Source organism: Oratosquilla oratoria, chromosome 12, assembly GCF_046742065.1.
Source record: "Oratosquilla oratoria isolate Oo_2021 chromosome 12, ASM4674206v1, whole genome shotgun sequence".
Classification (NCBI taxonomy): Eukaryota; Metazoa; Arthropoda; class Malacostraca; order Stomatopoda; family Squillidae; genus Oratosquilla; species Oratosquilla oratoria.
In genome coordinates, this window is record NC_134788.1 from 1,785,816 (window position 1) to 1,857,904 (window position 72,089).

The window sequence follows — 72,089 nt, forward strand, 5'->3', positions numbered from 1 at the left end:
GTTCTTACAAAGTGGAGTTCCTCAGGGTTCCGTTCTTGGGCCACTTCTCTTCATAGTATATATAAGTGATATAGACCACGGACTGAAATCTTTTGTCTCTAAATTTGCTGATAATACAAAACTGCATGGAATGGCAAACGATCACTTAAACAAATGGTCTGTAAATTGGCTAACAAAATTGAACACAAGTAAATGCAAGGTTATGCACATAGGTAGAAATAACAGAAAGTACAATTACAAGTTATTTAGAAATTCGTTAACAAAAGTGGATAGTGAAAAGGATCTCGGGTTAATTATCAGGAATGATTGCAAATCATCTAAACAATGTATTTCAGCCTCTGAGAAAGCAAATAAGTTTCTAGGACTGATTGCGTGGTCTAAAGACTTCAACCACAGTTGGAATATGCCGTTCCTTTATGGTCACCAACAGATTGGAAAAAGTACAACAGCGAGCCACAAAACTGGTTCCAAATATCAAAAATGAAAAATACGAAAATCAATTAAAACATATGAATCTATCCCCCCCCCCCCAAAAAAAAAGGAAAAAAAGAAAGAAAACGTAGACTCAGGTGACTTGATACATGTCTAAGTTTTTAAAGGGAATCGACAACATTAGAATGACAACATTTTCACCCTTATTATTTTGCAATTTGTTTATTATTATCTGTCCATTTATTATTATTATTTACTATTTACCTGATTGTTTACCAGTTAACTTTACCTATCTATCTATTTATTGCTATTTATCATTATAATTTTTTGTATTAATTTATCTATCATTATAGTTTTTTTGCATCCGACCAAGTTATGGACCAAAAGGTCTCCTGTCGGCATGCTTCTCCTTTGAAATCTTTTGCATTTGAAATGGAGAGAGCGAGTGGTTTGATGTATGGGTGGGACTTGGCCAGGGATGTGTTGTGTCGCCGTGGCTGTTCAATGTGTAAATGGATGGGGTGGTGCGAGAGGAAAGTGAAAGGGTAATGGGCCAGGGATTAGAGAAGGTTAAAGAAAATGAAGAAATTTGGAGGATTAGAGGAGGAGTTAAGGAGGTTAGTGTCTGAGTTTGAGAGGGTGTGGTAAAGAAGGCACCGACGTGATGTTTTCCGAACCAACGGTTATCCGAGTCAGACCGTATGGAAATGAACGAGGAGGACGCAACGTACCGAGACACCATCCCCTGACACAGGACACAGGGTCACAATTCTGTACATTAAAGGTGCATCAGAGGTGACGGCCAGGATACTCCGGGACAAGAACATACAGGTAGCACATAAACCACGCAACACTGCATCACAACATCTCCAGGGTCAAGGACATGGAAGCACCCACTCAGTAGTCGGGTGTAGTGTACCGCATTGGCTGTTTGGATTGTGATGCAGATTACATAGGAGAAAGGCAGAAGAAACTCGTCACCAGAATTAAAGAGTATAAACAGGCAATTAAACGGAAAGATGCAGCCTCAGCACTTTATATATAAACACATGGACGAGCTACAGCACAACATTGACTGGGAAGGAGCCAGAGTGGTACACAGAGACAGCTCAAAGAAAAGGAGAATATTTGTAGAAGCGTGGACGACAAAAGAAGTTAGCGTAAATAGGTGCATAGACTTAAATCCAATATACCTGGGCACTAGGAACACAATGACAGACTCAACATAAAGTGAGAGAGTACAGGATGAACAAAGGTCACAGTGTGTATGAACATGATTTCATTTATTTCCTTTTTCGTGCAAGTGTGTAGTCCACTTTTTTCACTTGCTGTATAAATTGTATTTTATTCTATTGTATTTATTCTTTGTAAATGGGTATGTAAGGTTGTGACCAGTTATCTGGTTCCCGTAACGACTGGAGGAGGAGGAGGAGGAGGAGACCCGGACAGCTTCGGTATCACGGAATACCTCTCCCAGTTCCAACCACGGCCAATATATTAAGTTTTTTGTCCACGGTATCTCATTGCGCCCCTGAAGACGGTCCTAGGACCGAAGCGTGGGCATTAAACATCCCACTTTGTTAACATAGGTAAAAGCTTGGCGGGATGCTTTGTCTTCGTTTTTGTTTGCTGGTAGCCCAAAAAGTCATCTGCAAGACACTCCCTACGTGACGTACGCAAGATTTTGACAGCAAAGCAAGTAGTGTGCCTCTACGTTAAAGGTTGCTTTGATTAGCCTAGTTCTTCATTGGTTCTGATCGCCGCTGCCAAATTTGTAGATAGAAAGAAGGCGACGTATTAAACGTGTTTAGTGTTTACATTCTCTAATGCCAGACATACAATTACTATAGGTACAAACAACTTAGTGAACACCGTAATTGAATCTGGAGAAAATTGTGTTGTCATTCTGGTTTATGAGTAAAATAAACAATGGACGTAAATTTTTCACAAATTTAATTGCAACTCATTTGTAGTGACCTTTGCAACGGTAAATCCGTTACTCGATAAGATAATCTCAAAAGTTTGTTGTAGTACTGGTTGATTGAGGGGCAGGGTTGAATCTAACCTAACCCCCCCCCCCGCCTATGTAGGAATAGGAGATAAGTATGGAATTTCAACCCACAACTAGGCGAAAGGCTCTACCATCCCCTTTATAGGAGGAAAGGGTCTGTTGGTTTGTAATATCGTCAGCAGTTGTAACTGCTACACGGATTGGACAGTGGCAACTGTGTGTTTGTTTACACTGAGCAAACAATGACCAATATTAACAGTGGTGGTGGTGGTGGTGGTGGTTGTTGGCGAGCTGTGTGCCCGGGTAGGTGAGCACCTATTCGAGGGCTAGGACAATGTAATTGGTATGATGTCATGTGAACACATCCCATTTTCATGAGTGATTTTAATAATCGATTTTACTGTGTGCTTTTCAGTAAAATATTCTTATAATAGGGGATGGCATGTATGAAATGGTTTGTGTATAAAACACTCACAATCCTACTATTACAAATCTCAAAAAGTTAATGTCAATCTTATGATTACATTTTTTCCAGAAAGGTAACCATCAACATTTCTGTGGGAAAGTTATCCATAGATTCCATGTATTTGTCATGCAACAAAGAAAACCCGATGTGGCATCTATACCTCAGCTATCTCATGGGGAGAAACATTTCTAGTGCGACCTTATATGCAGTTTTCTCACCAAAATATGACCACATATATCACATGATGACATAGTAGAGAAGCCTTTCCAATGTGACTTGTGTGATTCTGCTTTCTCGCAAAAGGGTGGTCTCAAACATCACATGATGACCCACACAGGAGAGAAGCCTTTCCAGTGTGACTTGTGTGATTCTGCTTTCTCGCAAAAGGGTCATCTCAAAGATCACATGATGACCCACACAGGAGAGAAGCCTTTCCAGTGTGACTTGTGTGATTCTGCTTTCTCACATAAGGGTGGTCTCAAATATCACATGATGACCCACACAGGAGAGAAGCCTTTCCAGTGTGACTTGTGTGATTCTGCTTTCTCACATAAGGGTCATCTCAAAGATCACATGATGACCCACACAGGAGAGAAGCCTTTCCAGTGTGACTTGTGTGATTCTGCTTTCTCGCAAAAGGGTCATCTCAAACATCACATGATGACCCACACAGGAGAGAAGCCTTTCCAGTGTGACTTGTGTGATTCTTCTTTCTCGCAAAAGGGTCATCTCAAAGATCACATGATGACCCACACAGGAGAGAAGCCTTTCCAGTGTGACTTGTGTGATTCTGCTTTCTCGCAAAAGGGTCATCTCAAACATCACATGATGACCCACACAGGAGAGAAGCCTTTCCAGTGTGACTTGTGTGATTCTTCTTTCTCGCAAAAGGGTCATCTCAAAGATCACATGATGACCCACACAGGAGAGAAGCCTTTCCAGTGTGACTTGTGTGATTCTGCTTTCTCACGCAAGAGTACTCTGAAACTTCACATCATGACCCACACAGGAGAGAAGCCTTTCCAGTGTGACTTGTGTAATTCAGCTTTCTCACGAAAGGATAATCTCAAAGATCACATGATGACCCACACAGGAGAGAAGCTTTTCCAGTGTGACTTGTGTGATTCTGCTTTCTCACACAAGAGTAATCTCAAACGTCACAAAAGGACCCACACAGGAGAGAAGCCATTCCAGTGTAATTTGTGTGATTCTGCTTTCTCGCTAAAGGGTCGTCTTAATCATCACATGATGACCCACAAAGAAAAGAAACCTATCCAGTGTGACTTGTGTGATTCTGCTTTCTTACAAAAGAGTGAGCTTAAACATCACATGATGTCTCACACAGGAGAGAAGCCATTCCAGTGTAACTTGTGTGATTTAGCCCTCTCACACAAGGGTGATCTGAAACGTCACATGATGACCCACACAGGAGAGAAGCCTTTCCAGTGTGACTTGTGTAATTCTGCTTTCTCACACAAGGGTGATCTGAAACGTCACAAAAGGGCCACACAGGAGAGAAGCCATTCCAGTGTAACTTGTGTGATTTAGCTTTCTCACACAAGGGTGATCTGAAACGTCACATGATGACCCACACAGGAGAGAAGCCTTTCCAGTGTGACTTGTGTGATTCTGCTTTCTCACATAAGGGTGGTCTCAAATATCACATGATGACCCATACAGGAGAGAAGCCTTTCCAGTGTGACTTGTGTGATTCTGCTTTCTCGCAAAAGGGTCATCTCAAAGATCACATGATGACCCACACAGGAGAGAAGCCATTCCAGTGTGACTTGTGTGATTCTGCTTTCTCGCAAAAGGGTCATCTCAAAGATCACATGATGACCCACACAGGAGAGAAGCCTTTCCAGTGTGACTTGTGTGATTCTGCTTTCTCGCAAAAGGGTCATCTCAAACATCACATGATGACCCACACAGGAGAGAAGCCTTTCCAGTGTGACTTGTGTGATTCTTCTTACTCGCAAAAGGGTCATCTCAAAGATCACATGATGACCCACACAGGAGAGAAGCCTTTCCAGTGTGACTTGTGTGATTCTGCTTTCTCACACAAGAGTAATCTGAAACTTCACATCATGACCCACACAGGAGAGAAGCCATTCCAGTGTAACTTGTGTGATTCAGCTTTCTCACGAAAGGGTAATCTGAAACTTCACATCATGACCCACACAGGAGAGAAGCCTTTCCAGTGTGACTTGTGTGATTCTGCTTTCTCGCAAAAGGGTCATCTCAAAGATCACATGATGACCCACACAGGAGAGAAGCCTTTCCAGTGTGACTTGTGTGATTCTTCTTTCTCGCAAAAGGGTCATCTCAAAGATCACATGATGACCCACACAGGAGAGAAGCCATTCCTGTGTGACTTGTGTGATTCTGCTTTCTCACGAAAGGGTCACCTCAAAAGTCACATGATGACCCACACAGGAGAGAAGCCATTCCAGTGTGACACGTGTGATTCCGCTTTCTCGCATAAGGATCACCTCAAAAGTCACATGATGACCCACACAGGAGAGAAGCCATTCCGGTGTGACTTGTGTGATTCCGCTTTCTCACGAAAGCGTGATCTCAAACGTCACATGATGACCCACACAGGAGAGAAGCCATTCCAGTGTGACTTGTGTGATTCCGCTTTCTCACAAAAGGGTGTTCTGAAACGTCACATGATGACCCACACAGGAGAGAAGCCATTCCAGTGTGACATGTGTGATTCTGCTTTCTCACGAAAGAGTGTTCTCAAACGTCACATGATGACCCACACAGGAGAGAAGCCATTCCAGTGTGACATGTGTGATTCTGCTTTCTCACGAAAGGGTGTTCTCAAAAGTCACATGATGACCCACACATGAGAGAAGCCATTCCAGTGTGACATGTGTGATTCCGCTTTCTCACAAAAGGGTGTTTTCAAACATCGCATGACTACCCACGCTGAAGAGAAGCCATTCCAGTGTGACGGGATGTGCAGTAAAGCTTTTTTCACGTGAGGGCCTTTTCAAACGTCACGTCACATGATTACCCATACAGGAGAGAACCCATTGCAGTGTGACCAGTGCAATAAATATTTTTCACGATTTTTTTTTCTCAAATGTCACATGCTGATCCATACATGAATGAACCTTTTACAGTGTGACCTGTGGGATTAAGCTTTCCGAAGTAGGGATAATTTGAAGTAGCACGTGATGACCCACTCCGTAAAAAAGGCCTTTCAAACAGGTTTTAGCGGGTTTTATACTGGGGACTGACCAAAAAGTTCAGCATTTTTTAAGGGAAAACTGGGAGAGTTTGAATAATCCCATAACACCGGAAATATAATTAGGAATATCCGTCTGGGGTATTGGCTGCTACGTTATTGTGATTAAGCAACATGCAGTTGATACTCTAGGGTCTGTGTGGGGCGCCCCTATGGACCAGAGCCACACACCATTTTGTCTGTTATAGAGGAGGACTCGTTTTTCCCAAAGAAATGATGACACTTTTATTATACTGCGACTGTCCCTCCGTTATGCTGTCCCCCAACCCCTTGTTACTGTCCTGTTCCACTTCTCTGAATGTTCATTTCCATTTTGTCGCCTACCCTATGGTGAGGGACAGAATGCTGCGACCAAGTATTCCCACTTGAATCGGAAGAGGCGAGGAACACGGGACGGGGATTGGGACAATGGGACCTTTCGCAGTCAGGCACGTAGATTCTTATTAGCGCTAGAATTTTCAATTGTCTCGGATTTCACGAGGCAAAGGGGTGACTTAGCTAATTTGGAAACATATTAAAAACGACATAAATTCCTGCATAAGTGTATTCAAAATTAAAAACATGGCTCTTAATGTTATAATTTTTACTCACTGGTGTGTGATAAGGCCTTGTTAATTAAATTATAAGATAAAACTAGAAAATAGGTAATTATTTTTATTGAAGTCATTATGAACAGTAAAAATAAGAGGATGTTGATTTCGGTTTGTGCATTTTATCTGAGTGTTGAAAAATAACGGATGTCACTGTCACGTCCTGTATATGAAGATAATCAGTGAGATAAAAGATAACAGTGGTGGCGGACGTACGAGGTGAGCGACGTTTGTGTAAACAATAGCCTCTTGGATCTGCTGGGATCTATTTTCAGACAAATATGACTAATTTTACGTGTGCCGTGGCAGACTGCACGTCAGATTCAAGAAAAAGTAAGAGAAAGACAAACCGTAATCATACTGGAAAAATTAAGTCTTCGATGCAAAATAATATTTTCTATACATTACATGGATTTGCCTATTGCTTGGTGCATTCAAATGAAAGTATCAGTGTACGTCCATTGAAGTCGGTAGAAAATGACAAATTGCTTGGCTTGATACAATTATAGGCTGTTTTACGAATATCTGTAATTATAGATAGAGGCTCAGTGTTACATGCCGTTTGCAATCATGAAATTAATTGACTTCAATTTCAGACGCAATAATGTACAACGATACACCTCTGTAAGCTTATAAAACTTGCCCAAAAAAGTATTTATTTTCCGGCAAGAATTACATAATCTGGCGGTGTCTGGCATTAAATCGCTCACTGCGAAAGGCCCCATTAGGATGTGTGACAACATACAAGGGACGGACGAAGCCGTCGTCAAGGTTGAGTAATGGGATGGCGATCAGTTATAGCGTGGAGGAAGCGGTATACAGCTGGAGTAGTATGCATGAAAATATAGATGTAGGTGCTACCACTGTCGCCGCCCTTGTAATCCTCACTTTGTGGATATGGCGACTCACTTCTGTTAGATATAATCTACTGTCCAGAAGAATGAAAAATGTAGGAATCCCCCGGGAGGACATATACAAGGCCAAGCTCGAGTTGTGCCCCCCTTCCCCTCTCCCACTTGGGAGCGAGCGCCGCGGAGGGTAGGGCGAGGTGTGACTGACGTGAGCGCTATTTGCAATAGCTTCACTGACTTGTACATCGGTTATCATGTTTTCGCGGCTAGTGATCAATAGATCGAGTAAGTTTCCATGTCTTGTGGGCTCTTTTACATGTCGAACTAAGTATTTGTCACCGAGGAAATCCATCAAGCAACTACCTATATGGCCGTGTAGGGTCATCCAATCAATGCTAATACAATTGATATCACCCATTATGAATAAAGTCACGGTTGCAGAAACTAGACAGTTCTTGAAACAACAGTTTGTCGCCTGCTGATGACAATGCCTTTGGCCTATATCACCTACACTCATTTTTTTCCATTTGTTTGAATTAATTCTACCCACAAGCTATCATGTGCACCATCTTTCACTTTCTCTAAAACGCAAGCATGGACATTGCGTTTAACGTACAACAAGACCCCCACCTTTCTTGTGGTTTCTAACTTGATGAAAGTGTTTAAATCCCGCAATATTAATTAAATTCAGCTTCAAACTCTCCACCGTTTAAACATGTCTCGGTTATTCCTATCATATCAAGATTTTCGCTTTTGACATATACGCCTGTATTTCATGTATGTACTACATAAAATGATTTGATATAATAATAAAATGTGATGGTTTGTATGTACGAGGCAAATACACGATTGAAAATATACACAATCTCTAATTGTGTATTTGTTCCGTTTGGTATATGTATGTACTATATAAAACAGTTTGATGTGATAGTTTGCATGATATAAAAAGAGACATATTAAAATATTTAAAAAATGTGAACTGTTGTGGCATTTTTCCATTAACCTCTTTGGTACGAGTCAAATTATCGCAGAAAGCATCAGCATCAGCTGCCTGATGCACGATGATGCTGCTGTATCACCGTAATACAGCAGTATTACTCGTTCTCTTCCACTATAACAGTTATAACAACCACAGAAAATATGGTCAGCCTGGTTCGCAGAATTTTGGAGTCGCTCGGCCACAACTACAAAATAAATATAACCATGATGCAGATGCTGGCATCCTCATGTAGGTATAAGGACAGTTTCCCACATTTGCCGCCATTGTCACTTTATCACATACAAGAGGACAGCTTCCAACATTCTGTTAATTTCATAATAATTATCAATGTGCGCTAAGGATAATGTGACATATGGATATCACAATTCAAAATCAGAAATCAATATATTAAAAGAAAATTATGAATGAAATTGAAATGCCCATCATTATTGAGTCCTATATCACTATATAAAAACATAAATATTTCAGTGATTTATGATTATATACAAAAATGGGGTTGCAGTCTGATAGCAGTTACTCAGTAGTGAAGGCGACTGTCATATCTTTTCACGGAGCTCCCGACCCCACCCGCGAAGAATATTAGAGTTAGACGAAAGCCTTTATTGGCTTCACTGTTGGAACTAACATGGAACTTTGCAAATCACATGGTAGAGCGGTCAGTCCCCGTTCCCTCGCTTGCATCCTATATAATCGTCAGATTCACAAGACTCGGGTTGGGGTACAAGTACTGAGGGAAAGTAGTGAGACGGACGGCAGGAAAGAGACTGCGAACACTACGGTATGACCAACCTCTTCCTCCTTCACTACCTCCTAGAGTGTAATAACACTATCGCCCTGAGAGGAGGAAAACCAATCGACGACACGGCACCCCGAAGACCGGAGGAGACTGCAAGAGGCCATTACTATGAGTACTGCCCTGCTGTCTAAATGATAATCTTGACCCGTTTGAATATATATTAGATCACGTCACTCTCTTCGTTTTTCCAGTGCAAGTCAAGGTGCATACACATCTCTACGCAACAGATTGATCCAGTTCTTCAATCAGCAGTGTTAAGTATATTGATATAGGCTAGGAACAATATCTAACAAATCCTACATTAACAATCAAACCCCACATATCTTCACATCATAACCGATGTTCTTAGACAGCTTTAGTATGCCTGTGAGCAAGACTTCTATTTCACACATGCCCTTGATGGAAAAAAAACAGTTTTGCTAATATCTCACCACTACTTCCTACATTGAGCAGGACTTTTAAGTAAACTACAGCTTGTGAACAGTCAGATCGTAAGGAGGCGGATTTCTGAATTATGAAACCAAAGCAGATTAGTTACCCCTTGATAGAGCTTATGATTACAAATATTTTTGTTAAGTACGGGTAAACCATGTCAAAACATTTCTAAAAGTGCCTCTGTACATTTGCAAGGATATTTGAAATAGTTTAGACATTTGTGGCATGAAAATTGTAAGCAAAGAAGGAAACCACACAGGTAAGGAAAAGATGATTGTAGGCGTTTGCCAGACAGAGCCTACATGATTAGTTTGATGCCTGGAAGTTGCAGGCCATTATGGCTGTAGCTGTCTAGGTGTTGGATACTTTAGAATGCTGTAGGTTAGTAATGAGATCAAATTAGGTATTGTTCTGTTGAAAGAAAGTCAGCGTTTCAAAAATTGTAGAAGGGGCTGTCAAATAACAATAGCCCCTTAAGAACTAGGAAGTAGATAACATTATATGCTGATGTTGTAGAACAATTCCAAGTACTGAATAAGAATTTTGACCTAGGTGTATGTTAAGATGCATGCTAGTCTTTTCTAATCACCGCTGATGTTACTGTTGATTTGTGGTACTCATATCTGGGGTGGAAAATACTCAAAATGATAAAGCTAGTTGTGATACAGGTAAGAATTGCAGCCTTGGGATTTAACATAATGTAACCTAACCTAATTGTTGGTGAGAGAGAGAGATGCTCGTCTTAGTGTTTTGAAAATCGTTGCTGACGTTACTATGAATTTATTGTATCTAAACATGGGCCGGCACATGATATAGGAAAGGGTTGCAGACTGGCAAACATATTTGTGAATACTTAGAATTATGTAGAATCATAACTACATTATTGTAAAAGATATATATGTATGGAAGAGAATGAAAATGATCTTGTATTAACTTATCTCGTATTGAATACAAGAAACAAAATGAGCAAATACCATTGAAAAATCTTTTTGCCATGAGGGAGAGAGGAACTGGGTAGTTTAGATATGGTCAGAATAGGAGAATACTGTGCTTGATTTATCGTTTATTTGAACAATGTTTGTCATTTCTTTCATTAATCACTGGCTTTGCATGCTTCTCTAAATTGCAATACTTATTTCCCAATGCATTCCCCAGATGGGGGTGGGTGGGGGTTTAGTACAAACAAGTGATTTCCAATTGAAATGGAAGACCCAATTTGGTCAAATCAACAGGAAAACTGTTGGGAAAAAATGTATGGATCATGTCAAGAACAGTGACCCCAATAATCCTCATCTAAAGAATGGCTATCCCAACATAACCTAACACAACCTACAGTATTCCCTAATTCAGATAATGTCAAGATTAGCGAACCCAACATATCTATATAAAAAACAGCAAACCTGATTATCGTAACGTAAAGAATAACATACATACATACATATACCAAGGCTTTTTCCCCCTTCCAAGGGAGGTAGCCAAAAAGGGAAAGGCATAAAAACACTCCCACCCATTTCATCCTCAAATACACTCCACACCCCTCCCACCCTTCCTCTCATCTGAGCACCCAATAATCTTTTAAAGAATGGTGAACCCTGCTGTGATTGTGTTCTCTAATCTTAGGAATGGTCAAAATTGTTTTATTGTTTATTTGAACAATGTTGTCCTTGTTTCTCTCATTAATCACTGTCTTTGCACTCCTTTTTAATTCAAAATACTTATTTCCCAATGCAGTCCCCAGACATGACTGGTATGGGGGTTAGGGTTGGTACAAACAAGTGTTTTCTGATTGAAACAGAACACCCAATTTAATGAAATCAACAGGAAAACTGTTGTAAAAACAAAATCAAGTCTAATAGCCTGTTGGGTGTTTTGTGGATATTGGGATTTACATCCTTAAGTGTAGTGTGACTTTGGATAATGGAATACATTATTTTTTCACCTAATTTACCTCAAGCTCATTACCTGAAGCTCTTGTAAACCAGTAAGATTTTCTAAAGTCAGGTATTATGTACAAAATGCCACAAGACAAAGGTAATCCCTGTATAAAAACACAATTGCAGATTTTGTACTTCTATTTTATTTCCTAACACAGAAATAGAAAACTGTACATATAATGTTAAAATAAATTAAGCTGATGACATGAAATTGTTGATGTTCCAAGTTGATTGGATGTTGAAACTGGTACCTGCAAAGAATTTCTCATTTGATCTTGGGAGGCTTTTTTGAAAGTTCTTTTACTCCCATCTCCGACGTTTCTATGTAGGTTGGCAGGTTGTATCCTGTGCAGTTATTGGCCACATTATTGTCTTCCCTTTTTATGGAATTAATTAAGGTGTCCATACAGAGGAGGTATTATTTTCCAACCAAAATAATAATAATAACAATGATAAGATAATGAAATGAAAAATAGAATAATAGTTGTTCCACTTTTCATAGTGTGCATGATGGCTTTATTACTTTAGTCATACTCTGATTTAAGACTTCATTTCTAATCAGACAATTCTAATGGTTTAAAAAAATATATTTATTCTTAACATACTATATTCACTTAATTTTTGTATGGTTTTAATGTATATATGAAATAGAAGTGCAAAAATGTACTTTGTGTGCAATTTTGATCAACGAAATAGAAGTGCAAAATATATTGGTGATTTTATCATCCTTGATGCATAATATGAATTATTTATTCTACATTTATAAAAAAAAAAATTATGATAAGCAAGAAAATGTAGGGCTATGGACATTGTCATGTGGCATTTTGTTGCATATCCTTTCCAACTTGTCAGTTTCTGTATTAATGACCATTTTTTTCATGATTCTATAGATGGTCAGTAGGTCACCTATTTTTCTTCCTTGTTCCAGAGTTGGCATTTCCAACTTTAACAATCCCTTCATATGGCAGTTTTGAAAGTGTTGGGGCCATATTTGTAATTGCTGTTTAGATTCTCTCAATTTTCTTTATATTCTTTTAAGTACTGGCTGTCCGTAATGTTGCTGCATACTGTACTCCAGTTTTGGCTTTATCAAAGGCCCCCTTTGTTGGTCATAGCAGTTTTTTCTATCTGTTTATCAGGTGCCATGTCCTTTGTGATAATCACTCAAAGGTCTTTTTCAGAACTCACTACTTTACTTCCTTTGTACCGATTTTATATTGTCATGATATTCTGTGAGTAACCTGGTTTACAAATATCCTTTTTGTAGTGACAATTCTGTATTACAGATATTTTCTTAGCTAGTGGAACTTCACAAAATTATTTCAATGCTTCATGGAGCACAAAAAAATAAATAAAATGAAAATACATACACATACATGCATATATCAAGGCTTTTTCCCCCTTTCAAGGGAGGTAGCCAAAAAGAAAAGGGCATAAAATCACTCCCACCCATTCCATCCCTAAATACACTCCACTCCCCTCCACCCTCCCTCTTATCTTAGCACCTGGATGACGGGTCATCCCTGCACCCTGTCCACTGCCCTGGGTCAGAGGCAGCGTCGCAAGTCACAGCACATCCACAGCAAGGCCGCATCATTAAAATAAAAATAAAATAAAAGCATGGCACAAGTAGAGAATATTGTTAGGGATCTTACAATTTTTAAGGTTATCATTAAAGATTACTCTCTGTTAAGTTATCTAGAGAAAGGATGTAATCTAGTGGATCTATTACAGGTGTGTTAAGTTAAAAAATTGCATTATTTACTTGCATTGGGAAGGGCACCAGTTTGTACAGGTTGAATCTAAATTCAGAAGCAAAAGGAACCTCTGTTATTATTGAAGAAACACTTAAGTATGCAGTTTACAAGGGATAATAGAATGATAGCTTTACTTCACCAAAGAAAGGTTGGAAATTACAATCTTTCTTAGGTGAGTTAATTATTCATACAAGTTGGGGCATTGGGAGAAGGGAGGACACACAGGATTCCAATCTATTACTTTGAGGATAATTGACTTGAATATTAATTTTGTTTACCTTAAATAACTTACATAATTCTTCCAAGATTTTGTTGTTAAATTCAGCAGCATTGTCTGAAACTGAGATCTTAGGAGTTGTGAAATTACAGATTACTTGTTCATATATTACTGAAGCAATTGTTTTGGCTCTCTTATTTGGAATGGGTGTGTTGTTGTCAAATACAAAATCTTGACAGATAATCAATGGCAAGAAACACATATATCCCTTTTCAGACAACTCAAGTGTATCTAAGTGAAATTTTCCCGAGGTTTATGTGGTATAGGATATGATAGCACAGGAGCAGACTTGGGTGTATTTCCTTTTACCTCCGTACATCTCAAGCAATTGTCAATATGTAAGTAAATATCTCTCTTCATGCCTAGCCTAAAGTATTTAACTGTGATTTCACTAAGATCCCTTGCTCAGCCTGACATATTGTCATGCCCTCCTTTTTTCAATGTTGCAAATCCTATCACTAAATCTGGGAAGACAGATTCTTCTACAACTATCACCAGAATGAACAAGTGCTCGTTTTTTTTTTTTTTTTATACAAAATAACATAAAAGTCAGTTTTTTTCTAATATTTTAACTGACTCTCTATTAGTCCTTGCAACGAGTAATGGATTGGTTCCAAGATTTTCATTCCTAGTTTCAACCTTTTAAGCATTTTACTGGTTGTAACCTGGTTATAACCACCCTCTCCCCTTAGTACATGTGCTAAGGGGAGAGGATGGGGGAATATCAGATCATTTTTTGGTGGAAGGTAAGTTGAGAGTGGAGGATAGATGGAGAAAGAGGAGAGGGACAAAAGGTAGGGAGGTGCTTAGAGTGAACTCTTTAAATGAAAAGGAGAAGGAGTACAAGAAGAAGCTGAAGGAGGAGTGGGAGGGAGTGAAGAATAGAGTAGAGTTAGGTGTGGAGGAGGAATGGGGATGGTTCAAGGAGGGAGTCACAAAGTGTGCAAGGATGGTGTGTGGACCAAGAAGGACAGGAGGAAATAGAAGGAAGGGTAGTGAATGGTGGGATGAGGAAACAAAGAAGGTTGTAGAAGAGAAGAAGCGAGCTCTCAGAGATTGGTTACAAAATAGGACAAGGGAGTCATATGAGAGGTACAAAGAAAAGAGAAGTAAAGCAAATGGTAAAGGAGGTAAAGAGGAGAGCAGATGTGAAGTGGGGTATGAGTATGACAGAAAATTTTGAAAGTAATAAAAAGATGTTTTGGAAAGAAATCAAGAGAGGAAGAGGAGGCGAATCAAGTAGAGAAGAAAAGGTAAAATCTGCAGATGGAGAGATGATAATGGAAGAGAAGGCAGTGAGAGGAAGGTGGGCAAGGTATTTTAGGGAGTTCCTAAATGTGATGCAGCTTTCCGACAAAAGAGTGCTCTAAAACACCACACAATGACCCACAGTGGGGAGAAACCTTTCCAATGTGACCTGTGTGATACAACTTTCTCACGAAAGGAGCACCTCAAACGTCACATGATGAACCACACTAGACAGAAGGCTTTCAATTGTGGCCTGTGTGACGCAGCTTACTCAGGAAAAATTACTCTCAAACATCACATAATGACCCACAATAGAGAGAAGCCTTTCAAATGTGACCCATTTGATGCAACATACTCGGAAAAGAATATCCAATACCACATAATGACCCACACTGGAGAGAAGACTTTCCAGAATGACATGTGTGATGCAGCTTTCTCATGAAAGAGTGATCTCAAATATCATGTGATGACCCACAGTGGACACTAATAAAAACTTCACATTCTGTTTTTTTTTTTTTTTTTTTAACTCTTTTTGAGCTTAGATATAATAAGGCAGTTGAACCCTAGGTTAAGTAGTTCCTCATGGTCAGGGGTGAGAATCTTGGTTAGATTAATATAACCGTTGAAATTGCATGAATAATATGGCCGCCATTCAGATTAATACATTTCTTTGGATTAGCTCTAGTGATGGAATTTCTTTGTTGGTTTAATGTCTATAAAAAGGCTGTCAATATTTCCTTGCCGAGTTGTGGTCTCTTCTCTTGTTCTGTTGATTTTTTTTTTGTGAAATTTACAAGATCATTTTGTGACGGATGATAGTTTATGATTAATTTAAATGCAGGCATTTGATGGAGTGCAATAATTTTCATCTGATGATCTGAATGAGTCGTGAGAACTTTTGTGTTAGATAATTTGAGTTATATGACTCCTCCATGAGCTCTAGTGTCACTGATAGTTCTGTATAAAAAGATTTTTGACTCTGTTTTTATGTAATATCTTTCCTCGAGTGAGTCTCGGGGCCATATACCTTCGGTATTGGTTTGTAATATTGCCAGCAGTTATAACTGGTACACGGATTGGACAGTGGCTCATGTTGGAGTTGATCTGGCAACTATGTGTTTGTTTACATTATAGCGAAAGAATAGAAAAGGGTAGTAGCCAGCACCATTACAATGAGCAGTTTTCCAATTTTGGGGAGTTTCTAATATATGAAATTCATATGGTTGTGTATTGATATGACTAACTACATAATCAGTGACCAATATTAACAGTAGTCAAGTGGTGGTTGTTGGCGAGTAGCACTGATATATGCATGTGCACCTCCTCAAGGCTAGGCATGTTAAGCAGTATTTTGCTGTGGGATACAGGGCTGGGACACTGTCAACGGTGTGGGTATGATGTGCATACATGTTTATGAGGGTAACCATTTCTATTTACAAAGGATTAAAAAAGAAGAGTATGCTGATAGGAGACCTTTTGGTCCATAACTAGGTCGGGTGCGAGAAAACATAACTATAAATGAACAAATAGAAATAATAGTAACATAAATAATGAATAGGTAAAGTTAAACAACAAACAAATGTGCGATTAAGTGCAAGTTCAATTCACCCGGGGAGCATCTTTGGTTATTAGGAATCAAAATCTCAGAAGGAACCAGCAACTTGGGTTCAAGTCGGTGACTTAGCGTCTGCTCATTGACAGCGTTTACATGTTGTGCAAAGTCTGATTTTCTTAGTAAGACAGATATGTGAGGAAGCTTTAGCAAAGGGTTAAGATGATTTTGGACCTTTTAGTATTTGGAAAAGGGTTTTGACAGGGTAGACGGAAAGGCACTGTGGGAGGTTTTACAGATATATGGGATAGGAGGAAAGCTGTTAACAGCAGTCAAGATTTTTTCTACAAGAATAGTACAGCCTGTGTTAAAGCCATAAGGATCAATGAGAGGATATCACAGTTGTTTAAGCAACTGGGATACCACTTTCTTGATACTTGGTTTCTCTTTTCTAGGCGTCGTGACCTTTATGCTTCTGATATAATCCACCGAACTCACAGAGGCAAAGATGTTCTTACAAAGTGGAGTTCCTTAGGGTTCTGTTCTTTGGCCACTTCTATTCATAGTATATATCAACGACCACGTACTGAAATCTATCGTGTCCAAATTTGCTGGTGATACAAAACTGTGGAATGGCAAATGATCACTTAAACTAATGGTCTGAAAAGTGGCTCATGGAATTTTACACAAATGCAAGGTTATGCACATAGGTAAAAATAATAGTAATTACGATTACAAGTTATAAATTCGTTAACAAAAGTGGATAGTGAAAAGGATCTCGGGTTGAATATCAGTAACGATCTCAAATCATCTAAACAGTATATTTCAGCCTCTGAGAAAGCAAACATGATTCCAGAACTGATTGCGTGATCCACAATTGGAATATGCCATTTTCTTATGGTCACCGACTTTCATTAAAGGCATTGACAGATTGGAAAAAGTACAGCGGCAAGCCACAAAACTGATTCCAAATATAAAATGAAGCATACGAAAATCAATTTAAACATATGAATCTATTTTCCCTAAAAAGCGTAGGCTCAGGTGACTTGATACAGGTCTAAGATTCTGAAGGGAATTGACAACATCAAAAGTGACATTTTTTCACACTGTTGGTTATTATCTCTCAATTTGTTTATTATTATTATTATTTATCTGTCCATTTATTATTATTTACTATTTACCTGATAGGTTATCATCTAACTTTACCTATTTATCTATTTATTTTATTTACTATTTTATTTATCATCATTATAGTTTTTTTCGCAACCGACCGGGTTATGGACCAAAAGGTCTCCTGTTGGCATGTTTGTCCTTTGTAATCCTTTTAAATTAAAATGGTTTGATGTAGGGGTGGGACATGGAAGCACCCACTCAGCAGGCGTGCGTAGTGTACCGCATTGGATGTTTGGATTGTGATACAGATTGCATAGGAGAAACGTATAAGAAACTCGCCACAAGAATTGAAGAACATAAACGGGCAGTTAAACGGAAAGATGCAGCCTCAGCACTTTATAAACACATGAACGAACTACAGCACAACGTTGACTGGGAAGGAGTGACTGCGTTACACAGAGACAGCTCGAAGAAAAGGGGATTATTCTTAGAAGTGTGGACGACAAAAGAAGTTAGCGTAAATAGGTCCATAGACTTAAATCCAATTACCTGGGCACTAGGAACACAAGGATACTCAACATTACGTGCGAGAGTACATGGTGAACAAAGGTCATAGTGTGTATGAACGTGATTTTATTTATTTCACTTATACAAGTTACATTTTATTGTATTTATTCTTTGTTAACATAGGAGTAAGCTTGGAGGGACGCTTTGTCTTCCTTTTTGTTTGCCGTTAGCCCAAAAAGTTATCTGCAAAACACTCCCTATGTGACGTATGCAAGACTTTGACAGCAAAGCAAGTAGTATGCCACTGCGTTAAAGGTTCCTTTAATTGGCCTAGTTCTTCATAAGTTCGGAACGCCGCTGCCAAATTGGTAGATATTAATAAGGTGACGTATCAAACGTGTTCAGTGTTTGCATCCTCTCATGCCAGATCAGATATGCAATTACTATAGACAACCGTTACTCAATATGATAATCTTAAAAGTTTTAGTACTGGTTGATTGAGGGGCAGGGTTGAATCCACCCTAACCTCACCCCCCCCCCTCCATGTAGGTGAGAGACCGACTACAAAGTGCATCGTAGGCAATTAATATTTACTCCTTTGAGTAGGAGAGAAGTATGGAATTTCAACCCACAACTAGGCTAACAAAGCAAACACCGCTATAATGACAAGTTGGCCATTTTGATAGTCGATTTTAGTATGTGTTTTTAGGCAAATTATTCTTATAATAGAGGATGGCATGTATGAAATGGTTTGTGTGCAAAACACCAACAATCCTACTATTACCTATCTCTAAAAGTTAATCTCATTTTTTTTTTCAGAAAGGTATCAACAAAGAAAACCCGATGTGGCATCTATAGCTCGGCTATCTCACAAATCTTAAACATCAAGTGATTGCCACATATATCACATGATGACCCATATAGTAGAGAAGCCTTTCCAGTGTGACTTGTGTGATTCTGCTTTCTCACAAAAGGGTCATCTCAAACGTCACATGATGACCCACAAAGGAGAGAAGCCATTTCAGTGTAACTTGTGTGATTCCGCTTTCTCGAAAAAGGATGATCTCAAACGTCACATGATGACCCACACAGGAGAGAAGCCTTTCCAGTGTGACTTGTGTGATTCTGCTTTCTCACGTAAGAGTAGTCTCAAATATCACATGGTGACCCACACAGGAGAGAAGCCTTTCCAGTGTGACACGTGTGATTCCGCTTTCTCTAAAAAGAGTAATCTCAAAGATCACATGATGACCCACACAGGAGAGGAGCCTTTCCGGTGTAACTTGTGTGATTCTGCTTTCTCACAAAAGCGTCGTCTCAAATATCACATGATGAACCACACAGGAGAGAAGCCATTCCAGTGTGACATGTGTGGCTCTGCTTTCTCGCAAAATGGTGATCTCAAACGTCACATGATGACCCACACAGGAGAGAAGCCATTCCAGTGTAACTTGTGTGATTCTGTTTTCTCACAAAAGGTTAGTCTCAAATATCACATGATGACCCACACAGGAGAGAAGCCTTTCCAGTGTAACTTGTGTGATTCTGCTTTCTCAAATAAGAGTAGTCTCAAATATCACATGGTGACCCACACAGGAGAGAAGCCATTCCAGTGTAACTTGTGTGATTCTGTTTTCTCACGTAAGGGTAGTCTCAAACATCACATGATGACCCACACAGGAGAGAAACCTTTCCAGTGTGACATGTGTGATTCTGCTTTCTCACGTAAGGGTATTCTCAAAGATCACATGATGACCCACACAGGAGAGGAGCCTTTCCGGTGTAACTTGTGTGATTCTGCTTTCTTACAAAAGAGTGGTCTCAAATATCACATGGTGACTCACACAGGAGAGAAGCCATTCCAGTGTAACTTGTGTGATTCCGCTTTCTCACATAAGGGTGGTCTCAAATATCACATGATGACCCACACAGGAGAGAAGCCTTTCCAGTGTAACTTGTGTGATTCTGCTTTCTCACATAAGAGTAGTCTCAAATATCACATGGTGACCCACACAGGAGAGAAGCCATTCCAGTGTAACTTGTGTGATTCTGTTTTCTCACGTAAGGGTAATCTCAAAGATCACATGATGACCCACACAGGAGAGAAGCCTTTCCGGTGTGACACGTGTGATTCCGCTTTCTCGAAAAAGGATGATCTCAAACGTCACATGATGACCCACACGGGAGAGAAGCCTTTCCAGTGTGACATGTGTGATTCCGCTTTCTCAAGAAAGCGTGATCTCAAACGTCACATGATGACCCACACATGAGCGAAGCCATTTCAGTGTGACCTGTGTGATTTTGTTTTCTCACGAACGAGTCATTTCAAATGTCACATGACCCACACAGGAGAGAAGCATTTCCAAAGTGACTTGTGCGATTCCACTCTTTCACAAAAGGGTCACCTCAAATGCCACATGATGATTCACACAGGAGAGAAGCCTTTCCAGTGTGACTTGTGTGATTCTGCTTTCTCACGTAAGGTTAATCTCAAACTTCACATGATGACCTACACTGGAGAGAAGTCTTTCCAATGTGACACGTGTGATTCTGCTTTCTATCAAAAGAGCGATCATCAATGCCACATGATTATCCATGCTGAAGAAAAGCAGTTCCAGTGTTACCTGTACAGTAACGCCTTTTCACGTAAGGACGTTCTCACACGTCACATGAATACCCACACAGGAGAGAACCCATTGCATTGTGACCAGTGCAATAAATATTTTTTTCACGAAAACTGTTCTCAAATATCACAAGATGATCCATACATGATTGAGCCTTTTACAGTGTGACCTATGGGATGAAGCTTTCTGAAATAAGAATGGTTTGAAATATCACGTGATGACCCACTCCGGGAAAAAATGCCTTTCCAACAGCTTGAAGGAGCAGTATCTAACAGCATATGATAATGAGTGCAGGTGAGAAGACTTGTATGACTTGTGCGATGCAGCTTTCTCGCGAGATGCTTTCAAATGTGACATGATAACTCCCACGAGGTAAGAACTTCAAGTTCATCGTGTAATACCGGCACTCACGATTCTATCATTTATGTTTATGGGTTTTAGGGAACATATCAGGAATCAAGGTAATAATAGATATAACCAGACGTAGGTGGCAAGGTATACTCCCCTCCCCTTGTCATTTCTACCTATTTGGTATGTGCCGTTCCCATACCAACGGAATCAGCATTTTTTAAGGGAGAAACTGGGAGAGTTTGAATAAGCCCATACCACCGGAAATATCGATAATTAGGAATGTCCGATGTGAGTAATTCAATTAGGATGGGTGACGACGTACAAGGGATGGACGAAGCCGTTGTCAAGGTTGAGTCATGGGATGGCGATCAGTTATATCTTGGAGGAAGGGGTATCCAGACTGTGTTGGGAATTTCATCCATGCAGGTCGAGTAATATATATGAAGATATAGATGTCAGTGTTACCACTGTCGCCGCCCTTGTAATCCTCACTTATGGATATAGTGACTCACTTCTATTAGTTATAATCTTCTGTCCAGGAGAATGAACATGTAGGAATCCCCTGAGATGACATATACAAGATCCTACGTGAGTTTTGCAGTGACGTGGTGACTTCCTTGGTTCATTGGTTTAAGATCCTCACCAAAGGAGTTCTGTGATGGACATTTACCTTTTATTTTTTTATTTATTTTTTTTTAATGTCCATCACAGAACTCCTAATAAAGACAACCCTGGAGTATAAAAAATACCATGTCTTGATTGTGATAAAATGTACTGGGGATAAACGGGGCGTGATCTACTTACTGGGATAAAATAACGTAAAAATTCAGGAAAATGCAGACAAGAAAACTCAGCTGTATTCCTCCATTCAAGTCTTTTAGATCACACAATAGATTGGAAAAATGCATCCTCACTCAGGGCACGTCACTTGAGGCTTACCTAGTTCCCGTTTGTAGTTTTCTCCTCTGTATATACGTTCTTGTCTATGTACCCAATAATTGTAACTGCAGAAGAGGACCACAGTCAGTGATCGAAAAATACGGTTTACACTATCTCAGCTTATCTTTCTCCAAGGGTGGGTTTAAGTTTTTCTTTACTCCTGTGTTGCGACATCAATGTTACTTGCTGCGTATATGTACTGTATATATATATATAATATGTGTGTGTTTGTGTGTGTATATATATATAATTGTGTGTATGTATACAGGTAGTCGCCGACTTACGACCTATACGACTTACGACTGATCGACTTTACGACTACGAGATAATGCAATAATATTTAACATTTAATAGAGTAATATAATTGCAAAGTTATGCCTGGCAGTGCAGTACAATTACTAAGCACGCCGCGAAACTTAAGTACGATAGTTTTGGCAGGCTGCCGGCAGCGTCAGCATTCCAGCCAGCTAAATATTCTTTCATTTTGTTTGAAGTAAAAAAATTCTTAATTTGCATTGCATTTTGCATTTTTATATGTTTTGCAAGAAATGTAACTAATTTTTTCATGCCTAAGCTAGTTTGTTGTCGATAATAATATGTTCGGTACAGTACGTAAACGAAAATAATGTGATTTGAAATAATTTTTTCCTAATTTTTGCCTTGTATTTTGTATTTTCATGTGTTTTGTGATTAATAAAATGTAACAGTAAAACTATTTTATGCCTAGTCTGTTGTCGATAATATGTTCGGTACAGCATTTTGTATTTTCATGTTTTGTGATTAATAAAATGTAACAGTAAACTTTGTTTATGCCTAGTCTGTTGTCGATAACAATATTTTCGGTACAGTGCGTAAACGAAAAAAAGAATGTGTTTTAAAATAAATTTTCCTGATTTTGCCTTGCAATGATTTTAATTTAACCAACAAAAAAGTATTTATAGGTCAAAGATGACAGGACTTGATGCGTAGGCTTAGGCTACGTTTCCCAACGAAAATGAAAAAAAAAAAATGAAACAACGTAGCTCAAAGATAATAAGATTTTATTCAGTATGCATACGTTTCCTAAAACAAGTCTGATAGTAAAACAATAAAAAGGTTAAAAATGCAGTATTGAATATCATAGGTCAAAGATGATAGGATTTTATTCAGTATGCTTAGGCCTAGGCTAGGTTTCCCAAAGAAAATCAGATAAAATTATAAAAAGGTTAAAAATTACTATACAACATAGATTAAAGATGCTAAGATTATTTCAGTATGATAAATATAACATATATATATATATACACATTATATATATATATAAAGGACAACTATTACACAGGACGTGTGCACCCAGATCCCTGGGTCCGCTGACGGAGGCCATTGCTTGTAACCTAACATTTTATATTGGACAAATATATCAAAACTAGAAACCTAACATTGCATATAGGACAAATATATCAACTATTGACTTATTCAATGCAGTATAAGTTAATATAAACTTTTATAGTGAAATAAGAAATTATTTTTAAGGCACTGTTATGCTTTGAAATGCCAATTTTAGCCGGACTTAACAAATATTATTGTGTGAGGTTAGTGGACATCAGTTTGTTTTTTTCTTTAAAAATATAAAAAATTGATTTTTTAAATCAGATTTATTTTACTAACATATATATGTATACACACACACACACACACACACACACACATATATATATATATATATATATGTTGTAGATTTCAAATATTGTGGGATTGCTATCTGATATGCGATCTGATTGCTAAAGGACATTTTTAGCATATCAATATAAGGAGCAGTGTTATATAGACTTGCCACAAGTATACAAGGAACGGTATAAGCCGTATGTGAGGACAGTATGTTCAGGTTAACTCGATTCCTCCAAGAGTTTTCTCATCTTGGTGACATTTGCTGCATTGTCTGTCACAATACTTTCAATGTGACAACCAAAATCTTGTTCAGCCTTCTTGATCGAATTTTGTACAAGTTGTAGAAGATATTCACCAGTGTGAGGTTTCCCTGGTGTGTCTATTGTGTCAACTAAATAAATCTGACCAGTGGATGTTGTTAGAGTGACACATATTATGGGCTCATTATGGATGTTAGACCACCCATCAATTGAAAGACATACAGTTTCATTATTCAGGTCATCTGCACACTTTTTATATTCCTTCTCATACACAAGATCCAAGTACTTATCAGCAATATCTTTTCTGGGTGGAGGAATATAACCTGGCCTCAGGCTCTGAACCATCTTGAGAAACTGAGGATGCTGAACAAGACGAAATGGTGAATTTGTAGCAAATATAATTCTTGTAACTTCTTTATCGAGATTTTCCTTTTGAGGGGCTGATTTAAAAATATATATATATATATATATATATATATATATATATATATATAATATATATAAATCTGTCCAGAGATGTTGATGACTTTCTTTTAGATGAAAATGACTTAGCAGAAGTAGCGCCTGTGGAGGAGTCTGATAGTGACCTTTTAAATGATGGAGTCAGGTTTGAAGATAATTCAAGTGGAGCCGATAATGAAGGGATTGAAGCTGTTGATACAGATCCTGAAATGGAAAGAGAAAATTTTAGCATATTGCATAATTTATAATTGAATAAATAAATGAATACAGCGTGATTTAGTCTACTTTTGAGTACAGTAGTTATATTTCTAGATAATGATCATGTTCACACAAGCCACTAAATTATTTGGAAATAATTAACAGGATATGAAATAGGTGAGCTTGGAATTCAGCCCTCACAGGATTCAGTCCACTTTTAAATTCATAAGAATTGATGGGTTAGGTTTGGCTAAATCCCTTTGGGCTGAATCCCATGTGGGCTGAATTCCAATGGATCCTATGAAATATATTACACAATGTTGAATGAAATGAATAACAATCATCTAGGCCCCAAAGTTGAGTGGATACAGTATATTATAGTGATATAGTCATTACCCAAATTTAGAAGTAATGAAGTTGAAGTATCATCTCTTTAGGCCTTCACATTTTTATTGCACATGCTCTCCATTGTTCACCAAATTTATATGGCTGCATATGAAAAGGGAGAAATGCACACAATACAAGTAAAATTATTTACCTGGATCATCAATTTCTTCTGTATGCTGTGGCTGACCTTGGCATTTATCTCTGTGAGATTTTAATCTTGATACAATGCCCTGTAGTTCCTGGCTGGAGTCTTTGCATTTAGCTTGGTACCCTTTGCCAGAAGTTGTTGGTAGTTTTTCAAAATAATTCCAGAAAGGATCATTTTTTCTGCCTGAAGGAACCACTCTGCCAGGTCCAGAAGACATCTTTCCTGGTTGATTCCAAAACAGCAACTGACTCAGTGAGAAGCTGCTTACCTAGAACAAGTTTAAACAAGAATCTTGTTGAAACTTGTTGTGGGCTGCACAGTGATATATATACTACATGTAGGCTTATACCGTTGCTTGTATACTTGTGGTAATTCTATATAATACTGCTCCTTATATTGACATGCTAATAAATGTCCTTTAGCAATCAGATCGCATATCGGATAGCAATCCCACAATATTTAAAATCTATTTAAAAATATATATTTTAATCAAATCTGATTTTGATCAAAATAGATTTTTTTATATATATTTTTTAAAAATATAAAAAAAATCGCCAACCCTGGTGTCCACTAACCTCACACAATAATACCTGTTAAGTCTGGCTAAAATTAGCATTTCAAAGCATAACAGTGCCTTAAAAATAGTTTCTTTTATCACTCTAAAATTTTATATTAACAAGTTGTATAGACACGGTAAAGGAAACATGGACTGGAGGTGAAGCTTTATTCCTGACGTTTCGTCTAACGACTTTGAGAAAGTCGTTAGACGAAACGTCAGGAATAAAGCTTCACCTCCAGTCCATGTTTCCTTTACCGTGTCTATACAGTTTATATTAACTTATACTACATTGAATAAATCAATAGTTGATATATTTGTCCTATATACAATGTTAGGTTTCTAGTTTTGATATATTTGTCAAATATAAAATGTTACGCTACAAAGAAAGCAATGGCCTCCGCTAGCGGTGGTGCGAGAGGTGAATGCAAGGGTAGTGGTCAGGGGTTGGAGATGATTAAAGGAAATGAAGAAAAGTGGGTAGTGAGCCAGTTGTTGTTTGCTGACGACACTGTGCTTGTAGCAGGATCAGGGATTGAGGAAGTTAGTGACAGAGTTTGAGAAGGTGTGTGAAAGAAGGAAGCTGAAGATAAATGTGGGCAAAAGTAAGGTGATGAGATGTACAAGGGGAGAAAGTGATATCAGGCTGAAAGTGAGCATCAAGGGTGAAAGACTGGAGGAAGTGGATAGTTTTAGATACTTAGGTGCAAATGTGGCAGGAAAGGGAGGAGTGGGGGTGGAGGTAGAATGTACATTGAGAGAAGCGAGTAAATGCCTTGGTGGATTAAAAAGTGTAATGAGTAATAGACATCTGGAAATGAATGATAAGAGGAGGTTATATGAAGGAGCGATTGTGCCAACAGCACTGTACGGGGCAGAAACATGGAACATGAAAGAGGAAGAGAGAAGGAGTTTGAATGTGTTTAAGATGAAATGTCTGAGAAATATGATAGGGGTTACTAGGCTGGATAGAGTGAGAAATGAGGAGGTGAGAAGGAGAACAGGGGTGGAAAGGGAAGTGAATAGGTAAAGTTAAACAATAAGCAAATGTGCGATTAAGTACAAGTTCAATTCACTCGGGGAGCATCTTTGGTTATTAGGAATCAAAATCTCAGAAGGAACCAGCAACTTGGGTTCAAGTCGATGACTTAGCGTCTGCTCATTGAGAGCGTTTACGTGTTGTGCAAAGTCTGATTTTCGTGATAAGACAGATATGTGAGGAAGCTTTAGCAAAGGGTTAAGATGATTTGGGGGCTTTTAGTATTTGGAAAAGGGTTTTGACAGGGTAGACGAAAAGGCACTGTGGAAGGTTTTACAGATATATGGGATAGGAGGAAAGCTGTTAACAGCAGTCAAGATTTTTTCTACAAGAATAGTACAGCCTGTGTTAAAGCCATAAGGATCAATGAGAGGATATCACAGTTGTTCAAGCAACTGGGATACCACTTTCTTGATACTTGGTTTCTCTTTTCTTATCGTCATAGTTTTTTTTCGCATCCGACCGAGTTATGGACCAAAAGGTCTCCTGTCGGCATGCTTCTCCTTTGTAATCCTTTGAAGTTGAAATGAAGCACCCACTCAGCATCCGACCGAGTTATGGACCAAAAGGTCTCCTGTCGGCATGCTTCTCCTTTGTAATCCTTTGAAGTTGAAATGAAGCACCCACTCAGCAGGCGGGCGTAGTGTACCGCATTGGATGTTTGGATTGTGATGCAGATTACATAGGAGAAACGCATAAGAAGCTCGCCACTAGAATTGAAGAACATAAACGGGCAGTTAAACGGAAAGATGCAGCCTCAGCACTTTGTAAACACATGAATGAACTACAATACAACACTGACTGGGAAGGAGCGACAGTGGTACACCGAGATAGCTTGAAGAAAAGGAGATTATTCTTAGAAGCGTGGGCGACAAGAGAAGTTAGCGTAAATAGGTGCATAGACTTAAATCCAATATACCTGGGCACTAGGAAAAACAATGACACTCTCAACATAACGTGAGAGCGTACATGGAGAACAAAGGTCACAGTGTGTATGAAGGTGATTTTATTTGTTTCCTTTTTCGCGCAGGTGTGTATTTAACTTTTTTCACTTGTACAAGTTACATTTTATTGCATTCTTTTGTTAACACGGGAGAAAGCTTAGCGGGACGCTTTGTCTTCCTTTTTGTTTGCCGTTAGCCCAAAAATCATCTGCAAAACACTCACTATGTAACGTAAGCAAGATTTTGACGGCAAAGTAAGTAGTGTGCCTCTACGTTAAAGGTTGCTTCACTTGGTCTGGGTGACATTCCCTCTACGAGATGCATCGTAGGTAATTAATAATTACTCCTTTGAGTAGGAGAGAAGTATGGAATTTCAACCCACAACTAGGCTAACAAAGCAAACACTGCTATAATGACCAGTTGACCATTTTGATAATCGATTTTACTATGTGTTTTTAGGCAAATCATTCTTATAATAGAGGATGGCATGTATGAAATGGTTTGTGTACAAAACACCAACAATCCTACTATCACATATCTCTAAAAGTTAATCTCCTTTTTTTCAAAAAGGTATCAACAAAGAAAACCCGATGTAGCATCTATAGCTCGGCTATCACAAAACTCATCTTAAACATCGATTTATGGCCCATACAGGAGAGAAGCTTTTCTAGTGTGACCTATATTTTGCAAAAGATTTTCACATATATCACATGATGACCCACATAGTAGAGAAGCCTTTCCAGTGTGACTTGTGTGACCATGCTTCCTTACGCAAGGGTGATCTCAATCGTCACATGATGATCCATACAGGAGAGAAGCCATTCCAGTGTGACATGTGTGATTCTGCTTTCTCACATAAGGTTGATCTCAAACGTCACATGATTACTCACACAGGCGAGAAGCCATATCAGTGTGGCATGTGTGATTCTGCTTTCTCACAAAAACATCACCTAAAGAATCATATGATGACCCACACAGGAGAGAAGCCATTCCAGTGTGACTTGTGTGATTCCACTTTCTCACAAAAAGGTCTTCTCAAACGTCACATGACCCACACAGGAGAGAAACCATTCCAGTGGGACACGTGTGGTTCCGCTTTCTCGCGTAAGGGTGTTCTCAAAAGTCATATGATGATCCACACAGGAGAGAAATCATTCCAGTGTGGCATGTGTGATTCCGCTTTCTCACAAAAGGGTGATCTCCAAAGACACATCATGACCCACACAGGAGAGAAGCCATTCCAGTGTGACTTGTGTGATTCCGCTTTCTCACATAAAGGTGATCTCAAACGTCACATGATGACCCACACATGAGAGAAGCCAGTTCAGCGTGGCATGTGTGTTTCTGCTTTCTCACAAAAGAGTAATCTCAAAACTCACATGATGACCCACACAGGAAAGAAGCCATTCCAGTGTGACATGTGTGATTCCGCTTTCTCAGAAAAGGGTAATCTCGAAAGTCACATGATGACCCACACAGGAGAGAAGCCATTACAGTGTGATACGTGTGATTCAGTTTTCTCACTAAAGGGCGATCTCAAACGTCACATGATGACCCAGACAGGAGAGAATCCATTGTAGTGTGACCTGTGTGATCCCGCTTTTTCACAAAAGGGTGTTCTCAAACATAACATGACTACCCACGCTGAAGAGAAGACATTCCGGTGAGGCCTGTGCAATAATGCGAAATAGATAGAGTGAGAAATGAGGAGGTGAGGAGGAGAACAGGGCTTTTCACGTAAGGATATTCTCAAACGTCACGTCACATGATCACCCATACAGGAGAGAACCCATTGCAGTGTGACCAATGCAATAGATATTTTTCACGAAAAACTGTTCTCAAATGTCACAAGATGATCCATACATGGTTAAGGCTTTTACAGTGTGGCCTGTGGGATGAAGCTTTCTGATATAAGGATGATTTGAAATAGCACGTGATGACCCACTCCGAAAAAAGGCCTATCCAACAGCTTGAAGGAGCAGTATCAAACAGCAGGTGAGAAGACTTTATTGTATGACTTGTGCGATGCAGCTTTCTCTCGAGATGCTTTCAGATGCCACAGGTGATAATTCGTTCCCATACCAACGGAATCACCCTATTATTTCACCCCTACCACATCCTCCAGGTTTTAGCGGGAAAGGATGGCGCGTCCCCAGCTAAAGTAGCATGCAGTTGATACTCTAGGGTCTCTGTGGGGCGCCGCTATGGATCAGAGTTACACATCATTTTGTCTGTTATGGAGGAGGACTCTTTTCAGAGAAATGATGACACTTTTATTATACTGCGACTGTCCCTCCGTTATGCTCTCCCCTAACTCCACTCTTGTTACTGTCTGTCTGTCCTGTTCCACTTCTCTGAATGTTCATTTCCTTTTTTTCGCCTACCCTGTGGTGGGGGACAGAATGCTGCCGCTAAGTATTCCCACTTGGATCGTAAGAGACGGAGATTGGGACAATTAGGATGTGTGACGACATACGAGGGACGGACGAAGCCGTTGTCAAGGTGGAGTAATGGGATGGCGATCAGTTATAGCTTGGAGGAAGCGGTATACAGCTGGAGTAGTATGCATGAAAATATAGATGTAAGTGCTACCACCGTCGCCGCCCTGGTAATCACAATTCAAAATCAGAAATCAATGTATTAAAAAAAAATATGAATGAAAATGAAATGCCCATTATTATTGAGTCTCATATCAATGAAATAAAAACATAAATATTTGAGTGATTTATCATTATATACAAAAAGGGGTTGCAGTTTGATAACAGTTACTCAGTAGTGAAGGCAACTGCCACATCTTTTCACGCAGCTGACCCCACCCACGAAGAATATTCGAGTTAGACGAAAGCCTTTATTGGCTTCACTGTTGTAACTAAGATAGAACTTTGTAAATCACATGGTAGAGCGGTCAGTCCCCGTTCCCTCGCTTGCATCCTATGCAATCGTCAGATTCACAAGACTCGGGTTGGGATACAAGTGCTGAGGGAAAGTAGTGAGACGGACGGCAGAAAAGAGACTGCGAACACTTCGGTATGACCAACCTCTTCCTCCTTCACTACCTCCTAGAGTGTAATGACACTATCGCCCTGAGAGGAGGAAAACCAACCGACGACACGGCTCCCCGAAGACCGGAGGAGACTGCAAGAGGCCATTACTATGAGTACTGCCCTGCTGTCTAAATGATAATCTTGACCCGTTTGAATATATATTAGATCACGTCACTCTCTTCGTTTTTCCAGTGTAAGTTAAGGTGCATACACATCTCTACGCAACAGATTGATCCAGTTCTTCAATCAGCAGTGTTAAGTATATTGATATAGGATAGGAACAATATCCAACAAATCCTACATTAACAATCAAACCCCACATATCTTCACATCATAACCGATGTTCTTAGACAGCTTTAGTATGCCTGTGAGCAAGACTTCTATTTCACACATGCCCTTGATGGAAAAAAAAACAACTTCTGCTAATATCTCACCACTACTTCCTACATTGAGCAGGAGTTTTAAGTAAACTACAGCTTGTGAACAGTCAGATCGTAAGGAGGCGGATTTCTGAATTATGAAACCAAAGCAGATTAGTTACCCCTTGATAGAGCTTATGATTACAAATATTTTTGTTAAGTACGGGTAAACCATGTCAAAACATTTCTAAAAGTGCCTCTGTACATTTGCAAGGATATTTGAAATAGTTTAGACATTTGTGTCATGAAAATTGTAAGCAAAGAAGGAAACCACACAGGTAAGGAAAAGATGATTGTAGGCGTTTGCCAGACAGAGCCTACATGATTAGTTTGATGCCTGGAAGTTGCAGGCCATTATTGCTGTAGCTGTCTAGGTGATGGATACTTTAGAATGCTGTAGGTTAGTAATGAGATCAAATTAGGTATTGTTCTGTTGAAAGAAAGCCAGCATTTCAAAAAATTTAGATGGGGCTGTCAAATAACAATATCCCCTTATTAAGAACTAGGAAGTAGTTAACAGTATATGCTGATGTTTAAGAACAATTCCAAGTACTGAATAAGAATTTTGACTTAGGTGTAGAATTAGGTATATGTTAAGATGCATGCTAGTCTTTTCTAATCACCGCTGATGTTACTGTTGATTTGTGGTACTCATATCTGGGGTGGAAAATACTCAAAATGATAAAACTAGTTGTGATACAGGTAAGAATTGCAGCCTTGAGATTTAACATAATGTAACCTAACCTAATTGTTGGTGAGGGAGAGAGAGAGAGAGAGAGATGCTCGTCTTAGTGTTTTGAAAATCGTTGCTGATGTTACTATGAATTTATTGTATCTAAGCATGGGCCGGCACATGATATAGGGAAGGGTTGCAGACTAGCAAACATATTTGTGAATACTTAGAATTATGTAGAATCATAAGTATACATTATTGTAAAAGATATATATGTATGGAAGAGAATGAAAATTATCTTGTTTTAACTTATCTCATATTGAATACAAGAAACAAAATGAACAAATATTATTGAAAAATCTATTTGCCATGAGGGAGAGAGGGACTGGGTAGGTTATATATAGTCAGAATAGGAGAATACTGTGATTGATTTATCGTTTATTTGAACAGTGTTGTCATTTCTTTCATTAATCACTGGCTTTGCATGCTCCTCTAAATCGCAATACTTATTTCCCAATGCAGTTCCCAGATGGGGGTGGGTGGAGGTTTAGTACAAACAAGTGATTTCCAATTGAAATGGAACACCCAATTTGGTCAAATTAACAGGAAAACTGTTGGGAAAAAAATATATGGATCATGTCAAGAGCAGTGACCCCAATGATCCTCATATAAAGAATGGCTATCCCAACATAACCTAACCCAACCCACAGTATTCCCTAATTCAGGTAATGTCAAGATTAGCAAACCCAACATATCTATATCAAGAACAGCAAACCTGATTATACTAATGTAAAGAATATCGAACCCAATAATCTTTTAAAGAATAGTGAACCCTCCTGTGATTGTGTTCTCTAATCTTAGGTATGGTCAGAATTGGAGAAAACTGCTTCTTTTATTGTGTTATTTGAACAATGTTGTCCTTGTTTCTTTCATTAATCACTGTCTTTGCACTCCTCTATAATTCTAAATACTTATTTCCCAATGCAGTCCTCAGACATGACTGGTATAAGGGTTGGGATTGGTACAAACAAGTGTTTTCTGATTGAAACAGAACACCCGATTTAATGAAATCAACAGGAAAACTATTGTAAAAAAAAAAAATCAAGTCTAATAGCCTGTTGAGTGTTTTGTGGATATTGCGATTTACATCCTTAAGTATAGTGTGACTTTGGATTATGGAATACATTATTTTTTCACCTAATTTACCTCAAGTTCTTGCGTGAAACTCTTGTAAACCAGTAAGGTGATATTTACTAAAGTCAGGTATTATGTACAAAATGCCACAAGACAAAGGTAATCCCTGTATAAAAACACAAACAATTGCATATTTTGCACTTCTTATTCCATTTCCCAACACAGAAATAGAAAAGTGGACATATGAAATTAAAATTAATTAAGCTGATGACGTTGAATTGTTGATGTTCCAAATTGATCAGATGTTGAAACTGATATCTGAAAAGAATTCTTCATTTGATCTTGGGAGGCTTTTTTGAAAGTTCTTTTACTCCCATCTCTGACGTTTCTATGTAGGTAGGCAGGTTGCATCCTGTGCAATTATTGGCCACATTATTGTCTTCCCTTTTTAGGGAATTAAGGTGTCCATACAGAGGAGGTATTATTTTCCAACCAAAATAATAATAGTAATAATAATAAAATGATAATGATAAAATGAAAAATAGGATAATAGTTGTTCCACTTTTCATACTGTGCATGCTGGCTTTATATTACTTTGGTCATACTCTGATTTAAGACTTTATTTCTGATTGGACAATTCTAATGGTTTAAATTCTTTTTATTTATTCTTGTTATTGTACTATATCCACTTAGTTTTTGTATGGTTTTAATGTATTTATGAAATAGAAGTGCAAAAATATGCTTTTTGTGCAGTTTTGATAAATGAAATAGAAGTGCAAAATATAATGATGATTTTATCCTTGATGCATATGAATCATTTACTCTACATCTATAGAAATTGTTTTATGATAATAAGAAAGAAAATGTAGGACTGTGGACATTGTCATGTGGCACTTTGTTGCATATCCTTTCCAGCTTGTCAGTTTCTGTATTAATGACCATTTCTCTCATGATTCTATAGATGGTCAGTAGGTCGCCTATTTTTCTTCTTTGTTCCAGAGTTGGCATTTCCAACTTTAACAATCTCTTCATATGGCAGTTTTGAAAGTGTTGGGGCCATATTTGTAATTGCTGTTTAGAATTTCTTTATATTCTTTTCAGTACTGGGATGGTGTCCATAGTGTTGCTGCATACTGTACTCCAGTTTTGGCCTTATTGGTGTGATTACTAGTTTCTTTACCATTCCTTCGTCCAAGTAGGTAAAGGCCCTCTTTGTTGGTCATAGCAGTTTGTTCTATCTGTTTATCAGGTACCATATCCTTTGTGATAATCACTCCAAGGTCTTTTTCAGAACTCACTACTTTATTTACTTCCTTTGTACCGATTTTATATTGTCATGATATTCTGTAAGTAACCTGGTTTACAAATATCCTTTTTGTAGTGACAATTCTGTATTACAGACATTTTCTTAGCTAGTGGAACTTCACAAAATTATTTCAATGCTTCATGGAGCAAAAAAATAAATAAATAGATAAATGAATAAATAAATGAATAAATAGAATAAAAAATACATACACACGCAAACATATACCAAGGATTTTTCCCCCTTTCAAGGGAGGTAGCCAAAAAGGAAAAGGCATAAAATCATTCCCACCCATTCCATCCCTAAATACACTCCATTCCCCTCCACCCTCCATCTTATCTTAGCACCTCCTGGATGACGGGTCATCCCTGCACCCTGTCCACTGCCCTGGGTCAGAGGCAGCATCACAAGTCACAGCACATCCACAGCAGGGCCGCTTCATTAAAATAAAAATAAAATAAAAGCATGGCACAAATAGAGAATATTGTTAGGGATCTTACAATTTTTAAGGTTATCATTAAAGATTGTACCCTCTGTTAAGTTATCTAGAGAAAGGATGTAATTTAGTGGATCTATTACTGTTGTGTCAAGTTAAAAAATTGAATTATTTACTTTCATTGGGAAGGGCATCAGTTTGTACAGGTTGAATCTAAATTCAGAAGCAAAAGGAACCTCTGTTATTATTGAAGAAACACTTAAGTATGCAGTTTACAAGAGATGATAGAATGATAGCTTTACTTCACCAAAGAAAGGTTGGAAATTACAATCTTTCCTAGGTGAGTTAATTATTCTTACAAGTTGGGGCATTGGGACAAGGGAGGACATGACTTGACCAGAATTGCGACAACTAAATCTTGCACAAAGGATTCCAGGACACACAGGATTCCAATCCACTACTTTGAGGATAATTGACTTGCATATTAATTTTGCTTACCTTAAATAACTTACATAATTCTTCCAAGATTTTGTTGTTAAATTCAGATGCACTGTCTGAAACTGAGATCTTGGGAGTTGTGAAATTACAGATTACATGTTCATATATTACTGAAGCAATTGTTTTGGCTCTCTTATTTGGAATTGGTTTTGTCAAATGCAAAATCTTGACAGATAATCAATGGCAAGAAATACATATACCCTTTTCAGACAACTCAAGTGTATCTAAGTGGATTTTTCCTGAGGGTTATGTGGTGTAGTATATGATAGCACAGGAGTAGACTTGGGTGTATTTCCTTTTACCTCCGTACATCTCAAGCAATAGTCAATATGTAAGTGAATATCTCTCTTCATGCCTAGCCAAAATTATTTAACTGTGATTTCACTAAGATCCCTAGCTCAGCATGACATATTGTTATGCCCTCTTTTTTCAATGTTGCAAATCCTATCAATAGATCTGGGAAGACAGATTCTTCTACAGTTATCACCAGAATGTACAAGTGCTCTTTTTTTTTATACAAAATAACATAAAAGTCAGTTTTATCTAATGTTTTAACTGACTTTCTATTAGTCCTTGCAATGAGTAGTGGATTGGTTCCAAGATTTTCATTCCTAGTTTCAACCTTAGCATTTTACTGGTTATAACCTGGTTATAACCACCCTCTCCCCTTAGTACATGTGCTAAGGGGAGAGGGTGGGGAATATCAGATCATTTTTTGGTGGAAGGTAAGTTGAGAGTGGAGGATAGATGGAGAAAGAGGAGTGGGACAGAAGGTAGGGAGTTGCTTAGAGTGAACTCTTTAAATGAAAAGGAGAAGGAGTACAAGAAGAAGCTGAAGGAGGAGTGGGAGGGAGTGAAGAATAGAGTAGAGTTAGGTGTGGAGGAGGAATGGGGATGGTTCAAGGAGGGAGTCACAAAGTGTGCAAGGATGGTGTGTGGACCAAGAAGGACAGGAGGAAATAGAAGGAAGGGTAGTGAATGGTGGGATGAGGAAACAAAGAAGGTTGTAGAAGAGAAGAAGCAAGCTTTCACAGATTGGTTACAAAATAGGACGAGGGAGTCATATGAGAGGTACAAAGAAAAGAAAAGAGAAGTAAATCAAAAGGTAAAGGAGGTAAAGAGGAGAGCAGATGTGAAGTGGGGTAAGAGTATGACAGAAAATTTTGTAAGTAATAAAAAGATGTTTTGGAAAGAAAGAGAGGGAGAGGAGGTGAATCAAGTAGAGAAGAATATGTAAAAGGTGCAGATAGAGAGATGATAATGGAAACGAAGGCAGTAAGGGGAGGATGGGCAGAATATTTTAGGGAGTTGCTAAATGTGAAGGAGGATAGGGAGGGAAAGATAGTTGCAGTAGGAAATGCTAAGAAAATGACCGTGATGAGTGAGGAAAATGGAGGAGAAATAAGGAAGGATGAAGTGAAGGCAGTTGTTAAGATAATGAAAGCAGGTAAGGCACCTGGTCTGGATGGATGCCATGCAGAATGTCAAAAAAAAAGGAGGTACAGTGATGGTGGACTGGCTGGTGAGGTTATTTAATGTTTGCTGGAAAGAGGGTAGAGTACCGGAGGACTGGAGGAGTGCCTGTATATTTCCACTTTACAAGGGAAAAGGGGACAAGTGTAAATGTAGTAGTTTCAGAGGGATTAGCTTGTTAAATGTAGTTGGGAAGGCTTATGGGAAGATCTTGATTGAGAGGATTAGGAGAGGAAGAGAGGGAGTAATTGATGAGGAACAGTGTGGATTTAGGATGGGTAGAGGTTGTGTAGATCAGATCTTTGTGGTAAGACAGATATGTGAGAAAGCTATAGGAAAAGTTAAGGATTTTTTGGCTTTTATGGATCTGGAAAAGGCTTATGACAGGGTAGACAGAAAGGCACTGTGGGAGGTTGTGAAGATATATGGGATAGGGGGAAAGCTTCTAGGAGCTGTCAAGAGTTTTTATGAGAGTAATAGAGCTTGTGTCAGGATTAGAAATGGAGAGAGTGAATGGTTCAAGGTAAAGGTGGGACTTTGTCAAGGATGGGTTTTGTCGCCCAGGCTGTTCAACTTATATATGGATGGGGTAGTGCGAGAGGTAAATGCAAGGGTAGTGGGTTAGGGATTGGAGATGGTTAAAGAAAATGGAGAAAAGTGGGAGGTGAGCCAGCTGTTGTTTGTGGACGACACTGCGCTTGTGGCAGAAACGGAGGAGGGATTGAGGAAGTTGGTGACAGAGTTTGGGAGAGTATGTGATAGAAGAAAGCTAAAGATAAATGTGGGTAAAAGTAAGGTGATGAGATGAACAAGGGGTGAATGTGGCAGTAGGCTGGAAGTGAGCATTAAGGGAGAGCGACTGGAGGAAGTGGATAGTTTTAGATACCTGGGTGCGTATGTGGCAGGAAAGGGAGGAGTGGGGGTGGAGGTAGAATGTAGATTGAGAGAAGCGAGTAAACACCTTGGTTCATTAAAAAATGTAATGAGAAATAGACATCTGAGAATGAATGCTAAGAGGAGATTATATGAAGGAGCGATTGTGCCAACAGCACTGTATGGAGCAGAAACAAGGAACATGAGAGAGGAAGAGAGGAGTTTGAATGTGTTTGAGATGAAATGTCTGAGAAGTATGATAGGGGTTACTAGGATAGATAGAATGAGAAATGAGGAGGTGAGAAGGAGAACGGGGGTGGAAAGTTAGCTGGGAGATAGGGTTGATGAAAAAGTATTAGGATGGTTTGGACACATGGAAAGAATGAGTGAAGAAAGATTAGTAAAGGTGTAAGGAATGAATATGAGGGGGATAGATAGTGATGATAGTAAGTTTGCGGACGACACTAAAATAGGACGCCTAATTAGGTCAGGAGACGATGCAGATATTCTGCAGGATGAGCTTAACAAATTGTTCACATTGTTGGTGAAATGGCAAATGAACTTCAATATCTCTAAGTGTAGCGTGTTAAACGTAGAGCTACACAACCCTGAAAATAAATACAGCTTAGATAACGCGCTTTTAGAAAAAACTGAGTGCGAGAGGGACTTGGGAGTTCTAGTGAGTCCGGACCTTAAAACCAGGAAACAGTGCATTAGCGCCAAAATAAAGCTAACAAAGCATCAGGTTTCATTGCTAGGACGGTAACGAATTGAAGTGCAGAAGTAATTATTAAACTCTATCTAGTGATAGACCCATCCTTGACTATGCGGTACAGTTTTGGTCTCCGTCCCACAGAATGGACATCAATTCACTAGAATCAGTACAGGGAAGAATGACCAAAATGATACATGGACTCAGAAATTTGCCTTACGAAGAGAGGCTTAGGCACCTTAACTTGCACTTTCTTGAAAGAGGCAGAGTGCAGGGTGATCTAATAGAGGTGTTCAAGTGGACCCAAGGCTTTAACAAAGGTGATGCAAACTAGCTCGTCCTCGTACCAGGATAGGGATTTGCGTGCACTACGTGGTCCCGTCTGTTGCTTGGAGTTCGTAAGTAGTTGCTTGCATTTTCTTTGTAGACAAATTATCTTGTTTGGTTCTTGAAAGACGCTGCGTACGATGAGTGCTTGGCTGCACCAATACATGTGCAAGCACGCATGTCGCACGAAATTCTTTAGGTGTAGTCTTTAGTTGCATGCTTTGAGTGCTCTCTGAAGACGTTTTTGTTGCGTGCGTTAAATTACGTGCGTTCTCGTTGGGTGTGTTAAAGGTCCCTCTTCGGTGATGTTTTAGTAGGGTCCGTTGAGTGTTTCTCTTCGGAGATGTTTTATTTGCGTGCGTTCTTTCCCTCGATGCCGCTACTCGTTGCCGCTGTTGCCGTCCTTGGGGTACTCACTTATGGAAATGGCGACTCGCTTCTTTTAGTTGTAGTCTTTTTTCAAGGAAAAAGAAAATGTAGTAATCTTCTATATCTTATGGCAAATCGAATTGTACACAACGCTCTCTCCTCGAGGTTCTTCAAATGAATCCCCCCAAAAACACGTATGCAAGATTCTACGTGAGCTTTGCAGTTACATAATGATTTCCTTAGTCCAATGACCACTTCATATTCAAGATCCTCCCCAAAGGGTATGGTTTTACATTCGTGAACCAAATAAATTTTCTCCATCCTTTCATCAAGCACATTTGCAAGATTCTACGCGAGCTTTGCATTTACATAAGGATTTCCTTAGTCTAATGATGGGCATGATTTTACATCGTGGACCAATTGAATTTTCCCCATCCTTTCACCAATCAGATTCTTTGTTTCAAGTCTATACAGCAGTATTGTTTACTTGGAATAATCTCGAGACTCTGCATAATTCTCACTTAGGCTACAAAGGAATGTCGTGTCAGCAATATTGTAAATGTACACTCGAGCTCCCTGGCTGTTATTTACAACCAATATGGAAAGGCGTGACGCAGCTCGGTCGGGCTATTGTTTATAAATGATTTACCCGTCTTCTGCCCATCTCTTTTTTTTTTTTTTTCCTCCCAGCCTCTTACAATTTGGTCTAATATAGTATTATAGGCGGGATAAAACGAGCATTTTTTTTTTACGTCCTTATGTTGATTTACGGGTAAGATTGCTACGGGACGCAAATATTTGTAACGTATATGAAGTCGCTATTTGCACTGAATAGTTGTAAGTCAGCAAGGTACTCCCACCGTGCCCCTTGTTTTAGTAATTGATGGGAGGGAAGGGAGAATCTAAGCTAATGTAGGTGTAGGAAGGAACAGGTTAGGATATATTGACTTGAAGCCATTCACTTCTTAAGAATGTCAGAAATCAACATTTTGTAGTTTCATTTGTAGGCTTCTGGTGGTATTTGTGCGAAGTTTTACTGGTCAACCACCAACCCTGAGATTGGGAGGGGTGGGGTCACTGAAAAATGGAAAACGTGTGATTTCCTGTAGAAATCAATATCGGATCCTCATAAATCTCTCCAACGTGGTCCTCTGTGAAAATTTGTCAAAGATTATTGTTTCCAATTATGCCATTGTGTCCTACATTATACACAGACCCCCTTTTTCTTGCCTACCCTCGATCTCTTTGCAGTGTTTATTCAGCCTTTCATGTCTCCCATTAAACTCGTTTGATACGAGTTATTTGTTCCCCTCCCCCACTTCGTTTTGGTTGAAGCCAAACTGTATTTGTATAAACTCGTGTTGCTCGTATTACGTGCTCTCTAAAAGTTAGATGTTAAACATAATATATATTTTCAGGTTGAGGGTAAATATAAAAAAATCCTGGGAAAGGATATACTAAGATCGCGTATATTCATCATATAATAGGGTCTGGTGAGGCGTCTGACACAATATCACGCGATGACACACACTGGAGAGAAGCCTTTTAAATGCGAACAGTGCGATGCAGTTTTGCCAGGAAAGTGTGCTCTCAGTGTGACCTGTGTGATACAACTTTGTCACGGAAGTGTTCTTAGATATCACGTGATGCCACACACTGGAGAGGAGCATTTCCAATGTGGTCTGTGTGATGCATCTTTCTCACGAAAGGGTTTTCTTAAAGAACACATGATGACCCACACTGCAGAGAAACCTTTCAAATGGTAATTGTGTGAGGCAGTTTATTTCAGGAAAGTGTGCTCTTAAGTATCACACAGTGATATTCAAGTAGATTTAGATAAATTACAGCAATGGTCTGAAAAGTGGCTAATGAAATTTAACACAAGTAAATGCAAGGTAATGCACAAAGGTAAAAGTAACAGTGAGTACGATTACAAGTTATTTGGTAATTCGTTAACAAAAGTGGATAGTGAAAAAGATCTCGGCGTAATTATCAGTAACGACCTCAAATCATCCAAGCAGTGTATTTCAGCCTCTGAGAAAGCAAATAAGATTCTGGGACTGATTGCGCGATCTTTTGATTTCAAAAGTCCATCACTCATTAACAAGCTATATAAATCGTTAGTTCGTCCACATTTGGAATATGCTGTTTCTGTATGGTCACCGAATCTCATTAAAGACATTGACAGACTGGAAAAAGTACAACGGCGAGCCACAAAACTGATTCCAAATATCAAAAATAAATCATACGAAAATCGACTAAAACACATGAATCTGTTTTCCCTAAAAAAGCGTAGACTCAGAGGTGACTTGATACAGGTCTTTAAGATTTTAAAGGGAATTGACAACATCAAAAGTGACAAAATTTTCACATTGAATGAGAATCAGACAAGAAACAATGGTCTCAAACTGTCTGGAAATAGATTCAATTTGGAAGTAGGTAGAAACAACTTTGCCAACCGTGTAGTAAATGAATGGAATAAACTTCCTGCACAGGTAGTGCAATGTAGTTCAGTTCGAAGCTTTAAGAATCAGTTACATAAATACCTAAGTAAGATGCTGTAATGATTATAATTTATCTTATATTATTTGTTTTTGTTTTGTTATCATTTGTCAGTCTGATTTTCATTTATTATTAATTATGTCAATTTATTATTATTTACTATTTACCTGCTTGTTTATTATTTAACTATACCTATGCATTTATCTATGTATTTTATTTGTTATTTACATTATTATAGTTTTTATTTATTGTTTTATTATTAATATGATTTTTTTTCGCATCCGACCTAGATATGGATCAAAAGGTCTCCTGTCGGCATGCTCCGCCTTTGTAATCCTTTGTAATCCTTTGACCCACAGTGGAGAGAAGCCTTTCGAATGTGGCATGTGTGAAGCAGCTTTCTGACAAAAGAGTCCTCTCAAATACCACGCAATGACCCACAGTGGGGAAAAACCTTTCCAATGTGACCTGTGTGATGCAACTTTCCCACGAAAGGAGCACCTCAAACGTCACATGATGAACCACACTAGACAGAAGCCTTTCAAGTGTGACCTGTGTGATGCAGCATACTCAGAAAGGAGTGCTCTCAAATATCACATAATGACCCACAATGGAGAGAAGACTTTCAAATGTGACCTGTTTGATGCAACATACTCGGAAAATAGTGCTATTCAATACCACATAATGACCCACACTGGAGAGAAGACTTTCCAGTGTGACATGTGTGGTACAGCTTTCTCACGAAAGAGTGATCTCAAACGTCACGTGATGACCCACAGTGGACAGAACAAATCTTAACGTCATCCATAAAAACTTCATATTCTCTTCTTTTTTGTAACTTTTTTGAGGTTAGATATAATAAGGCAGTTGAACCCTAATTTAAGTAGTTCCTCTTGGTCAGGGGTGAGAATCTTGGTCGAATTAATGTAACCGTTGAAATGGCATGGATAATATGGCCGCCATTCAGATTAATACATTTCTTTTGGTTAGCTCTAGTGATGGAATTTCTTTGTTTAATTTCTATAAAAAGGCTGTCAACATTTCCTTGCCGAGTTGTGATCTCTTCTCTTGTATTGTTGAATTAGTTGTTTTCGTGAAATTTACAAGATCATTTTGTGACTGATGATAGTTTATAATTAATTTATATACATGTATTTGATGGAGTCCAGTAATTTCCACCTGATGATCTGAATGAGTCGTGAGAACTTTTGTGTTAGATAATTTGAGTTATATGACTCCTCCATGAGCTCTAGTGTCGCTGACAGTTCTGTATAGAATTATTTTTGATTATGTTTTTATGTCATATCTTTCCTGGAGTGAGTCTCAGGGCAATATACCTTCGGTATTGGTTTGTAATATTGCCAGCAATTGTAACTGGTACACGGATTGGACAGTGGCTCATGGCGGAGTTGGTCTGGCAACTATGTGTTTGTATACATTGTAGTGAAAGAATAGGAAAGGGTAGTGGCCAGCACCATTATAATGAGCAGTTTTCCAATTTTGGGGAGTTTCCAATATATGAAATTCATATGGTTGTGTATTGATATGACCAACTAAGTAATCAGTGACCAACATTAATAGTAGTCAAGTGGTGGTTGTTGGCGAGTTGCATGGATACATGCATGTGCACCTCCTCACGGTTAGGCAGTATTTTGCTGTGGGATACAGGGCTGGGACACTGTCAACGGTGTGGGTATGATGTGCATACATGTTTATGAGGGTAACCATTTCTATTTACAAAGGATTAAAAAAGAGGAGTATGCCGATAGGGGACCTTTTGGTCCATAACTAGGCCGGGTGCGAGAAAACATAACTGTAAATGAACACATGAATAGAAATATTAGTAACATAAATAATGAATAGGTAAAGTTAAACAATAAACAAATGTGCGATCAAGTGCAAGTTCAATTCACTCGGGGAGCAACTTTGGTTATTAGGAATCAAAACCTCAGAAGGAACCAGCAACTTGGGTTCAAGTCGATGACTTAGCGTCTGCTCATTGAGAGCGTTTACGTGTTGTGCAAAGTCTGATTTTCGTGGTAAGACAGACGGGTCTACGACAGTTGGTCGACAGCGACAATTGGGCGACAGGACAATTCGTCGAACGTGACATTTCGTCGACAGATATTAAAAATACATTTAAAGTACTAATCTAATAAATATATTCATATATTTTCATTTTGGAGGAATGCTAGAGTAGTTTAGATGACATTTCGTGAGAAAAAGTTACAATATCAAATGAATTAAAAGGAGCATTTAGGACTTGTTATGCCACCATTTGTTCATTGATTGGCGACACTGAGACATTGCAATAAGATAAAATAATTACACATTATATGTTAAATACATCAAAGTAAGTTTTGGCGAGCATAATTTTACAGTATTTCCGTACACACTAGCATATCACAGTTGTTCAGGATTTCTTTCATGGCTGTGTTCCAATGTCTTTCGACCAAATGTCGTGCACTCTTCCAATGGTCGACAATGTCTGACCACAAACTACAAAAATCAGAACACTCTTTGATAAACTTTGATAATGGCTGAATTTTGCAAAACATCTCGTGGTGGTGTACGTCTGCTTTTTGAAGGCTACACCTACACCAAAGATCGTGAACGAGCCACGAAGATTTACTGGAATTGCTCTGATCGTACTTGTAAAGGTCGAGCTATCACAGAAGATAATGTTCTGTCCACCAATAAATTGGAAATATCCAATCCAATTTTACATTCCATTGCTGATCCTTCCAAGAAAATCTGCTGATCTGCTTGGAGAATAGGCTGGCTCTGGTGATGATCTACTGCTGATCTGGATGATCAAGATGGCTCAAATGGCGACAAAGTAAGGTGTCGTCGAAAAGTGCAATTGTCTAAAACTTCAAACATTTATAACTCTGAGCCTGGTAATTCAATTATGTTGAGTAATACATCAAATGATCGGAAATTTCACACAGAACACAAATGTTACCAAATATTCTAGAAATATAACACCAAAAGTACAATTTTTTTTACGTGTCGACGAAACGTCACGTTCGACGAAACGTCGTGTCGACGAATTGTCCTATTCGACCAATTGTCTTTCTACGAATTATCGTGCACGCAGACGGACATGTGAGGAAGCTTTAGCAAGGGGTTAAGATTAATTTGGGCCTTTTAGTATTTGGAAAAGGGTTTTAACATGGTAGACGGAAAGGCACTGTGGGAGGTTGTACAGATATATGGGATAGGAGGAAAGCTGTTAATAGCAATCAAGATTTTTTTTTTTACACAAGTAGTACAACATATGTTAAAGCCACAAGGATCAATGAGAGGATATCACAGTTCAAGCAACTGGAATACTACTTTCTTGATACTTGGTTTCTCTTTTCTAGGCGTCATGACCTTTACATTTCTAATATAATCCACCGAACTCGCGGAGACAAAGATGTTCTTACAAAGTGGAGTTCCTCAGGGTTCCGTTCTTTGGCCACTTTTATTCATAGTATATATCAATGATATAGACCACGTACTGAAATCTATCGTGTCCAAATTTGCTGGTGATACAAAACTGTGTGGAATGGCAAATGATCACTAAAACTAATGGTCTGAAAAGTGGCTAATGGAATTTTACACAACTAAATGCAAGGTTATGCACATAGGTATAAATAACAGTAAGTACGATTACAATTTTTTTTTATATAAATTCGTTAACAAAAGTGGATAGTGAAGGATCTCGGGTTAATTATCAGCAACGATCTCAAATCATCTAAACAGTATATTTCTGGCTCTGAGAAAGCAAACAAGATTCCAGAACTGATTGCGTGATCTTATGACTTCAACCACAATTGGAATATGCCGTTTTCTTATGGTCACTGACTTTCATTAAAGACATTGACAGATTGGAAAAAGTACAGCGGCGAGCCACAAAACTGATTCAAAATATCAAAGATTAAACATACGAAAATTGATTAAAACATATGAATCTATTTTACCTAAAATGCGTAGACTCAGGTGACTTGATGCAGGTCTAAGATTCTGAAGGGAATTGACAACATTAAAAGTGACATTTTTTCACACTATTGGTTATTTCTCAATACGTTTGTTATTATTTATTTGTCCATTTATTATTTACTATTTACCTGATATGTTATAATTCAACTTTACCTATTTATCTATTTATAGTTTTTTTTTCGCATCCTGTCGGCATGCTTCTCCTTTGTAGTCCTTTAAACTTGAAGTGGTTTGGTGTAGGGATGGGGCATGGAAGCACCCACTCAGCAGGCGGACGTAGTGTTCCGTATTGGATGTTTGGATTGTGATGCAGATTACACAGGAGAAACGCATAAGAAACTCGCCACAAGAATTGAAGAACATAATCGGGCAGTTAAATGGAAAGATGCAGCCTCAGCACTTTATAAACACATGAACGAACTACAGCACAACATTGATCGGGAAGAAGCGACAGTGGTACACAGAGGCAACTCGAAGAAAAGGAGATTATTCATAGAAATGTGGACGACAAAAGAAATTAGCGTAAATAGGTGCATAGGTTTAAATCCAATGTATCTAGGCACTAGGAACACAATGACAGAAAAAAGATAATGTGAGAGAGTACAGAGTGAACGAAGGTCACTGTGTATGAACGTGATTTAATTGATTTCCTTTTTTGTGCAAGTGTGTATTTCACTTGTTGTACAAGTTGCATTTTATTGTATTTATTATTTTGTTAACATAGGAGAAAGCTCGGCGGGACGCTTTGTCTTCCTTTTTGTTTGCCGTTAGCCCAAAAAGTCATCTGCAAAACACTCTCTATGTGACGTGCGCAAGATTTCGACAGCAAAGCAAGTAGTGTGCCTCTGCGTTAAAGGTTGCTTCAATTGGTGTAGTTGTTCATTGGTTCTGATCGCTGCTGCCCAATTGGTAGATATAGATAAGGTGACGTATCAAACGTGTTCAGTGTTTACATTCTCCCATGTCAGACATGCAATTACTATAGACATAAACCGTTAGTCGATAAGATATTCTAAAAAGTTTGTTTTAGTACTGGTTGATTGAGGGGCAGGGTTGAATCCACCCTAAACCCCACCTCCTCCATGTAGGTGAGAGTCCCACTACGAAGTGCATCGTAGGTAATTAATGATTACTCTTTTGAGTAGGGGAGAAGTATGGAATTTCAACCCACAACTAGGCTAACAAAGCAAACACCGCTATAATGACCAGTTGGCCATTTTGATAATCGATTTTACTATGTGTTTTTAGGCAAATTATTCTTATAATAGAGGATGGCATGTATGAAATGGTTTGTGTGCAAAACACCAACAGTCCTACTATTATAGATCTCTAAAAGTTAATCTCATTTTTTTTTCAGAAAGGTATCAACAAAGAAAACCCGATGTATCATCGATAGCTCGGCTATCTCACAACTCATCTTAAACATCAAGTGATGGCCCACACAGGAGAGAAGCCTTTCTAGTGTGACCTATATTTTGCCAAAGATTGTCACGTATATCACATGATGACCCACATAGTAGAGAAGCCTTTCCAGTGTGACTTGTGTGATTCTGCTTTCTCACAAAAGAGTTATCGCAAATATCATATGATGACCCACACAGGAGAGAAGCTATTTCAGTGTGACATGTGTGATTCTGCTTTCTCACAAAAGCATCATCTCAAAGATCATATGATGACCCACACAGGAGAGAAACCATTCCAGTGTGACATGTGTGATTCTGCTTTCTCCAGAAAGAGTAATCTTAAAAGTCACATGATGACCCACACAGGAGAGAAGCCATTCCAGTGTGACATGTGTGATTCTGCTTTCTCACTAAAGTATCATCTCAAAAATCATATGATGGCCCACACAGGAGAGAAGCCATTCCAGTGTGACACGTGTGATTCTGCTTTCTCACAAAAGCGTGATCTCAAACGTCACATGATGACCCACACAGGAGAGAAGCCATTCCAGTGTGACACGTGTGATTCCGCTTTCTCACAAAAGGGTGTTCTCAAACGTCACATGGTGACCCACACAGGAGAGAAGCCATTCCAGTGTGGCATGTGTGATTCCGCTTTTTCACGAAAGGGTGTTCTCAAACGTCACATGATGACCCACACAGGAGAGAAGCCATTCCAGTGTGACATGTGTGATTCCGCTTTCTCACAAAAACGTGATCTCAAACGACACATGATGAGCCACACAGGAGAGAAGCCATTCCAGTGTGACACGTGTGATTCCGCTTTCTCACAAAAGGGTGTTCTCAAACGTCACATGGTGACCCACACAGGAGAGAAGCCATTCCAGTGTGACCTGTGTGATTCCGCTTTCTCACGAAAGGTTGTTCTCAAACGTCACATGATGAGCCACACAGGAGAGAAGCCATTTCAGTGTGACATGTGTGATTCTGCTTTCTCACAAAAGCATCATCTCAAAGATCATATGATGACCCACACAGGAGAGAAGCCATTCCAGTGTGACATGTGTGATTCCGCTTTCTCAGGTAAGGGTCTCCTCAAAAGTCACATGGTGACCCACAGAGGAGAGAAACCATTCCAGTGTGATATGTGTGATTCCGCTTTCTCACGAAAGGGTCTCCTTAAAAGTCACATGATGACCCACACAGGAGAGAAACCATTCCAGTGTGACATGTGTGATTCCGCTTTCTCACGTAAGGATCATCTCAAACATCACATGATGACCCACAAAGGAGAGAAGCCTTTCCAGTGTAACTTGTGTGATTCTGCTTTCTCACAAAAGGGTGGTCTCAAACGTCACATGATGACCCACATAGGAGAGAAACATTTCCAGTGTGACTTGTGTGATTCTGCTTTCTCACGTAAGGGTAATCTCAAAGATCACATGATGACCCACACAGGAGAGGAGCCTTTCCGGTGTAACTTGTGTGATTCTGCTTTCTTACAAAAGAGTGGTCTCAAATATCACATGATGACCCACACAGGAGAGAAGCCATTCCAGTGTAACTTGTGTGATTCTGTTTTCTCACAAAAGGGTAGTCTCAAATATCACATGATGACCCACACAGGAGAGAAGCCTTTCCAGTGTGAGTTGTGTGATTTTGCTTTCTCACAAAAGAGTACTCTCAAAAGTCACATGATGACCCACACAGGAGAGAAGCCATTCCAGTGTAACTTGTGTGATTCTGTTTTCTCACGTAAGGGTGATCTGAAACGTCACCTGATGACCCACACAGGAGAGAAGCCTTTCCAGTGTGACTTGTGTGATTCTGCTTTCTCAAACAAGGGTGATCTGAAACGTCACATGAGGACCCACACAGCCATTCCAGTGTAACTTGTGTGATTCTGCTTTCTCGCAAAAGGGTCATCTCAAACATCACATGATGACTCACACATGAGAGAAGCTATTTCAGTGTGACCTATGTGATTCCACTTTTTTCACAAAAAGGGTCACCTCAAATGTCACATGATGATCCACGAATCCCGGAAAAAAGACCCACATAGGAAGATCCCTGGGCGGAAAGAAGCCCCACCGGAAAAAAGCCCCCAATTTATAGATGATAATTCTTATTAATAACAGTAATACTTGTTTTAAATAAAACCTAGTTCAAAGGGCCCGGTGAGTTGGTTTCACATTCCGTGAGGTTAAGGTGTTTAATTGCATTAAAGGTGTGAAGTAGACTTCCCTAATGGTGTGGGTATACAAGTCCCACATTCATCACAGTATCATTCATATCATTAGTGTGTACTCATCTGTGTGGATATATATATTTCAACATGGAAATGATCAAAAACAACAAAGGTGGACAGAAAGTTTGTTACGATGGTCATATGTACACGAAGAAGAGTGTGAACAAAACGTCTATACGATGGGAGTGTTCAAGGAGAAAAGCTATGAAATGCAGTGCAACACTGTACACGGACTTGGATATATCTATTGAAATCAGAGGTACAAAACATAGTCATAATTCTAATACTTCTAAAGTAGATGCCACGAAGGCCAGAGTTCAACTGAATGAGAACGCTTCTGCCACCAGAGGAAAGCCAAGTCAGATTATTGCCGATACTGTTGTTAATCTTCCTGTCGCAGCGCGTGCTGAGATTGGAAACTCAGAGTCTGTGAATCGCACGATTCGCAACCATAAGCGCCACGCTCCTCCGAAAGATCCCGCTTGTCTGCAAGATTGAAAACTACGATTCATGGACTATGTTTGATGGTCAGGAGTTCATGTTCTTTGATAGTGGTGCTGATAGCAGTAGACGGGTTATTGTCTTTGCAACTGAAGAGGGATTGCGTTATCTTGCTCGTTCCACTCAATGGTTTATGGATGGCACATCCCGGACTGCTCCGAAACTCTTTCATCAACTCTATTTAATTCGTTGCCCTTTAGGCGAGTCGAAGATAACATGTGTCTACGCCATTCTTTCTGGCAAAACTCAGAGCATATATGAAGAAGTGTTCCAAGCCATTGTTGAACAGTGTGCCACACTAGGATTCAATCTTGATCCTACGACAATCGCAACCGATTTCGAACTCGCGACTGTGAATGCTATCCGGACTGTATTCGGGGATCACGTTCAGTGCCACGGTTGTTGTTTTTTCCACTTAACGCAGAACACCTGGAGGAAGATACAGGAATTAGGCCTTGTGACACTGTGCAAGACAGACGAAGAAAGTAGATTATTTTGTTCTATGTTAAAAATGCCTTGGCTTTTCTGCCATGTGACAGAGTTTCGGAGGGGATGGAATTTTTAGGAACTGTTATTCCGGAGCAACTCAGTTGTCTGGTAGATTATTTCGATGCGACCTACGTGTGTGGAGGATATCGTCGTATCCAGATGCCTGCCGAACGCCCAGGTGATGTGCCACCGACCGCCGCTTCGTATGCGCCCAACGCCACCCCTTTTTCCACCCGAACTTTGGAACGTACACCAAGTAACCTTGTCTGGCGGGTGGGCATCGTACGAACAAGCATTGTGAGGCGTGGAATCAAGCCTCCACACAGATGATCGGCCACGACCTACCATCCTTCCGTGTGGATCGCGATCGAGGCTGTACGAAAAGACCAGGGCAGGGGAGACATACAAAAGACCTTCAGAAAGGGCTTCCCACTCTCTGCAAAGACTTCGAAGCAAGCCAGAAAGACATTGAAGCGTTTCTTAAAGGCTGTGCCCACTGCATCCGCTTTTAATTCGATTTAGATTTACTTAAAGTAGTGCTAACTTAGTGCTGACTTTGTATTTTTCTATAATAAAAATCTGCTATTCATAATATTTAGTATATTGTAGTAGTTTCATATAATATCATGTAAACTGGTGCGGACTGTATTATCTTATACTTGATACTTTTATACTTTATACTGCATAGCTAGCCTCAATTATACTATTGATTTTCTATTGTCATGTATTATTTGTGTTGGATTGAAGTAATTTCCGATTGTTTTATTAATATTTAGTATATTGTATTATTTTCATATAGTGTCAAGTAAACTTATCTTTTAAGCAATAAACACATAGTTTTATTCTTAAATTGTGACCTTGTTTTCCTAAATTGGGGCTTTTTTCCGCCTGGGTATTTTCAAGGTGGGGCTTTTTTCCGCCAGGGAATTTCTTAAGTGGGGCTTTTTTCCTAGGATTTTTTTTTTCTGTTTTAGCCTTGCCTTGCCTACTTTCACTGTTGAATCGTGCGATAGTTACATGGTTGTGTTCTCCAGTGTCTCTTGGTTGATTCAACTCTAAATCTGTCACCACCACGGACGCACCCTTGGCATTTCTCTCCTCTTCGGTTCTTTGCACAGCACCATCTTATCTGGCAATTTCTTACAAAGGATTACAAAGGCGGAGCATGATGCTGACAGGAGACCTTTTGGTCCATAACTAGGTCGGATGCGAAAAATATAATAATAATAAAAAAAATGTGATAATATATATAGCGATAAATATAATAAAACAAAAACTGTAATAACGACAAATAGAATAGATAAATCCATAAGTATAGTCAAATAATAAAGATACAAGTAAATAGTAAATAACAAATTGGCAGAGAAACAATAATAAATGAATAACAAGCAAATAATAACAAACAAATAATCAAATAATATCAAATAAATGGCAGCAGTCATTACAGGATCTTGCTTAGATATTTGTCTAAACGAATCTGAAAGCTTCGAACTGAACTACATTGCACTGCCTCTGCAGGAAGTTTATTCCGTTCATTAACTACACGGTTGGCCAAGTTGTTTCTACCCACTTCCAAATCAAATCTATTTCCTGACAGTTTGAGACGACTATTTCTTGTCGGATTCTCAATGTAAGAATTTTGTCACTTTTGATGTCAATCCCCTTTATAATCTTAAATACCTGTATCAAGTCACCTCTGAGCCTACGCTTTTTTTGGGGGGAGGGGGGACAGATTAATTTTAGTCGATTTTCGTATGATTTATTTTTGATATTTGGAATCAGTTTTGTGGCTCGCCGTTGTACTTGTTCCAATCTGTCAATGTCTTTAATGAGATTCGGTGACCATTCGGAAACAGCATATTCTAAATGTGGACGAACTCACGATTTATATAGCTTGTTAATGAGAGATGGACTTTTGAAGCCAAAAGATCGCGCAATCAGTCCTAGAATCTTATTTGTTTTCTCAAAGGCTGAAATACACTGCTTAGATGATTTGAGATCGTTGCTAATAATTACGCCGAGATCCCTCTCACTATCCACTTTTGTTAACGAATTTCTAAATAACTTGTAATCGTACCTACTGTTATTTTTATCTCTGTGCATATCTTTGCATTTACTTGTCTTAAATTCCATTAGCCACTTTTCAGATCATTGCTGTAATCTATCTAAATCTTCTTGAATACTTAATTGATTTAAGTGATCATTTGCAATTCCGCACAATTTTGTATCATCAGCAAATTTGGAGACAGCGATCTTAGTCCGTGGTCTATATCATTTGTATACACTATGAATAGAAGTGGCCCAAAAACGGAACCCTGAGGAACTCCACTCGTAACATTTTTCCATCTAGTAGTTTTGCCATTTAAAACCACTCTCTGTTTTCGATCATTCAACCAATTTCTAGTCCAACTTATCAGGCTACACTTGTCTGTGTGAAGCTAATTCAGTAAGTAGTCTTTCGTGGGGGACGGTATCAAAAGCTTTTACAAAGTTTAAATGTATTAAATCTATATTGTTTCTTTACTCATAAATTGAGATGACTGTGTTGTACAATCTGAGTTAGTCTCGCAAGAACGTTTCCGTCTGAACCCATGCATGTGGCTATCATTTATCAGTTACTTTCATATAGGCCTGTACTTATTTGGTTTCTTTTTGTCACTTTTTTTTTTTTTTTTTTTTTTTTTTTTTTTTAGTATTGGAAAATGATAGCCACATTCTCTTTGGACATCTCCGGATATGATGGATTTTTGTTTTTGTTTTTGTTTTTAATAATTTCTAATGGAACAATATTCTCATTTTTCGTTTCCTTTAAGATTTTTGGTGTTTTATAAATTTTGAGTTTCTCTATACACCTTTTAATTTTTTCTTTTATATTGACCGTAGTAAGTTTACCCAGTTTGGAGTTCACTTTGAGGTGTTTAGTTTACGAATACTGAGCTACAATTCGTTTAAAATATCACACATTACTTTGTTTGAATGCTCAAGTTGACCGTCAGCAGATAATAGTGGGCCAATGTGATTCCTAATGACCTATTTATCTGTAATGTAACTATAGAATTTTTGGGGGATTCTCTTTGGGTCTATCAGCGATATTCATTTCGTATTGTCGTTTTCGTTTTTTATTGCCTTTGTATTTTGACAAGTACTAAACCCATCCAAGTATAACTTCAGGCCACCTCTTGATATGACTCTTTTTCTTTATGAGTACATCATACATACAAACTATCACATTTTTTTTATTCTATCAAATTATTCAATAGACCTATTCATATATTTACTGATACGAGATCAGTAGTAAGTTTTACAACCAGTAAAGTGCTTAAGGTTGAAACCAGGAATGAAGTTATTGGAACTTAATAAAATACAAAAACTGTGAATCAAATTAATATAGTCGCTATGCCGTAATAATCTGCCGATTGCTGTCGAAGCAGGACATTCAATCTAGTCCCAGTGCATACGATAATCTATTAGGGGTAAGAATCTTTTTATGTCATATTTTTTATTTTTATTTTATCAAATTATTTCATATAGTACATGCAAAATTTCACATTTTTTGTTTTATCAATATTTATATAGAACATACATATATGGACACCTGGACTGCCTGCATGGGTGGGATTCTCCAGATTATTCCAAACAATAATGCCGTAAAGACTGGTGAAAGGGTGGAGGAGAAAGATCGTTGGCCCACGTATGTAAGATCACGCCCTTTGGTGAGGACCTTAAACCACTGAACCAAGGAAGTCACCACGTCACTGCAAAGCTCGCGTAAGATCTTGTATATATCATCTCGGGGGGATTCCTGGACAGGAGGTGCGGAAACTGATACGCAGTGAGGCCAAGGACTCGAACCCAGCTCAGACATACCAAAGTGAACAGTGACTAACCACTGCGCCATCAAGAGAGATATAAGTTGAGCACAATTTCTTCTATTTGTATGCTCGAGTTACATACATATACAGCACGAATCTTATGCTCAACCCATCCCCGCTATGATGGTGCAATGGTAGTACGTGCGCGTGGGCAAGTGTTATACACACACACACACTGAATGGTCCCCAGTGCAGATATTTATCCATTTTCAACCACATTAAATTTTCATGTCTTCGTTGAGCGCATTGTCAGTCTCGATCGTGATGACATGGAATTGAAAGTGAAAAGTTAATGTGGTTGAAAATAGATTAATATTTGCACTGGGGATCATTGAGTGTGCATGTATATCTTCATGTATAATACTCTACCTGCATGAATGAAATTCCCAACATAGTCTGGATACCGCTTCCTATAATTGATCGCCATCCCATGACTCAACCTTGACAACGGCTTCGTCCATCCCTTGTAGGTCGTCACCCATCCTAATTGAATCACTCACATCGGGCATTCCTAATTATCTATATTTCCGATGTTATGGGATTATTCAAACTCTCCCAGTTTCTCCTTCAAAAATGCTGACTCCGTTGGTATGTGAACGGCACATACCAAATAGGTAGAAATGACAAAGGGAGGGGAGTATACTTTACCACCTACGTCTGATTATATCTACGATTGCCTTCATTCCTGACATGTTCCCGAGAACCCATAAACATAGATAATGGAATCAGGAGTGCCAGTATTACCCTATGAACTTCAAGTTCTTATCTCGTGTGAGTTACCATGTGATATTTGAAAGCATCTCTCGCGAGAAAGCTGCATCGCACAAGTCAGACAATCAAGTCTTCTCGTCACCTTTGTTGATTACCATATGCTGTTAGATACTTACTGCTCCTTCAAGCTGTTGGAAAGGCCTTTTTTGTTCCGGAGTGGGTCATCAAGTGACATTTCAAATCGTCCTTATTATATCAGAAAGCTTCATCCCACAGGTCACACCGTAAAAGGCTCAATCATGCGTGGATCACCGTGTGACATTTGAAAAAAAAAAAAAAAAAAAAAAAATCGGGGGAAATGTTTATGGCGCAGGTTGTTACACTGACTGCAATGGGTTCTCTCCTGTATGGGTAATCATGTGACATGACGTTTGAAAAGACCCTTACGTAAATAAAAAAAAAAGCTTTATTACACAGGTGACACTGCAATGACTACTTTTCAGCGTGGGTAATAATGTGACATTTAAGATCGCTCTTTAGTGTCACACTGGAAAGAGTGACTCTCTAGTGTGGATCATCGGGGTTCGGAAAAAAAATGCCCCAACAGAAAAAAGCCCCAAAAACTCCTAGGAAAAATGCCCCACTTAAGAAATTCCCTGGCGGAAAAAAGCTCCACCTTGAAAATACCCAGGCGGAAAAAAGCCCCAATTTAGGAAAACAAGGTCACAATTTAGGAATAAAACTATGTGTTTATTGCTTAAAAGATAAGTTTACTTGACACTATATGAAAATAATACAATATACTAAATATTAATAAAACAATCGGAAATTACTTCAATCCAACACAAATAATACATGACAATAGAAAATCAATAGTATAATTGAGGCTAGCTATGCAGTATAAAGTATAAAAGTATCAAGTATAAAATAATACAGTCAGCACCAGTTTACATATTATATGAAAATACTACAATATACTAAATATTATGAATAGCAGATTTTTATTATAGAAAAATACAAAGTCAGCACTAAGTTATGAAATAGTACATTTGAAAGTTAGCACTACTTTAAGTAAATCTAAATCGAATTAAAACCGGATGCAGTGGGCACAGCCTTTAAGAAACGCTTCAATGTCTTTCTGGCCTGCTTCGAAGTCTGCAGAGAGTGGGAAGCCTTTTCTGAAGGTCTTTTGTATGTCTCCCCTGCCCTGGTCTTTTCGTAGAGCCTCGATCGCGATCCACACGGAAGGATGGTCGGTCGGTCGTGGCCGATCATCTGTGTGAAGGCTTGATTCCACGCCCGCCACACAATGCTTGTTCGCACGATGCCCGCCCGCCAGACAAGGTTACTTGGTGTACGTTCCAAAGTTCGGGTGGAAAAAGGGGTGGCGTTGGGCGCATACGAAGCGGCGGTCGGTAGCACATCACCTGGGCGGCGTTCGGCAGGCATCTGGATACGACGATATCCTCCACACACGTAGGTCGCATCGAAATAATCTACCAGACAACTGAGTTGCTCCGGAATAACAGTTCCTAAAAATTCCATCCCCTCCGAAACTCTGTCACATGGCAGAAAAGCCAAGGCATTTTTAACATAGAACAAAATAATCTACTTTCTTCGTCTGTCTTGCACAGTGTCACAAGGCCTAATTCCTGTATCTTCCTCCAGGTGTTCTGCGTTAAGTGGAAAAAACAACAACCGTGGCACTGAACGTGATCCCCGAATACAGTCCGGATAGCATTCACAGTCGCGAGTTCGAAATCAGTTGTGATTGTCGTAGGATCAAGGTTGAATCCTAGTGTGGCACACTGTTCAACAATGGCTTGGAACACTTCTTCATATATGCTCTGAGTTTTGCCAGAGAGGCCTGGACACATGTTATCTTCGACTCGCCTAAAGGGCAACGAATTAAATAGAGTTGATGAACGAGTTTCGGAGCAGTCCGGAATGTGCCATCCATAAACTATTGAGTGGAACGAGCAAGATAACGCAATCCTTCTTTAGTTGCAAAGACAATAACCCGTCTACTGCTGTCAGCACCACTATCATAGAACATGAACTCCTGACCATCAAACATAGTCCATGAATCGTCCAGTTTTCAATCTTGCAGACAAGCGGGATCTTTCGGAGGAGCGTGGCGCTTATGGTTGCGAATCGTGCGATTCACAGACTCTGAGTTTCCAATCTCAGCACGCGCTGCGACAGGAAGATTAACAACAGTATCGGCAATAATCTGAATTGGCTTTCCTCTGGTGGCAGAAGCGTGCTCATTCATTTGACCCAGACTGGCCTTCGTGGCATCTACTTTAGCAGTATTAGAATTATGACTATGTTTTGTACCTTTGATTTCAATAGATATATCCAAGTCCGTGTACAGTGTTGCGCTGCATTTCATAGCTTTTCTCCTTGAACACTCCCCTCGTATAGACGTTTTGTTCACACTCTTCTTCGTGTACATATGACGATCGTAACAAACTTTCTGTCCACCTTTGTTGTGTTTGATCATTTCCATGTTGAAATATATATATCCACACAGATGAGTACACACTAATGATATGAATGATACTGTGATGAATGTGGGACTTGTATACCCACACCATTAGGGAAGTCTACTTCACACCTTTAATGCAATTAAACACCTTAACCTCACGGAATGTGAAACCAACTCACCGGGCCCTTTGAACTAGGTTTTATTTAAAACAAGTATTACTGTTATTAATAAGAATTATCATCTATAAATTGGGGGCTTTTTTCCGGTGGGGCTTCTTTCCGACCAGGGATCTTCCTATGTGGGTCTTTTTTCCAGGATTCGTGGATCATCATGTGACATTTCAGGTGACCCTTTTTGTGAAAAAAGTGGAATCACATAGGTCACACTGAAATAGCTTCTCTCATGTGTGAGTCATCATGTGATGTTTGAGATGACCCTTTTGCGAGAAAGCAGAATCACACAAGTCACACTGGAATGGCTGTGTGGGTCCTCATGTGACGTTTGAGAAAGCAGAATCACACAAGTCACACTGGAAAGGCTTCTCTCCTGTGTGGGTCATCAGGTGACGTCTCAGATCACCCTTACGTGAGAAAACAGAATCACACAAGTTACACTGGAATGGCTTCTCTCCTGTGTGGGTCATCACGTGACTTTTGAGATTACTCTTTTGTGAGAAAGCTGAATCACACAATTCACACTGGAAAGGCTTCTCTCCTGTGTGGGTCATCATGTGATATTTGAGACTACCCTTTTGTGAGAAAACAGAATCACACAAGTTACACTGGAATGGCTTCTCTCCTGTGTGGGTCATCATGTGATATTTGAGACCACTCTTTTGTAAGAAAGCAGAATCACACAAGTTACACCGGAAAGGCTCCTCTCCTGTGTGGGTCATCATGTGATCTTTGAGATTACCCTTACGTGAGAAAGCAGAATCACACAAGTCACACTGGAAAGGTTTCTCTCCTGTGTGGGTCATCGTGTGACGTTTGAGACCACCCTTTTGTGAGAAAGCAGAATCACACAAGTTACACTGGAAAGGCTTCTCTCCTTTGTGGGTCATCATGTGATGTTTGAGATGATCCTTACGTGAGAAAGCGGAATCACACATGTCACACTGGAATGGTTTCTCTCCTGTGTGGGTCATCATGTGACTTTTAAGGAGACCCTTTCGTGAGAAAGCGGAATCACACATATCACACTGGAATGGTTTCTCTCCTCTGTGGGTCACCATGTGACTTTTGAGGAGACCCTTACCTGAGAAAGCGGAATCACACATGTCACACTGGAATGGCTTCTCTCCTGTGTGGGTCATCATATGATCTTTGAGATGATGCTTTTGTGAGAAAGCAGAATCACACATGTCACACTGAAATGGCTTCTCTCCTGTGTGGCTCATCATGTGACGTTTGAGAACACCCTTTCGTGAGAAAGCGGAATCACACATGCCACACTGGAATGGCTTCTCTCCTGTGTGGGTCACCATGTGACGTTTGAGAACACCCTTTTGTGAGAAAGCGGAATCACACATGCCACACTGGAATGGCTTCTCTCCTGTGTGGCTCATCATGTGTCGTTTGAGATCACGTTTTTGTGAGAAAGCGGAATCACACATGTCACACTGGAATGGCTTCTCTCCTGTGTGGGTCATCATGTGAAGTTTGAGATCACCCTTTCGTGAGAAAGCGGAATCACACATGTCACACTGGAATGGCTTCTCTCCTGTGTGGGTCATCATGTGACGTTTGAGATCACGCTTTTGTGAGAAAGCAGAATCACACGTGTCACACTGGAATGGCTTCTCTCCTGTGTGGGTCATCATATGATTTTTGAGATGATACTTTAGTGAGAAAGCAGAATCACACATGTCACACTGGAATGGCTTCTCTCCTGTGTGGGTCATCATGTGACTTTTAAGATTACTCTTTCTGGAGAAAGCAGAATCACACATGTCACACTGGAATGGCTTCTCTCCTGTGTGGGTCATCATATGATCTTTGAGATGATGCTTTTGTGAGAAAGCAGAATCACACATGGCACACTGAAATGGCTTCTCTCCTGTGTGGGTCATCATATGATATTTGCGATAACTCTTTTGTGAGAAAGCAGAATCACACAAGTCACACTGGAAAGGCTTCTCTACTATGTGGGTCATCATGTGATATACGTGACAATCTTTGGCAAAATATAGGTCACACTAGAAAGGCTTCTCTCCTGTGTGGGCCATCACTTGATGTTTAAGATGAGTTGTGAGATAGCCGAGCTATCGATGATACATCGGGTTTTCTTTGTTGATACCTTTCTGAAAAAAAATGAGATTAACTTTTAGAGATCTATAATAGTAGGACTGTTGGTGTTTTGCACACAAACCATTTCATACATGCCATCCTCTATTATAAGAATAATTTGCCTAAAAACACATAGTAAAATCGATTATCAAAATGGTCAACTGGTCATTCGTGTATAAGTGAAATGTATCATTTAAGCGGTACCCCGATAATCCAATTTCGTAAACAAAGCCAAGCGAGCAAGCGTCCGACTCACAAAGCATCATGGCACCCTCCACCCAGTCACAACGTACAGATATTTGCGCTTCATGTGGCGCGGACGGAGACATTGATCACACCATAGGCTGCAATGGATGCCCTAATTGGATCCACTATCTTTGCACGGGGCTTCCCCTATATCAAATCATGTTCTTCATAAAAACAAACAGAAAATACAAGTGTAAAATGTGTTTTGATAAGACATACGGGGACGACGACGTAGCGATGAACGAAACAAAGCAGGCTTTAATTTGGCAGGATAAAAAAACTCCCCAAAACGAACAAACTGACATGAGATATCAGTGCCTCCCTGAACGCATCGAACCCACTTTCACCAATACATACAAGCGACACACCAAAACAAATAACTCAAACAAAGGAGAATATTGGTGAAGGCCCAAGTAAGTACACACAGCATACCGGACAACAGTACAGTACCAAACAAAGAATCTCAACCAAAGGGAAAGATGATCGAAATTCTAGCGGTCAGTACGCCTACATCTAACCAGGAATCCTAAAACAAAGGAGAATATAAGGGATAATCTACGTAGTACATTAGAATACCTGAATTCCAGCCATACTGACATAGTTAAGTTAACCCCAACACCAATAAGGGATGGATGCCCCTAAACCGCCCACGGCTTACCCCAACCCGAAGGAGAAGAGGGACACACCTGATACCTCGATTGCATCTGTCCAGTACTCTGCACCGTCTAACACAGGGCCAGTGAATCCCCAAAGATGAAGCCAAAAGCATGCAGATACTACTTAAGGAATGAATGTAAATATGGTGTAGTGGACAATGGATGCAGAGTCACATCCAAAAATCTGCCAAAAGTTTATGAGGCATGGGCTACACAAGAGGTCCAGATGCACTTTGAGATGGAAATGTGTTAACTTCCACCCCTTTATATGCAAACGCTCTCTCCACAAGGGAACATACCACCAGAGGAACTGCAGATTCCCTCACATAAATGGAACCCAGACCCAGAGACCACAAGGAATGGATAATGACCAAAAGGTGCAACCTATTACCCATTCCCAACTACAAACAGCTCCAGGTCCACACAAACCTACCACATCACAACCACCAACTGCCCCAAGTATGCCTAGCACTGGTACCGACAAAGGCTGGCAAATAAACCAGGTCCAGGATGCAGTAATAGATGGCCAGACCAATATCACTCTAGCCCCAGCAACATCCACAGCAGACCAGAGTGCTTTTTAGAGCGTCTCATGGAACGAATGCTAGCACTAGAATAACAGTCACGAATAATAATGACGAGGCTACTATTCCAAGCGGACGACCACGAACGGAAGCTGATGGGGAGGTGGAGCTGCCACTAAACTGTTTCTTTGTGGGTAACATCAGGGGGCTTTACCCACAAAGCAACCAGTGTAAAGTACCAGTGCTTGAAGAGTTGGCAGCAGAAGGGAGCACTATCTTTATTGCCCTCACAGAAACTCACCTTAACGAAGCTATCTTAGATGCAGAAATTAATATTCAGAATTTCACCCTATTCAGAGCTGATGGGGTGGATAGAAGTCATGGAGGAGGGAGGATTTAGCAGCAAACACCGAAGTTTTACTGCCTTCTCAAATAAACAACAGAGTTGCTAGCTGTACATGTAAAGAGGCTCGACCTAATCATTGCAACCTTGTATCGACCCCCAAACACCACAGAGGAAATCTTCAAAGAAGTTTAAGAAAAATTACAACCATTTCTTCATCACCTGCCATCCCCCTACACTGAAGTCATACTTGCAGGTGATTTTAACTTACCAATAACAACCTGGCCCTCTAGGAATATACGAGGAGGAACAACAAATGAACAGAGGCAAGCAATGGAATTGATCAGCCTAGCCGATATAGCCTATCTCAAGCAATTCATTGAAGTTTCAACAAGAGGCAACAACATACTTGATCTACTATTCAGTAACAACCATGGGCTAGTATATTCATATCAAGTTACCAAGACAACAATGTCTGACTACGGTCTTATCAAAGTTATGACAACGCATTTTACTAAACAACAAATAGCTCAACAAGAGGCACACTTCCCTTGTTCCTCTCTCCTAGACCTGAATTTCTTCAGCAAAGATATAGATTGGGACGAGATTAGAAAAGAACTAGGCCGGACCGACTGGGTAACTCTTTTCCAAGACGAAGACACTGATGGAGGCCTGGACATGCTACAGAGAAGATGCCTCCCAAACCAACAAATACTAAGAAACGAAGAAAAATTATTCCAAGAGACACGAAAAACTTGATGAAGAAGAGAACAAAGCTAAAGGTCAAACTCCAAAAGACCACCCACCTACCAACCACTACTAATATTCAAAGAGAACTCGAGGAAATCGAGGGAAAACATATTCAGTCCCACAAAGACCAGAGGGCTCAAGAAGAACTACGGGCAATCTCTAATATTCAAATAAATAGCAAGTTCTTTTACTCATATGCTAACAAGAAACTAAAAAGTACACCAACCATAGGACCACATATAAATCCAGCTGGGGAACTCGAGAGCGACCCATTCCAAATAGCAGAGTTGCTCAAACAGTAATACGAGAGTGTGTTTAGCCAACCGAAAGACCATATGAAGGTAAACGATCCGTACACCTTCTTCAACGAACCCCAGGAGACGCCACACCAATCATCTTCAATAGAGATCTCTATACAAGAAATAATAGCGGTCATTAACAAGATCGCACCAAATGCAGCAGCAGAACCAGATGGCTTTCATGCCAAATTGCTAAAGATCTGTAAACATCATCTAGCTCTACACCTGAAACTGCTATGGACTATGTCTCTACAAGCAGGACATGTGCCACAAGCCCTCAAATATGGTACAATCACCCCAATACAGAAAGGGGGTAGCAAGGGCATTGCCAGAAACTACAGACCAGTGGTACTAACATCCCATTTCATAAAAATAATAGAAAGGGTAGTGCGGAAAGCAATCGTTAACTACCTGGAAATCATAGAAGCATTTAACAATGGCCAACATGGATTCAGACAAGGACGCTCATGTCTCTCGGAACTACTCGCTCACTATGACAGAATACTGGACGACACCAAAGATGAGGACAACGACGATGTCATATACCTCGACTTTGCAAAAGCGTTCGATAAGGTGGATCATGGGATTCTCTTACCCAAAATACGAGCGCTTGGAATATGTGGAGTCCTAGGTAAATGGCTACACAGCTTCTTATCTGATAGGAAACAGCGAGTCAACGTCCAAGGAAATCCTTCACAGGCAAGCAGTGTTATTAGCAGTGTCTCTCAAGGTACTGTACTGGGTCCCTTACTGTTCCTCATCATGATAGGGGATATAGACCTTCAGCGCTCTACAGCTACATCCATCGTCGATGACTCGCGAATCGAAATGAAGATCCGCACACAACAAGATGCCGATGACCTATAGCAAGACCTTAATGAAATCCTGAGGTGGGCAGAGGAGAACAACATGGCACCGAACGGAGAAAAGTTTGAGCTTTTACGCTATGGCCACCATCTAGATCTCAAGAACTCGACAAAGTCTTAGTGTGGCCAACAAGAAATCATTGCTAAGGACATAGTGAAAGATCTGGGAGTGAGTATGAGCAGTGATGCCTCCTTCTACCATTGCATCAATCAAGCAACATTAAAAGCAAGGCATCTATCAGGGTGGATCCTACACACCTTCCAGACAAGAAGTCCAAGGTGTTTACTAATCCTGTGGGAATCATTAGTTCTACCACAACTAGAGTATTGCTGCCAACTTTGGTGTCCCTAGAAAATATCAGAAATTACTAAGATTGAAGAGCCCCAAAGGACTTTCACTAGCAAAATACATAGGCTCCAGGAACTGAATCACTGGGAGAGGCTGAAGGAGATGCAGCTGTTTTATCTCCAACGGCATAGGGAACGCTATATTATCATCTACATCTGTAAGGTGTTAGAAAAGAGGGTGCCCAACACTTGTATTCGAGAAACAGTCCACCAAAGAAGAGGGAGATTGTGCTATGTGAGGACTACTCCTGGATCAACACTGAGCATCAAGTTCAGAATACACGACAGCTTCTCGTTCAGTAGGCCAAGATTGTTTAACTGCATCCCGCCCACACTGAGAAACATAACAGGGGTGTCTCCAGACACCTTAAAAAAATATCTGGATGTATGGTTGGCCAAAATACCAGACCAGCCGCCAACACCAGGATACACCAGCCGTCAACAGCTGGATACACCAGCCCCAACGCCAACCGACTGATCGATTGAACCATTGATGTGAGGGAGTTGCCTGGTCACAGTGAGACCCCAGTCTAACTGCGTCGATCACCGACAGAAGTCACCTAAGTGTAAGTGTAATCATAAGCTCTATCAAGGGGTAACTAATCTGTTTTGATTTCACAATCCAGAAATCCACCTCCTTACGATCTGACCGTTCACAAGCTGTGGTTTACTTAAAAGTCCTGCTCAGTGTAGAAAGAAGTGGTGAGATGATAGCGGTACTGATGTTTTATTCATTTTTTTTTCCATCCAGGATTGGGCATGTGTGAAATAGAAGTCTTGCTCACAGGCAAGCTGTTTAAAAACATCGGTTATGATTTAAAGACATGTGGGGTTTGATTGCTAATGTAGGATTTGTTGGATATTGTTCCTAGCCTATGTCAATATACTTAACACTGCTGATTGAAGAAATGGATAACAATCTGTTACGTAGAGATGTGTATGCACCTTAACTTGCACTGGAAAGACGAAGAGGGCGACGTGATCTAATATGTATCCAAACGGGTCAAGATTACCATTTAGACAACAGGGCAGTACTCATATTAATGGCCTCTTGCAGTCTCCTCCGATCTTCGGGGGGCCGTGTCGTCGATTGGTTTTCCTCCTCTCAGGGCGATAGTGTTCTTACACTCTAGGAGGTAGTGAAGGAGGGAGGGAGGGGTTGGTCATACCGCAGTACTCGCAGTCTCTTTCCTGCCGTCCGTCCTACTACTTTCCCTCAGCACTTGTAACCCAAGTCTTGTGAATCTGACGATTGCATAGGATGCAGGCGAGGGAACGGGGACTGACCCCTCTACCATGTGATTTGCAAAGTTCTATGTTAGTTACAACAGTGAAGCCAATAAAGGCTTTCGTCTAACTCTAATATTCTTCGCGGGTGGGGTCGGGAGCTGCGTGAAAAGATATGGCAGTCGCCTTCATGACTGAGTAACTGTTATCAGACTGCAACCCCTTTTTGTATATAATCATGAATCACTGAAATATTTATGTTTTTATATATTGATATAGGACTCAATAATGATGGGCATTTAAATTTCATCAATATTTTTCTTTTCATATATTGATTTCTGATTTTGAATTGTGATATCCTTAAGTCACATTATCCTTAGCACACATTGATAATTATCATGAAATCAACAAAATGTTGGAAGGTGTCCTCTTGCATGTGATAAAGTGACAATGGCGGAAAATGTGGGAAACTGTCCCTACACTTGTATGAGGATGCCGGCATCTGCATCGCTGTTATATTCATTTTGTAGTTGTGGCCGAGTGACTCCAAAATTCTGCGAACCAGGCTGACCATATTTTCTGTGGTTGTTATAACAGTCATAGTGGAAGAGAACGAGCAATACTGCTGTATAACGCGAGTATGGTGATACAGCATCATCGTGCATCAGGCAGCTGATGCTTCCCGCAATAATTTGACCAAAGAGGTTAATGGGAAAATGCCACAATAGTTCACATTTTTTAAATATTTTAATATGTCTCTTTTATATCATACAAACTATCACATCAAACTATTCTATATAGTACATACATATACCAAACAGAACAAATAACACAGTTAGAGATTGTGTATATCTTCAATCGTGTGTTTGCACCGTACATACACACCATCACATTTTATTATTTTTCAAATTATCTTACATAGCACATACAAGAAATACAGGCGTATATGTCAAAAGCGAAAATCTCCATATGATAGGAATAACCAAGACATGTTTAAACGGTGGAGAGTTTGAAGCTGAATTTGATATTGCGGGATTTAAACACTTTCATTAAGATAGAAACCACAAGAAAGGTGGGGGTGTTCTGTTGTACGTTAAAAGCAATGTCCATGCTTGCGTTTTAGAGAAAGTGAAACATGGTGTATATGATAATTTGTGGGTAGAACTTATCCAAACAAATGAACAAAAATGAATGTAGGTGCAATATATAGGCCAAAGACATTGTCATCAGCAGGCGACAAACTTTTGTTTCAAGAACTGTCTAGTTTCTGCAACCGGGACTTATTAATTGATAATGGGTGATTTCAATTTTATTGACATTGACTGGATAACCCTACACGGCCATAGAGGTAGTCGCTTGATGGATTTTCTCGGTGACAATTACTTAGTTCAATATGTAAAAAAAAAAGCCACAAGACATGGAATCTTACTCGATCTATTGATCACTATCCGCGAAAGCATGATAACCGATGTACAAATCTGTGAAGCTATTGCAAATAGCGCTCACGTCAGTCGCGCCTCGCCCTACCCTCCGCGGCGCTCGCTCCCAAAGAAGGGGGGGGGGGTAATGCACACAACTCGAGCTAGGCCTTGTATATGTCCTCCCGTGGGATTCCTACATTTTCATTCTTCTGGACAAAAGATTATAACTAACAGAAGTGAGTCGCCATATCCACAAAGTGAGGATTACGAGGGCGGCGACGGTGGTAGCATTTACATCTATATTTTCATGCATACTACTCCAGCTGTATACCGCTTCCTCTAAGCTATAGCTGATCGCCATCCCATTACTCAACCTCGACACCGGCTTCGTCCGTCCCTCGTATGTCGTCACACATCCTAATTGTCCCAATCCCCGTCTCTTACGATCCAAGTGGTAATACTTGGCGGCAGCATTCTGTCCCCCATCACAGGGTAGGCGAAAACAATGTAATGAACATTCAGAGAAGTGGAACAGGACAGTGACAAGGGGTTGGGGGAGAGCATAACGGAGGGACAGTCGCATTATAATAAAAGTGTAATAATTTCTGTGGAGAAAGAGTCCTCCTCTGTAACAGACAAAATAATGTGAGACTCTGGTCCATAGGGGAGCCCCACATAGACCCTAGAGTATCAACTGTACTCATTATCATATGCTTTTAGATACTGCTCGTTCAAGCTGTTGGAAAGGCATTTTTTTTTTCGGAATGGGTCATCACGTTCTATTTCAAATCATCCTTATATCAGAAAGCTTCATCCCACAGGACACACTGTAAAAACCTTAACCATGTATGGATCATCTTGTGACATTTGAGAACAGTTTATCGTGAAAAATATCTATTGCATTGGTCACACTGCAATGGGTTCTCTCCTGTATGGGTGATCATGTGACCTGACGTTTGAGAAGACCCTTACGTGAAAAAAGCTTTATTGCACAAGCCACACTGGAATTTCTTCTCTTCAGCATGGGTAGTCATGAGATGTTTGAGAACACCCTTTTGTGCGAAAGCGGAATCACACATGTCACACTACAATGGATTCTCTCCTGTGTGGGTCATCATGTGACTTTCGAGATTACCCTTTTGTGAGAAAGAGGAATCACACAAGTCACACTGGAAAGGCTTTTCTCCTGTGTGGGTCATCATGTGACGTTCAAGACAACTCTTTCGTGAGAAAGCGGAATCACATAAGTCACACTGGAATGGCTTCTTTCCTGTGTGGGTCATCATGTGACGTTTGAGACTAGACTTTTGTGAGAAAGTGGAATCACACATGTCACACTGGAATGGCTTCTCTCCTGTGTGGGTCATCATGTGATGTTTGAGACCACCCTTAAGTGAGAAAGTGGAATCACACATGCCACACTGGAATGGCTTCTCTCCTGTGTGGGTAATCATGTGACTTTTGAGAGTACCCTTTCTTGAGAAAGCAGAATCACACATGCCACAATGAAATGGCTTCTCTCCTGTGGGGGTCATCATGTGAAGTTTGATAGCACTCTTATATGAGAAAGCGGAATCACACGTGTCACACTGGAATGTCTTCTCTCCTGTGTGGTTCATCATGTGATATTTGAGATAACTCTTTCGTGAGAAAGCAGAATCACACATGCCACACTGGAATGGCTTCTCTCCTGTGTGGGTAATCATATGACTTTTGAGAGTACTCTTTTGGGAGAAAGCAGAATCACACATGCCACACTGAAATGTCTTCTCTCCTGTGTGGGTCATCATATGATGTTTGAGATTACGCTTTTGTGAGAAAGCGAAAGCACACGTGCCACACTGGAATGGCTTCTCTCCTGTGTGGGTCATCATGTGACGATTGAGACTATCCTTTTTTAAGAAAGCATAATTACACGTCACACTAGAACGGGTTCTCTCCTGTGTGGGTCATCATGTGACGTTTGAGATCACCCTTTCGTGAGAAAGCAGAATCACACATGCCACACTGGAACGGCTTCTCTCCTGTGTGAGTCATCATGTGACTTTCGAAATTATCCTTTCGTGAGAAAGCAGAATCACACATGTCACACTGGAATGGCTTCTCTCCTGTGTGGGTCATCATGTGAAGTTTGAGATTACCCTTATGTGAGAAAGAGGAATCACATACGTCACACTGGAATGGCCTCTCTCCTGTGTGGGTCAGCATGTGATGTTTGAGATGACTCTTTTGTGAGAAAGCGGAATCACACATGTCACACCGGAATGGCTTCTCTCCTGTGTGGGTCATCTTGTGACGTTTGAGATCATGCTTTTGTGAGAAAGCGGAATCACACGTGTCACACTGGAATGGCTTCTCTCCTCTGTGGATCATCATGTGACATTTGAGACCACCCTTTCGTGAGAAAGCGGAATCACACGTGTCACACTGGAATGGCTTCTCTCCTGTGTGGGTCCTCATGTGACATTTGAGATGACTCTTTCGTGAGAAAGCAGACTCACACATGTCACACTGAAATGGCTTCTCTCCTGTGTGAGTCATCATGTGACGTTTGAGATCAACCTTTAGTGAGAAAGCAGAATCACACATGGCACACTGGAATGGCTTCTCTCCTGTGTGGGTCATCATGTGACGTTTGAGATCACCCTTATGTGAGAAAGCAGAATCACACATGTCACACCGGAATGGCTTCTCTCCTGTGTGGGTCATCATATGATGTTTGAGATTACGCTGTTGTAAGAAAGCAGAATCACACAAGTCACACTGGAAAGGCTTCTCTACTATATGGGTCATCATGTGATATATGTGACAATCACTTGATTAAGATTTGTGAGATAGCCGAGCTATAGATGCCACATCGGTTTTTCTTTGTTGATACCTTTCTGAAAATAATAGATTAACTTTTAGAGAAAAGTAATAGTAGAATTGTTAGTGCTTTGCACAAAAACAATTTCATACATGCCATCCTCTATTATAAGAATAATTTGCCTAAAAACACATACTAAAATCGACTATCAAAATGGCCAACTAGTCATTATAGTGGTGTTTGCTTTCTTAGCCTAGTTGTGGGTTGAAATTCCATACTTCTCTCCTACTCAAAGGAGTAATTATTGATTACCTACGATGCACCTCGTAGAGGGAATATCACCTGCATGGAGGGGGGCGGGGTTAGGGTGGATTCAACCCTGCCCCTCAATCAACCAGTACTAAAACAAACTTTTAAAATTATCTTATCGACTAACGGTTTATGTCTATAGTAATTGCATATCTGGCATGAGAGAATGCAAACACTGAACACGTTTGATACGTCACCTTATCTATATCTACCAATTTAGCAGCGGCGTTCCGAACTAATGAATAACTAGGCTAATTAAAGCTGCCTTTAACGTAGAGGCATACTACTTGCTTTGCTGTCAAAGTCTTGCATACGTCACATAGGAAGTGTTTTGCAGATAACTTTTTGGGCTAACGGCAAACAAAAAGGAAGACAAAGCGTCCCTCCAAGTTTTTTCCTATGTTAACAAAAGAATAAATACAATAAGATGTAACTTGTATAAGTGAAATAAATTAAATCACGTTCATACACACTATGACCTTTGTTCACCATGTACTCTTTCACGTTATGTTGAGTGTCCTTGTGTTCCTAGTGCTCAGGTAATTGGATTTAAGTCTATGCACCTATTTACGCTAATTTCTTTTATCGTCCACACTTCTAAAAATAATCTCCTTTTCTTCGAGCTGTCTCTGTGTAACGCAGTCGCTCCTTCCCAGTCAACGTTGTGCTGTAGTTCGTTCATGTGTTTATAAAGTGCTGAGGCTGCATCTTTCCGTTTAACTGCCCGTTTATGTTCTTCAATTCTAGTGACGAGTTTCTTCTGTCTTTCTCCTATGCAATCTGCATCACAATCCAAACATCCAATGCGGTACACTACGCCCGCCTGCTGAGTGGGTGCTTCCATGTCCCACCCCTACATCAAACCATTTCAATTTGAAAGGATTACAAAGGACAAGCATGCCGACAGGAGACCTTTTGGTCCATAACTCGATAAATAAATAAATGATAATAACAAATAAGATAAATAAATAGGTAAAGTTAGATGATAACCTATCAGGTAAATAGTAAATAATAAATGGACAGATAAATAAAAATAAGCAAATTGAGAAATGATAACCAATAGTGTGAAAAAATGTCACTTTTAATGTCAATTCTTTTCAGAATCTTAAACCTGTATCAAGTCACCTGAGTCTACGCTTTTTAGGGAAAATAGATTCATATGTTTTAATTGATTTTAATTAAACAATCCTCTGAAGAAGCTATTGTAAGCAAAACCGGTCAGGAATAAACTCGATATTCAGGTAAAGACCCGTGTCTCCACCTTTCCCATAATTGATTTTTGTTTAATTCTTTTTTGGTATTTGAAATCAGTTTTGTGGCTCGCCGCTGTACTTTTTCCAATCTGTTAATGTCTTTAATGAAAGTCAGAGACCATAAGAAAACGGCATATTCCAATTGTGGTTGAAGTCATAAGATCATGCAATCAGTTCTGGAATCTTGTTTGCTTTCTCAGAGGCTATATTGTTTAGGTGATTTGAGATAGTTACTGATAATTAACCTGAGATCCTTTTCACTATCCACTTTTGTTAATGAATTCATAAAAAACTTCTAATCATACTGTTATTTTACCTATGTGTATAACCTTGCATTTGTGTAAAATTCCATTAGACACTTTTCAGACCATTAGTTTAAGTGATCATTTGCCATTCCACACAGTTTTGTAACATCAGCAAATTTGGACATGATAGATTTCAGTACGTGGTCTATATCATTGATATATACTATGAATAGAAGTGGCTAAAGAACGGAACCCTGAGGAACTCCACTTTGTAAGAACATCTTTGTCGCTGCGAGTTCGGTGGGTTATATCAGAAACGTAAAGGTCATGACGCCTAGAAAAGAGAAACCAAGTATCAAGAAAGTGGTATTCCAGTTGCTTGAACAACTGTGATATCCTCTCATTGATCCTTGTGGCTTGAACACATGTTGTACTACTCTTGTATAAAAAAAAAAAAAAATGACTGCTATTAACAGCTTTCCTCCTATCCCATATATCTGTAAAACCTCCCACAGTGCCTTTCCATCTACTTTGTCAAAACCCTTTTCCAAATACTACATACATACATATACCGAGGCTTTTCCCCCCTTACAAGGGAGGTAGCCAAAAAGGGAAAGGCATAAAATCATTCCCACACATTCCATCCCTGAATACACTCCACACCCCTCCACCCTCCCTCTTATCTGAGCCCCTCCAAATACTAAAAGGCCCAAAATCATCTTAACCCTTTGCTAAAGCTTCCTCACATGTCTGTCATACCACAAAAATCAGACTTTGCACAACATGTAAACACTCTCAATGAGCAGACGCTAAGTCATCGACTTGAACCCAAGTTGCCGTTAGGTTCCCTAAGATTTTGATTCCTGATAACCAAAGATGCACCCCGAGTGATTTGAACTTACACTTGATCGTACATTGGTTTGCTGTTTAACTTTACTCAATCATTATTTACGTTACCATTATTCCTATTTATTTGTTCATTTATAGCTGTGCTTTCTCGCACCCTACCTAGTTATGGACCAAAAGGTCTCCTATCGGCATACTCCTCTTTTTTAATCCTTTGTAAATAGAAATGGTTACCCTCATAAACATGTATGTACATCATACACACATCCTACCGTGATATTTTCTCCAGTATCATTACATCCTATCGTAATATTTTGTCCTCCACTACTGTTTATCATTATTTACTATTTGTTTATCATTTAACTATACCTATGTATTATTTATTCTATTTGTTATTATATATAATTTTTATTT

At 39.6% G+C, this 72,089-nt stretch overlaps 4 protein-coding genes across 4 annotated transcripts in view; 3 read left to right on the top strand and 1 right to left on the bottom strand.

Annotated features, from left to right (window-relative positions):
• Window positions 1-4,457, top strand: part of LOC143030894 (uncharacterized) — a 21,348-nt gene extending 16,891 nt beyond the window's left edge. The window contains exon 2 of the mRNA XM_076194134.1: window positions 2,979-4,457. Within this exon, the coding sequence (XP_076050249.1) occupies window positions 3,231-4,457 (1,227 nt within the window). The 5' untranslated portion in view covers window positions 2,979-3,230. The remainder of the gene's footprint in view (window positions 1-2,978) is intronic.
• A 4,463-nt stretch (window positions 4,458-8,920) lies between these two features.
• On the top strand, window positions 8,921-23,044 carry LOC143030892 (uncharacterized). The gene is made up of 2 exons (XM_076194133.1): window positions 8,921-10,099; window positions 19,048-23,044. Exon 2 carries the CDS (start codon window positions 19,137-19,139, stop codon window positions 20,496-20,498), a length of 1,362 nt encoding a protein of 453 aa, XP_076050248.1. The 5' UTR covers window positions 8,921-10,099; window positions 19,048-19,136; the 3' UTR covers window positions 20,499-23,044.
• Window positions 23,045-31,060: 8,016 nt separating this feature from the next.
• LOC143030891 (uncharacterized) lies at window positions 31,061-48,831 on the top strand. Its single transcript, XM_076194132.1, has 2 exons — window positions 31,061-31,524; window positions 46,891-48,831. The coding sequence occupies exon 2, from the start codon at window positions 47,035-47,037 to the stop codon at window positions 48,826-48,828; it is 1,794 nt and encodes a 597-aa protein (XP_076050247.1). The 5' UTR covers window positions 31,061-31,524; window positions 46,891-47,034; the 3' UTR covers window positions 48,829-48,831.
• Window positions 48,832-68,139: 19,308 nt separating this feature from the next.
• Window positions 68,140-72,089, bottom strand: part of LOC143030890 (uncharacterized) — a 7,293-nt gene continuing 3,343 nt past the window's right edge. Inside the window, exon 2 of the mRNA XM_076194131.1 lies at window positions 68,140-69,098. Within this exon, the coding sequence (XP_076050246.1) occupies window positions 68,140-69,012 (873 nt within the window). The 5' untranslated portion in view covers window positions 69,013-69,098. The remainder of the gene's footprint in view (window positions 69,099-72,089) is intronic.

Coding starts and splice junctions, on each gene's coding strand:
- LOC143030892 (XM_076194133.1), top strand. CDS start 19,137: ATGATGACCCATATAGTAGAGAAGCCTTTCCAGTGTGACTTGTGTGAT.
- LOC143030891 (XM_076194132.1), top strand. CDS start 47,035: ATGATGACCCACATAGTAGAGAAGCCTTTCCAGTGTGACTTGTGTGAT.